General features: G+C 41.4%; 1 protein-coding gene and 1 pseudogene across 1 annotated transcript in view; both read right to left on the bottom strand.

Moving 5' to 3' along the window:
• LOC115821748 (NACHT, LRR and PYD domains-containing protein 3-like) overlaps window positions 1–10,884 on the bottom strand; it is a 17,028-nt gene extending 6,144 nt beyond the window's left edge. The window contains exons 1-4 of the mRNA XM_030785545.1: window positions 10,817–10,884; window positions 6,879–8,765; window positions 5,900–6,073; window positions 1,645–1,818 (exon numbers count right to left, since the gene is read on the bottom strand). Of these exons, the coding sequence (XP_030641405.1) occupies window positions 1,645–1,818; window positions 5,900–6,073; window positions 6,879–8,765; window positions 10,817–10,884 (2,303 nt within the window). The remainder of the gene's footprint in view (window positions 1–1,644; window positions 1,819–5,899; window positions 6,074–6,878; window positions 8,766–10,816) is intronic.
• A 9,392-nt stretch (window positions 10,885–20,276) lies between these two features.
• Window positions 20,277–60,186, bottom strand: LOC115821146 (NACHT, LRR and PYD domains-containing protein 12-like; annotated as a pseudogene).
• Between the last annotated feature and the right edge of the window lie 11,903 nt (window positions 60,187–72,089).

The raw sequence follows: 72,089 nt of genomic DNA, 5'->3' as shown, positions 1-72,089 counted from the left end.
TCACTTTCTCTCTCTATATACTGTCTTCCACCGTATACCGCTAGCACAGGAAACAAATTCATCCTTATGGCTATGACTGCTGACAACTCGTCATCTAACCACAAGATCATACCTGCCAACATTTAGGTCTAAAAATAGGGGAGATTTTTTTTTGGGGGGGGGGGGGGGGGGTTGGGGGGGCTATAAGTAAACAAATATCACAGAGGCACTGCAGTTGAACACAGTGGTGCAAAATACATCAATTTATATTGACATTTATCATTTCACAAACATAATATTAATAAGTCTGTCTATGTATGCATTTGCCTCTGAGTTTATGTGTGTGTTGTTGTATGTTGCTGTATGCTTGTAAGTACGTGTGTATAAGTGAATGTGAGTGTGCATGTTGTAATGAGCATGATGACATGGTGTGCACGTGAGTGGACAGTATAAAAGCCTTGTAGCGCGCAGGTTGTGTGTGTGGGGGAATGAAACATTACAGCTCTTCTGGTGGCTTCCCTATCCATCTGTGCCTCAAATAAAGAGCCATTGGTAAGCTGCCCCAAGTCCGTGTGTGCCGCACGGGTGGGCCTCCGCTAACATTAGGGAGCAGTAAGTAATGTCCTCTCCGTTAGCTTGTGCTATTCCTCTAACTTAACCATCACAGTACTGCTAACGTCTAATAGGTGTCCGTGTATGATGATTACTCATTATAAAGTTTGAGGGCCATGCAAATGATGGGAGTTTCCCGGGAGAAACAACAAAACGGGAGGGCGCCGGGAGATGGCGCTGAAATATGGGAGAAACCCGGGAAAAACGGGAGTGTTGGCACGTATGCACAAGATGAGGACAGGAACAATATCACGGAGAGAGAAAGATATTTTTTAGTTTTGGGGTGTGAACATAAACGTTTTAAACATATGAAACAGCTCCTGATCTGGGCTGTGTAGTTATTAGAGCAGCAAAGAGGACATTTGAACTGTTTCAATCTTTTTGTCCTTTCACCAGGAAGAATGAGATGTGATTAACTGTGTGGGTAAAGTTCTCACTTTTTATGGACTATAGTTTCTGTGTTTTCCCTTCTAGTCAGCACTTAAACACATAAAGTAATAATGACATTTACCATAACTCACACTGACAATACTTTGTTCTTTACAGAGGGGCTGCTGGTTTGAAAAACACACACACACACACACACACACACACACACACACACACACACACAGGTATCATAGACTGATTAACTGATTTGCAGCTTTCTTGTCTCTCCAGTCCTATTATGCAGTATGAAAACTCAATACAGTAAATCAATGTTCAGACTGAAGACAACAGTTATTACTGTCTGTGTAATTGTGTTACTCTTACAAATACATGGTAAAAGACTATCCATAACTATAGAGAGTCAAAATCATATATTTTTTTAAATGGCTGATGACATTACAGCAACACAAACACTTCATCTGAGAAATAAATATAACAGTTATGTAAACAAAAGCAAAGTCATATTTGGGACAGTCAGTTTTCACTTTGGGATACTTGAGACAAAGTTTCAGGAAAGTTCTAGGATGGTTCTGAAAACAGTTAGTCTGGATCCCTGCTTAAAACATTAATTCAGACAAAACACATGATCATATATTGTATTTTCAATAACTGACTAATACTGACCTCAGTATCTCCAGTTTACAGTGTGGATTCTTCAGTCCCTCATAGAGAAACTTCACTCCTGAATCCTGAAGGTCATTGTTACTCAGGTCCAGTTCTCTCAGGGGACAGTTTACTGACTGTAGAACTGAGGCTACAGCTTCACAGGACTGTTCAGTGAGTTCACAACCAGAAAGTCTGGAGGGAGAGAGAGAGAGAGAGAGAGAGAGAGAGAGAATGATGACAAACACAGATATAATTATATATTCACAGTCATATTCACATATTCATAAATATTAAACTAGGTGACAGTAGTCAACCAAAGTGACATAATAATAACACGACTAGTTGACTAGTTTTAAAATAATTACCATCTGATCCAAGATCCAAACCTGTCCCACTCAAAACACCAAAGAAAACCGTTTGTTAACTATCAAATTGATCTGTAAGTGAAGTATAAGGCAAATGACTAGAGATCAACATTCATTCCCAACATAATAACCTGTCCCCTCACTTTCTCTCTATATACACTGTCTTCTACCGTATACCGCTAAACCCCTGAATCACACTATTAAGTCTCCACTGCTTTTTCAAAGCCGTACTTCCCTATTTTACCAACAAGTTCAGTTGTCCATTCATTTAAAAACCTTTACCGAGTTAATGACCAATATGAACACAGCAAACTACAGAATCTGCAAGAGAAAAGTAGATTTCAGTCAGAGATTTCTCCGGTCTTCGACTGAAAGTGGACACGCTGTGTCTGGAGAGAGAATCCCCTCACATAGTATAGCTAACGTGTCAGAGGCTAATTACAAAACCGTTTGAACACACATTGGAAGAGATACGGTGACTCATATAAAAATGCATTTTTATGTTGCTTGAGGGAACAAGACTTACTTTGAATGTTAACGGACAGTGAATCAGGTGCTGCTGTCATTTCTAACAAACTGGACTCTTTCCCGTTCTCCAGTTTTTACCTCAGAGAACTCGCTCGGTCTTTTACGTTTCTGTTCCTGCAGTTCGCGGGTTTGAGAAATGAGTCTCTCGCTTTTCTGTCAGGTTTGGAATAATAATCCCATCACGTGCTACGGCTAACGTGTCACAGACTAAATACAAAACCGTTTGAGCTCAAATAAAGATGGATAGTCGAAATATTTGTCTGATTATCTCTTCATTCAAATACACAGAAAGGATACGTACACTGTGTGTAAAGAGAGAGAAAGTGGACGCCCTAGTGGAAATTCCAGTTGAAAAACCAGTAGCCAGTCTATTGGGATGAACTGGTCTCTATTGGTCTCTACTGGTTTCTATTAGTTCCAACTGGGTTTTGAGATTCTATTGGTTTGCCCAGTTAAGAATACAAGTTTAAACCATTTTAAACCCGTTCAGACCAATAGAGCCATGGGCAGTGGCTGCTCCACCAGTTCAACCCAGTTGAAACCAATAGGATGTAACTGGTGTTGTCTGCTATTCATTTCAACTATCAATTAGTCTCAACTCAACAAACCCAATACCTGCACTTGGTGAGAAAGTGCTGTACATTGAGAATGCACTCAAAAATAATGAAATATAATTAAATGAATTGTTCGATTCATCAATTAACAACGTACAAAGTGCACTAAAGAGAATACATTGATTTTTTTTTAAATGTCCAGTCATTTGTAAAACATTTGAACCACTAGCGTTTCTTTTAAAAATAAGTGTTTAAATTGAACATGAAATTCATATTCAGTTTAAAAACACTAATTTTTAAAGTTGTATGTTGCTTAAAGAAAGTTCTCTGCCTTCCTGCTGGTCAGTTTTTATTAATTATATTTTGCCGGCTATAACTGCATGACCAAAGAAGTGCACACACTGTTTATCTGGACATGATCATACTGAAACAATTATATTACATCAGAGCAAGCATTTTGATCACATGATCAGCTTGTCCTCCGTCTCGACTGAAGAGATACCTGGGAAGGGGGCGTGGCCCCTAGCCCTTCTTGAGTAATCTGATTGGTGTATTCAAAAATCCTTGCTGTAACGTCGCACGAAGGCAAGCAATCAAAACCCGCGAATTTCGCTTCCGGTAAAACGCAGCTTTACAGTTACAACCTACAGTTAGCCTTTGTTCACACAGTAAAAAAAAAAGTTTGCTCTGGTAAGGTACTTGGAAGATAATTATCGGGCTGTTGTTCCCTTTTCTCGTATAAACAATTTCGACGAAACAACCAAGTACTGGGTGTTCGGATGACGGAGCCTGCTGTAATTTCAAACTTTTCAATACGCGCCGATTACATCTACTCTCTGTTCGATCTGGAATGAAAATCCCCACACATGCTATAGCTAACATGTGTCTCGGAGCAGAAAACCGTTTGAATTCTAAACGGATCATTTAAATATTTCGCCCATTATTAATGCATTACATTACACAAAACGCATACTTACATTGTGTTTTAACGTATGGAGGACGAAGACAGTGGAGTCGATTGCAGTTATTTCCAATCTTTTCTGACACTGACGGTTACTTCTAATTTTACCTCAGAAACTTGCCGTGCGCGTTGGCTGTTTTGGCAGACTTCAGAAATTAGTCTCTAGATTTGCTATTGGCTGTTAGGTTGCCAAGCGATGACAGCCAAGAATCATCTTTTTTTGCTTATTTGATAGATAGATAGATAGATAGATAGATAGATAGATAGATAGATAGATAGATAGATAGATAGATAGATAGATAGATAGTGTCACGACTCGGCTCAAAAGAGGTGACAAAAAGAAGGGCAGAACACGCACAGATCACATTAAGGACAAAGCAAATTTATTATAAAAGGAAAAACACCCATAATTTAACAATTAGACTGGTAGTCAGTAGTATCAGTAGTGTAGGCAAGGTATGGATGTGTGTTAGAGAAGTGTGAGGGTGTTGAAATGGAGCAACCAAAATCCTCAGGAAACAAAAGGTGGAGACCTGAGGAAAAGAGAAACAGAAAAGAGTTAGAAGGAAGGGGGGAGGGCAAGAGAGGGGAAGAACCGTCAGTTCCCTTTAGGCTTTATACACCTGGAGATCAGAACACCCTGGTGCCCAACATCAACCAGGACGGCCCTCCCACTCCAACACCCAACTGCACCCAACACAGATACAGAGCAGAGGCCGTCACAATAGATAGTATTTGTTCCCATGGGAAAATTAGTTTGCAGCACAGTCACAAGGCATTTCATCACAACATCACAGACTTCCTAACAGACCAACAGACATACTCGATGAATACCGCCCTTACACCCACATTTTCGCTTCGTCTGTGTAGTACCTCTCTTAGGATTTGTTCTAAGACAGTGCGGTATCAAGTCTACAACGGCTGAATAGTCTGGAGATATGTGATCGTGAAACGACAGTTAGAATTCTCTGCTGTATTGGATCTCACAGGCTGCGTCACCAGTAACATAACCATGGTTGCGTCCTTGGGTAAAATATATGTTTAAAATCACCATAAACAATCCAATCCCAGCACCATAACGCGAAACCTATAGTTGAAACTTCAGTACAGGCAAAGTCTGAAGTAAGGAGCATAAACGACACGATAAAAACATACAAATGCCAAGTGTGAAACACAGCAAGGCAGCCACAGAGCAGCGCCCCACAAGTCACCATGGCTGGGATTTGTAGACGTCTGTTCTGAGATCATTCTTTCACTGATATAGTTACGGTTCAGTGATGTTTACGCATCAAATGACTTTAATTTGTTTTCTGCTTCGCCATATCAGAATATTACAATGAGGTCGAAATCTTCAAAATGCCTTATGAGGTTATTTTTTTCTTTTCCCCCAACCCCTGACTACTGTTTCAGTAAAAGACATGTTTGTCGTTTGTGGGTTTATAGGATGGGTGACAATAGCATGACGATGTCTCTTATAATCATACTGTATGTTTTATTATAGTGTAACCTCAGTAAACTACTGTTGGTCAATCTCTTTAAATACAAGGCTCCTGATGCCCCTGTATAGTAAATGGTTAAATGTGAACAAGTAAAATGTAAACTAGTTGTGGAGTACAGTTCTATCCTGTGGTGTCTTCTGTTTCACACTGGGACACAGCACAGCAAGATTTCAGCATATAAATCAACATAACAAGAGATCATTTTAATCCAGACCACACAAAAGATACACAAGAAAAGACATGAAAACTGATAAATTTAGGTGAATTAATTCAGCTAGAGATCTAATCCACAGGCAAATCCAGTGTAAAGAAATGACACAAAACATTTTATTAAAAATATCTTTTCAGTTCCCGACTATTACTGACCTCAGTATCTCCACTTTACAGTGTGGATTCTTCAGTCCCACACAGAGAAACTTCACTCCTGAATCCTGAAGGTCATTGTTACTCAGGTCCAGTTCTCTCAGGGGACAGTTTACTGACTGTAGAACTGAGGCTACAGATGAACAGGACTGTTCAGTGAGATTACAGCCAGCAAGTCTGGAGAGAGAGAGAGAGAGAGAGAGAGAGAGAGAGAGAGAGAGAGAGAGAGAGAGAGAGAGAGTCACAAGAGCTTGAAATGTATTTAAATTTTCCTATATTAATCTTTATGTACAGACTATGATTTTGATCTTGTTCACAAAGTCAAAACCTATCCGTCAGCTACAAACTGTTCTAAGGCTGATAAAAATGTCTTTGTCAACACTGAACTGAAACATTGACCATGAAAACCACTGTTTTACACCCTGGTTTGACAAACAAGGTTCTTTTACTATTTCCAAATGTGTAATAAATGTAAATAGGTGTAAAGCTGTAATTGTTTTGAATTAATGTAAATAGTTCTTTTTAAAAAAGCTTTCAAACATTTTCTGGCCCATGAACAAGGTCTGGTTCTGAAATCCGGCCCATTTGAATGAGTAGTTGAAAAGCCCTGGCCTATGTACTGTGGTATCAGACCTATTAAAACTGAGGAGACTAAAAATAATGATAAAAACAGTTATAATAATGTATAACACACAACCTGCATATTTTATATGCACAGATATTTCACTGCCCATCATCCATATACTGTAATGTCATGTATGTAAGTTTGCCTCCATGAATCTATTCTCTCCTGTAATGTTTATGGTATATAATATTTGATGATATCCAATAATTTCAAAACTGAAAACAAACTGAGAATACTTCCAAAAACACATACCTGCATCTTGGAACATGGCACAGATCAGCCATATTTCATTTTCCTTTCATATAATGCAACTATAAGAGTGTTACTTTTTAAAAACATGTCAAACTAAAAACTCACAGAGCTTTTCTGCAGCACCTCACAGCTGGGAGCAGTCTCCTACGACCCTCATCTGATGTCTTGTATTTCTTCAGGTCAAACTCATCCAGCACCTCCTCTGACATCAGAAACATGTAGGCCAGTGCTGTGCAGTGTGCAAGTGAGAGTTTAGTTCTGTAATTTTCAGACTTGACAAAAGCCTGAATTTCTTCATGGAGAGAGTTATAATTCATTTCAGTCAGGCAGTGCAGTAGATTGATCCATCTCTCAGGCGGGACACCATCTTTATTCAGCTTTTTGATGTAACAGCTTATTTTCTTGATGTTTATTTGGTAGTTCTGTGTGTGTGTCAGCAGGCCTTGTAGGAGTTTCTGGTTGGACTCCAGTGAGATGCCATGAAGGAAGCGGACAAACAGATCGAGACGTCCATCCTTACTCTCCAGAGATTTATTCACAGCTTTCTTCAGCAACTCAGCCAACCAAAGATATTTTGGCTCCATTCTGGTCTCTTCCTGCATAAAATACTCCAGTGCCTCCATGTTCCTGTTTACATAGCAGTAAAACACATAGAGAGCAGCAAAGAACTCTTGAACACTCAGATGCACAAAGGAGTAGACCTTCTTCTGACCAAGCACAGATTCCTCCTTAAAGATCTCAGTACAAATCCCAGAGTACACTGTGGCTTCACTCACATCAATGCCACATTCTCTCAGATCCTTTTCATAAAACATGATATTGCCCCTCAGCAACTGATTAAAAGCCAGTTTGGCAAGTTTCAGAAAGATCTCCTTGCTTGATTCCAGAAGATTCTTTGAGTCTGTCTCAATTTTCTCCTCATATTTCTGCTTCTTCATTTTAGTCTGAATGAGCAGGAAGTGTGTGTACATCTCAGTCAGAGTTTTAGGGATCTCTTTAACATTGTCTTGACGCAGCATTTCCTGAAGCACAGTGGCTGAAATCCAACAGAACACTGGGATGTGACACATGATGTGGAGACTCACTGATGTCTTGATGTGTGAGATGATTCTGTTGGCTTGACTCTCATCACTGACTCGTTTTCTGAAGTATTCCTCTTTCTGTGAATCACTGAATCCTTGGACTTCTGTCACACGACTGATGAATTGAGAGGGGATCTGACTGGCTGCTGCTGGTCTGGAGGTTATCCAGATGAGTGCAGAGGGAAGAAGATTTCCTTGAATGAGGTCTGATATCAGCATACTCACTGATGATGTTGTGGTCACATCACACAGACTCTGACAAAAATTCAACTGAAGTCGACTCTCATCAAAACCATCAAAGATGAATAGCATTTTACAGTCATTATATTTCTTTGGATCCAAGTCCTTCAGTTCTGGGTGAAACTCTAACAGGAGTCCATGAAGACTGAACTGTTCATCTTTAACCAAGTTCAGTTCTCTAAAAGGAAGAACCAGCATGAAAGCAATGTCCTGATTGGTCCTTCCTTCTGCCCAGTCCAGAATGAACTTCTGCACAGAGACTGTTTTTCCAATTCCAGCAATGCCCTTGGTGAGTACAGTTCTGATTTCTGGCTTTTTTCTGTCCCCTTCAGGTTCCTGACTAAACGAGGCTTTTTTCTGCTCTTTAGGTCTGTTGGTTGACAATGGTTTGAAGATGTCATTGCAGCTGATTGGTTTGTCTTGAGAAACCCATTTCCTGGATACTGATTCAATCTGTAAAACCTCATGTTTCTCATTCACTCCTTCACTCTCTCCCTCTGTAATGTAGAGCTCTGTGTAAATGCTGTTGAGGAGGGTTTGGTTTTCTTTCAGTGCAACACCTTCATATAAGCACTCATACTTCTTTTTCAGGGTGGTTTTATGACCCTCAATGATTCTCAGCAGGACATCATCTGACTCAGACACAGATGTGTTATGTTGGCCGTTTTGGCTGCATCCAGATTGATTCTCAATAAGATCTGTCTCCACACTGCAGAGAGAGAGAGAGAGAGAGAGAGACAGAGAGAGAGAGAGAGAGAGTTGGTTAAAAAACATAATCTCTCAGAACTTGCTGACACAGACCACACTTGGACTGATCCTGGATCAGACCTGAGTTTCCATATTTGACAGATACTTTCTTTGGGAGTCATATGACTCCATCAAGGCTGGCAGACTGAACCCTTCTCATCAGCCTTGTAGTTGAGTTTAGGGCTCATATACAGTTGGGATGATAGTGATGAAGTGTAACAATAATGATTGACAGCTGTTTAGGGCTTAGCCGTGTCTATTGAGGGAAAAGTGCTGTTAATTCACTGCCCACATTTTTCCTCCCTGTCCGGGGATCAAACCAGCAATGGTTCGGCCCCAAGCCCACTTCACTAACCTTTAGGCCCCGGCTGCTCAGTTTGGTTACTGACAGAATTTCAGACAGAGAATCAATTCTTGATCAGTGTTAATTCCAATTAAAAACAATAAGTCATCCAAATCATTGTTCCTTAAATCTCTCTCCACAGTTTTGATGGTTGTGAACTGTGTCCTTATGGGATGAGAATGATTTGAATGGTGTGTAAAGAATGGGGCTGACTGGGTTTATTTAGTGCTTGTATAATTGTTCCTGTAGAAACCACAGTAATGAATGAGGGCTGTTATACAGGGAGAGACATTGCACTGCAGTGATTTTTGTGCACTGGGTCTTCCAGTATTACCACACACCCTACACACCAATTTATCATTCTTTCCCAGTACTGACTGATACTGGTCTTTACTGTGCTGTCCTGTTATGTGAGCTTTGTCTCCTCTGTGAGTGGAGTCAATCACACATTTATATTTTCTCATGTTTTTATGGGAACTCAGTGTCTTACTGAGTCAGTTCTGCTACATTTATGGAGGAGACTCACTGTGGTTCAGAGGGGACTGGTTCTCTGCTGAAGTCTGGAGGTTTATGCATGGATCTGTCACTCTTCATAGACACACAGCTGGGTACTGGAGATCCTGGTCTCTGAGACTGAGGTCTTGGAGAATTGAGCAGGTAAGTCAGTGCAGAATATACAGCATATCATGTCATAAACACTGGTCAGTGTGACAGAGTGACAATAAGGAATCATCTGCTGAAAAATCATCTGAAAATCATTGAAGAGTTTACAGGTAAAGTGACTGAATCAGTATGTGACAGTTCCTGTTGTTTGGTGACCATTTCATTTAATCATATCAATGTTTGGTTTCATAACAGCCAAGAACTACAACATATGAACAGCATTTTGTTTGTGTTTTAGTTTCACTCTCTTTGATTCCAAATATCTGAATGAAAATATCCACACATCTCACTGTAACCTGTGTGACCTCTCTTTAGCTGTGTTTATACACACTTATACTATCAGTGTGAATATATTATACACAGTGTCAATATCTGTTTATATTAGACATAGAGTTAATACAGTATAAATACAGTCACTCACTGTGACTCAGAGGGAACTGGTTCTCTGCTGAAGTCTGGAGGTTTATGCATGGATCTGTCACTCTTCATAGACACACAGCTGAGTACTGGAGATCCTGGTCTCTGAGACTGAGGTCTTGGAGAATTGAGCAGGTAAGTCAGTGTATAATATACAGCATATCATGTCATAAACACTGGTCAATGTGACAGAGTGACATAAAGGAATCATCTGCTGAAAAATCATCTGAAAATCACTGAGGAGTTTACAGGTAAAGTGACTGAATCAGTATGTGACATTTCCTGGTGTTTTGTGACTACTTCATTTAATCATATCAATGTTTGGTTTCATAACAGCCAAGAACTACAACATATGAACAGCATTTTGTTTGTGTTTTAGTTTCACTCTCTTTGATTCCAAATATCTGAATGAAAATATCCACACATCTCACTGTAACCTGTGTGATCTCTCTATAGCTGTGTTTATACACACTGACGTTGTCAGTATGAATATATTATACACAGTGTTAATATCAATTTATATGATACATGCAGTTAATACAGTCACTCACTGTGACTCAGAGCAGACTGCTTCTCTGCTGAAGTCTGGAGGTTTATGCATGGATCTGTCACTCTTCATAGACACACAGCTGGGTACTGGAGATCCTGGTCTCTGTGTCCTGTAGTCAACAGGATCCTCCTCCTCACACTGTCCAGACTGACTCATTCTACAGACAGTGTTCTTCTCCTCTCTGTCCCCACAGTCAGTCCTTTTAGTTTTCTCCATTCTCACAATGTCCAGTGAGACTTGTTCAGGTCTGTGGACACAGAGAATACACTTGTTTTAGTCCTTTGCACTCACACACACACAGTCACATTCAGTTATAAACAGCAGTGTGTGTACAGAGACCAAACATATAGCGTGTGTTGACCATATTCATTTGTTTGATTCTGGTCAGATTCATGCCCATCTTAAAAACTGAACTTCCCAATAAACTCCTCATCTGTCAAACATAACAATTAACTCTCTTTATGTTACTGACATAAAGTGTGCGTGCATTTTAAGGTGAGACAGTGATTCCCCCCAGCCATTATAAATGATCAGGAACCAGATCAAACGCTCAACCAGTGACTTGCAGAAAATGGGAAATTCACATGAATAAAATGCATATATATGTATATATATAAAGCTTACCATGTTTGAATAAAAATGATCAAAATGTTTTTCTTATAAATAGTGAAAAGCGTGAAGTAGAGAAGATTACCTTCTGTCAGGTGACTATGTAAGTCTTCAGTCAGACAGGTCCAGTTCACCATCAGTCCAAACTGTTTGGAAAGTTCTGGTTCCCTAGTTCAGAACTCACAGCACATGTTTAAAATCTTAATGACTCTTGACTGGGTTACTCCAATGTTTCTGTTAAAAATGTTTCTCTCCAAACATGTCTCAGCCTCCATAGAGAGACACAGCTATACACCATAAGTTCAAAGAGCAGGAATCAGACAAGTTAGTTCCTGGTTTATGAAGTGCAAAGATCAAACTTCACCTTATCAGAACAACAATAAACCTTTCAGTCCGCTTCATTCTCATTATGTTCCAGACGTCAGGTAGAAATGGTATAAAGACACATAAACCAAGGCATGTGACTGTGTGTTCACACAGTGACACATTTTTGCGCTTTATGAACTATAAATATGACAGAAAAAGAGAGCGAGAGAGACCCAGATGTTTGATTCAGTACATAATTAATACATAATTAAATGACTGAAGGCTAGTAGCTTTGACCTCTTTCGTTATGAAGTCATTTGAGAAGCTTATGAAGAATGAGCTGTTAATGCAGGTGGAAGAATGATTAGATCCGTTACAGTTTGTGTACACGTCTTGTAGAGGAGTGGAAGAACGATTAGATCCAGTACAGTTTGTGTACACGTCTGGTAGAGTTGTGGAGGATGCTGTCATCACACTGTTACACTCTTTGTATCGGCATTTGGACGAACCCCAGACCCATACCAGGCTCTTGTCTATTGATTTCTCTTCAACATTCAGTACCATCCAGCCATTCCTGCTCACAGAGAGGCTCATGTGTCATTTTAAACTGGATCCTAACCTGACTGGTTGGTTACTGGACTTTTTTACTGATAGGGTCACAGTGTGTGAGAGTTAATGGTGTTCGCTCTACTCATCCACCCGTTCCCCTCAAGGCTGCTGTCTCTCCCCCCTTCTTTACAACATGTACACTAACGAGTGTCACAGCGACTATAAGAACAGACACATCCTAAAGTTTACTGATGAGTCTGTTATTGTCAGTCTTCTTTACATCATGTACATGTTACCGCTCTGTGTTGTGTTTCACACTGGACTCGAACCGGCGACTCTCGAGATGGGAGGTGGGCATGCTAGCAAGGAGGCTAAAACCCATGGGCGCTAGCGTCAGTCGCTAGTGCGCCTCTTAAGGCGTCGGGGGAGTGAGGTATACTCACTGTACAGCACTCGACTCACTCGCTACCGTTACATACACCCATGAGTGTCACAGCAACTATAAGAACAGACACATCCTAAAGTTTACTGAAGAGTCTGTTATTGTCAGCCTTCTTTACAACATGTACACTAATGAGAGTCACAGCAACTATAAGAACAGACACATCCTAAAGTTTACTGAAGAGTCTGTTATTGTCAGCCTTCTTTACAACATGTACACTAATGAGTGTCACAGCAACTATAAGAACAGACACATCCTAAAGTTTACTGATGAGTCTGTTATTGTCAGCCTTCTTTACAACATGTACACCCATGAGTGTCACAGCAACTATAAGAACAGACACATCCTAAAGTTTACTGACGAGTCTGTTATTGTCAGTCTTCTTTACAACATGTACACTAATGAGAGTCACAGCAACTATAAGAACAGACACATCCTAAAGTTTACTGACGAGTCTGTTATTGTCAGCCTTCTTTACAACATGTACACCCATGAGTGTCACAGCAACTATAAGAACAGACACATCCTAAAGTTTACTGAAGAGTCTGTTATTGTCAGCCTTCTTTACAACATGTACACTAACGAGTGTCACAGCGACTATAAGAACAGACACATCCTAAAGTTTACTGACGAGTCTGTTATTGTCAGCCTTCTTGAAGGGGAGGAACAGTGGTGGATATGACTTTGTGCTTTGGTGTGAGTCTTTCCTCCATCTTAATGTGTCAGAAACAAAAGACATAATCGTTGATTTCAAAAAGTCATCACCAAGCCCACGGCCAACTGTTATAAAAGGTGCTGACATTGACCTAGTGGAGAGCAACAAATAATTGGGTATTGTTCTTGATAAGAGTGGTTCGAACCGCATGTAGATGCTAACTGTAAAAAGGTCTAGCAAAGACTTCTCTTCCTGAAAAAAATGAACTCTTTTAATGTTTTTACTGAGGAAAATGAACTCTTTTAACATTTCTACTGAGGAAAATGAACTCTTTCAATGTATCTGTTAAGGAAAATGAACTCTTTTAATGTTTGTTTCCTGAAAAAAACGAACTCTTAACATTTCTACTGAGGAACATGAACTTTTTAACATTTCTACTGGGGAAAATGAACTCTTCTAATGTCTCTACTGAGATGATGACTCTCTTTTACAGAAGGTTCACTGAATCTGTGTTAACCTTTTGTATTATTGCCTGGTTTGGAAATCTAACATTGTCCAATAAGAACAGACTTGGAACTTAAAATGGCCAGTAAGATATTGGAGAAGGGTGTAGGACTGTATTTGTGATGATCAAAAAGCAAGTGCTGTGTTAAGCCCACTGTAGGAACAAATGAGCTCATATAGTTTACTGTAAGTAAAAGCTTTTTCACTTCAAAGTCACATAAAAGTAAAGTACATTTTCACATTTTCATTGACTCAACATCACAGACTCAACATCACAGACTCAAGGTAAGACTCAGTTATGACATTCAATATAGATTCACGCCATCTTTTTATTATGGCGTAGCAGTAACATTCTCTATGCAGGTAAAGAACAACAAACAGGCAACAAAAACCAGCCAAACCATGTGAACATATTCAGGATTATACTAGTCAAGTAAAATGCCCCAAGGGATTGGTGTTAGCAGTTTTGAGCGCAGAATTAGATATTAAGTGTGGAACAGCAGGATCCTGAACTGACTTTGGATCTAATCCTCATACTGTCCATGCCCCTCAGTGTCCTCCTCCCTCTCACACAGGTCCAGTGGAGCATTAGAGACATATGAGACAGGAAAGTGTTTCTGATCCCAGACATGCTCCATGGGGCCTCATAAGAAAAGTCCTCCAGCACTGAAAACTCTTTCAGCTGGTGCTGGACATACAGGGACAGACAGGAAAGTGTTTCTGATCCCAGACATGCTCCATGGGGCCTCATAAGAAAAGTCCTCCAGCACTGAAAACTCTTTCAGCTGGTGCTGGACATACAGGGACAGACAGGAAAGTATTTCTGATCCCAGACATGCTCCATGGTGCTGTCGGGCAGACACTGCGCAGCTTTCAGAAAGAAAAGGACATTTGTTAACCTTAAGTGTTCCTTAGTAATTAAAGTTGCAGTTGTGTAAACTCTCTTCCTCTTTTTCACCCTTCTCTATCTAATTCTATCACCCTCACTCTGCCTCTCTATCCCTATCCCCTTTGATCCCAGTTCTCTCTTTATGGCTTAGGCCTCCCTGCGTGTAGGACCAATGCACACCAAAACAGAAACCACTTGCGGTAACACTTAAGAGACGACAGGCTTTATGTTTTAGCGCAGCAACCCCCAGACTATTTGGTAGGGACAGACAGGAAAGTGTTTCTGATCCCAGACATGCTCCATGGGGCCTCATAAGAAAAGTCCTCCAGTACTGAAAACTCTTTCAGCTGCTGCTGGAAAGGCAGGGACAGACAGCACTTTTAGAGTGAGAGCACGTCAATGTGGACATTCGTCCTTGTTCTTAAACCAGAACGTGAGGGAGGGAGTCCTCTTCTATCGGACAGCTCTGGACATCTTCAAAGTACTTCATGACCTGAGTGACAACGCTTGCCTCAGTGGGGAGCGCCATGCTTCTTTTTAAGAGTTTTATGCTTTGTTAGGAGTCGCGGAATCTTGGAATTTGGAGGAGAATTCTGAAGCGGTCTCCTCTTTGGCAAGCGCGTTGTTTCAGGTCGACTTTTTCTGCTTCGGCTGTCAAGCTGTCTGGAAGAACGAAAAGAGAAATACATTGGATTCACTCATACCTTCTTAAGCACCTTGAGAATATGAATACTAGTCCTCACAGTAGGACCCTCACACCTGTCAGTGACTTCTGTGCTTCCTCCCTTAGTCTCTTTATGGAGACAGTGCTGCCACTGCTCCTCACATCCATGTCGACCCAGCTCATCCCAAACTGAGTCTCCGACAGCGCAGCGCCTGCATAGATTTCATGACTACATGGTTCACCAAGGCTGTGGTCCTCGGCCATACGAAGTGCAGTGAAGATGCCTGAGCACCTGGAGTGACTCTCGGAGCACCCTGACCGACGGCCTGCAGAGGCTCTTTGATGAATCCAACTGAACGAGGTGAGTATTCGGGTCAAGCAGTGTTGGAACAACCATGCTGATTTTAATGATCTTGTCTCCCTCTGTTGATTCTGTTTGCCAAGAATCAGAGTTCTCTCAGCTGGGCCCGCTCTCCTGTCGCAATGACAACGTTTGTAAAGTCCACAGAGTACATCACTGTCAAGGCAGCCTGTACTTAAACTGGGAATTCCATCCAGTTACACTGGCCATTGGAATGCTTTTTCCATTTCCAAAGACGGCCTCAAATTCATCTTTGAACATCATGCTGCTATGCTGTGGAGTTGCAAGCTTTGACACTCTGAAGATCGCTTGAGAAAGACACTTTACCTCCTTCAATCCACCACCCACTACTACCTGAAGACTGGGAACAAAACAGGATAGCCGTCGCCAGGAACCATGGGGAAAATTTCTTATCCAACTGTTTACCAACCATGTCCTCCTCACCCTCACTATCATCTGAGTGCTGTGCTTTCACAACTTTAAAAGCTCTTTTCATGTTCGATGCGTTATCCGCGATAATCAAATCTACCTTATCACTTGTACTGTATTCTTCCAATATTTCATCGAATGCAGCTGAAATGTTTTCAGCACTGTGATGTTGTTTGAATCTTCTGCAGTCAAGGGGAAGGACTTCAGAGTGTATTCATTATAAGAGTTCAGTGTGTGATCTGACCATATGTCAGCCGTTACAGAGACCAGTTTCTGATCTGCCAGACTAGACTTGATACACTCTTTGACTCTGGTCACTAGTTGAGGTATAAACTTGTAGGTTATGGTTCACCTGGCGATTGGGATGTGCCTTTCATCAATGGTGTGTAGAAAATGTCGGTAATGTTGATTTTCCACTATTGATAGGGGCAGGCAGCAGCCAATGATAAGGTCATGGATGACGATGATATTTTATTCGTGTCTTTCTGTCTGACATTTGCATGATTATACTATGTTTGGGTACCACTTTACAATAAGACTACCCTTATGAAGGGTTTGTGAATGGTTTATAATTAGATTATTAATTAGGTTGTGAACACCTTAAAAATCATTAATAAGCTGTTATAAACCATTAGATAAAAAGCACAGTCGTGGCCTGTTGCTTGCCAAATAGTGATCCCATATTTGTGTACTGTTAAGCCTCTGATCTCATTGGTTACTTAGTTTACTTTGTCTCTTCCATCAGCCAGCATTTATACCTGTCACCCCCTTTATTCAAGATGGCGCCGGTGACGACGGCCGCTGTCGCTCGGCGTCCTCCTCAACTTTGCGTTTTTCTTATTCTTTTAGTATTATTTTCCAGTCTTTTCACGACTTGTCGTGCGCTAATCGCGTACGGCAGACAGGCTCTGCTAGACATCGGTCAAAACCCACAATCTAGTTCGCTACCATCGGACTTTCCTTCTGCTGGATTTAATCTACCTTGGTTACCTTGGCTACCTGGGCAGAAGCGTCGCCGCCGGAGGAGGAGGGGTAAAAGAGCCGGAGTCCTGGTCAGGCTGAGGAACAGACAACACCGTTCCCCGCTCCCTAGCGTACTCCTAGCAAACGTTCAATCCTTGGACAACAAACTGGATGAGCTAAGGAGCAGACTGGCCTTCCATCGGGACATAAAAGACTGCAACGCTTTTGTCTTCACAGAGACTTGGCTGGACCCCTTAATCCCCGATTCGGCCATTCTACCTGGGGGTCTCTCCATTTATCGCCAGGACAGGACAATGGAGTCGGGCAAAGGGAAGGGCGGCGGTGTTTGTATCATGGTCAACAACCGGTGGTGTGTGGATGTACAAACAATATCGACAGGGTGCTCTCCTGATCTTGAATACCTCATGATCAAATGCAGACCCTTTTATCTGCCCAGGGAGTTTACAGCGGTGTTTCTCACCGCTGTTTATATCCCCCCACACGCCGACACCACTCAGGCACTGGATACACTATATGGAGCTATCGAGAAGTAAGAAACTCTGCACCCAGAGGCTGCTTTCATAGTGGCTGGTGACTTTAACAAAGCCAGCCTGAAAAAAGTTCTGCCGAAATATCACCAACATGTGAAATTTCCAACGCGTGGTGAAAACATCTTGGATCATGCTTACTCTCCGTTCAGTGAAGCCTACAAAGCCCTCCCTCGCCCATCCTTCGGCAAATCAGATCACGCCTCGGTCCTGCTGCTGCCAGCCTATAGGCAGAAACTGAAGCGTGAGCAGCCCGTGACGCGCACAGTGCAATGCTGGACAGACCAATCAGACGCCGTCCTGCGGCACTGCTTCCACACCACGGACTGGTATGTTTTCCGGATCGCGTCTAACGATATCAACGAGTACACTGAGCACGTAACGGGCTACATAAACAAATGCATTGATGACGTTGTACCGCGGAAAACTGTACGAACATATCCAAATCAAAAGCCGTGGGTTAACGGCGAAGTTTGTTCGGCGCTCAGAGCACGGACAGCAGCCTTTCACTCCGGAGACCCAGCTGAATACAGGAAAGCCCGGTACATGCTCAGGAAGACAATAAAACGGCAAAACGCCAATACAGGGAAAAGGTGGAGACATGTTACAGTGGCTCCAACACCAAGCACATGTGGAGTGGACTAAGGAACATCACAGACTTCAAAGGGAAAGGCTGGAGCATGGGGGAGGTGTCTGTTTCTCTCCCAGAGGAGCTAAATTCCTTCTATGCTCGCTTTGAGAGCAACACTAACCCGGTCCTACTGCTAGAACAGGACAACTGCCCACTCCAGCTATCTCAGGCAGACGTGTGTAAATCTTTCAGAAGGGTAAACACACGTAAAGCTCCTGGTCCTGACAATATCCCGGGCCGCGCTCTCAAAGCATGCGCATACGAACTGGCAGATGTCTTCACAAACATCTTCAACCTTTCCCTGAAACAGTCTGTAGTCCCCTTATGCTTCAAGAAGACCACCATCATTCCATTCCCAAGAAAACAAACGTGAGTTGCCTTAATGACTACCGCCCAATAGCACTCACCTCCATCGTGATGAAGTGTTTTGAACGTATGGTCAAAACTCACATCACATCCACCCTGCCCACCACACTGGACCCACTCCAGTTTGCCTACAAACCAAACAGGTCCACAGATGACGCAATAGCGTTCGCACTGCACACCACCCTCTCACACCTGGACCGGAAAAACACCTATGTGCGAATGCTGTTCATTGATTACAGCTCTGCCTTTAACACCATAGTGCCGTCCAGACTCGTCTCAAAGCTCCAAGACCTGAGAAAGAGCAATTATAAACAAGTTATAACTCAGTTTTCATACATCGATGCAGGCTCACTATTTGGCAAGATAAAGTTATTGCTGCACTTTTCATCCATCTATTCTGTTAAATCTCAGATCTTGCTATTTTCTTATCTTACTTTATGTTCTCCATTTATCAGTGAGCATGTTAAACTGTCAGCTTCATCTCATTTTTATTTATTAGTTATTAACATTTATAACTGCCAAAAGGGGGATAAGAGAGAGTGAGAAAGAGAGAGAAAGAGAGAGAGTGAGTGTGTGTGTGTAAGAGTGCATCTGTGAGCGTGAGAGAGAACAAGAGAGAGAGAGAGAGAGAGAGAGAAACACAGTGTGTGCAAGTGTGTGTGTGAGAGAGAGGGAAAGAGAGAGAGAGTGTGTGTGTGTGAGAGAGAAAGATATAGAGAGAGAAAGAGGAAGAGAGAGTGTGTGTGTGTGTGTCTGTGTGAGAGAGAGAAAGAGAGAGAGGGAGAGAGAGAGTGTGCATGTGTGAGACAGAGTGTGTGTGTGAGAGAGAGAGAGAGGGAGAGAGTGTTTGTGTGTGTGTGTCTGTGTGAAAGAGAGAGTGAAAGAGTGTGTTTGTGTGAGAGAGAGAGAGAGAGAGAGAGAGAAAGTGAGTGTGTGAGTGAGAGAAAGAGAGTGTGTGTGTGTGTGTGAGTGAGTGAGTGAGAGAGAGAGAGAGAAAGAAAGAGAGAGAGAGAGAGAGTGTGTGTGTGTGTGAGTGAGAGAAAGAGAGTGTGTGTGTGTGTGTGAGTGAGAGAGAGAGAGAGAGAGTGTGTGCGTGTGTGAGTGAGAGAGAGAGAGAGTGGCTTGTGTGTGTGTGTGTGTGTGTGTGTGTTCAGTATCAGAAACACTTTCAATGGTTTTATATGTAATAATATTTTATTTGTGTCTTTCTCTCTGACATGTACATGTAAAAAAATAAACACAAATAAACAAGAATCTAAAAGTAAATGGACAAGAATTTCTCAAAAAAGACAAAAACAAACAAGTCTCTACTAAACTTTGTAAATGAATGAATAATTGTTTATTATTACAGTCACAGATTTCTGACACATCAATAAAACTCTGACTGTACGTCATACACACACATTTGTGTTTGTATGTGTGTGTGTGTGTTTAAGTGGAAGTGTAAATAAATGTAAATGACACATATGAACATTGTGTGTGCGTAAGAAAAAGAGAAAAAGAATGTGTGTGTGTGTGTGTGTGTATTTCAGAGTGTGTGTTTATTTATTTTATCTGACACAGAGACACTGAGGAGTCATAATTATAAACCCAAAACCCTGCATAGAGGGGTTCAGTGAATGTGCAGTGGAATGTGTGTAAGTGTGTGAGTGTGTGTGTGTCAGAGGAGACGCTGTAGAAGGACACAGTTCCAGACGACCAGTCCAGATACACTCCTACTCTGTGTGTGTGTGAGGGGTGGTGAGGTATGACAGTGTCCTGTTTATTGTGACGGGCAGAGTAACTGTTACCACGGCAACACAGGCTCCAGGACTTCTCATTGTATCCAAACCTACAGTCAACACTCTCTCCTTTCCTCCTGATTCCTTTATATGTCACTAATATATCAGCATCTCCACTCCACTCAGTCTCCCAGTAACAGCGTCCAGTCAGACTCTCTCTACACATGACCTGAGACCAGTAATCAAATCTCTCTGGATGATCAGGATACGAGTGTTTCCATCCCACCCATGTCACCTCTCTGTCCCCCTCAGACAGAGAGAGGAGTGTGTGTGCTGTGTTTGGGTCCAGTGTGAGATCACAGGCATCTACAGAGAAGAAGAGAAATTAGAGGAGAAAACACATCACACACTCTCAACTCTGTCTGTGTGTGTGTGTGTGTACTCACACTCTATTAGTTCTTGTCGTTTTCTAATCCAATGAACACTGAAACACAGAAACACAGATCAGATAATGAATGAGAGACACACACACACACAAGTTCTCTCTCTCTCTCACACACACACACGCTCACGCACACACACAAGTTCTCTTTGTCTCTCTCTCTCTCACACAAAAACACACATACACACAAATTCTCTCTCTCACACACACACACAAGTTCACTTTCTCTCTCTCAAACACACACACACACACACACACACACACACACACACAAGTTCTTTTTCCCTCTCTAACACACAAACACACACAAGTTCTCTTTCTCTCTCTCCCACACACACACACAGACACAAACACACACAAGTTCGCTTTCTCTCTCTCACACACACACAGACAAAAACACACACAAGTTCACTTTCTCTCTCTCTCTCACACACACAGACACAGACAAACATATATACAAGCAGTTTCTCTCTCTCTCTCTCTCTCTCTCACACACACACACAAGTTCTCTTTCCCTCTCTCACACACACACAAACACACACAAGTTCACTTTCTCTCTCACACACACACACAGACACAAACACACACAAGTTCTCTTTCTCTCTCTCACACACACACAGACACAAAAACACACAAGTTCTCTTTCTCTCTCTCAAACACACACACACACACAGACACAAAAACACACAAGTTCACTTTCTCTCTCTCAAACACACACACACACAGACACAAACACACACAAGTTCTCTTTCTCTCTCTCTCTCTCTCTCTCTCTCATACACACAAACATAATGTCCCTCTCACCTAAACACAGCCACACACAGTAATATGTGTAGGAGAGAGAGAGACAGTGTGTTAGTGTGTGAGAGACAGAAAGACTCAGTGTGTCTATGTTTATGTGTGGGTGTGTGAGAGAGAAAGACTCAGTGTGTGTATGTTTATGTGTGGGTGTGAGAGAGAGAGAAAGACTCAGTGTGTGTATGTTTATGTGTGGGTGTGTGTGAGAGAGAGACAGAAAGACTCAGTGTGTGTATGTTTATGTGTGGGTGTGAGAGAGAGAGAGAAAGACTCAGTGTGTGTATGTTTATGTGTGGGTGTGTGAGAGAGAGAAAGACTCAGTGTGTGTATGTTTATGTGTGGGTGTGTGAGAGAGAGACAGAAAGACTCAGTGTGTGTATGTTTATGTGTGGGTGTGAGAGAGAGAAAGACTCAGTGTGTGTATGTTTATGTGTGAGTGTGAGAGAGAGAGAGAAAGACTCAGTGTGTGTATGTTTATGTGTGTGTGTGTGAGAGAGAGAAAGACTCAGTGTGTGTATGTTTATGTGTGAGTGTGTGAGAGAGACAGAAAGACTCAGTGTGTGTATGTTTATGTGTGAGTGTGAGAGAGAGAGACAGAAAGACTCAGTGTGTTTGAGAGTGTGCAAATGAGAGGGACAGAGGGAAAGAGATAATGATTGTGTTTGCGTGCACACACACACACACACACACACACACACACATACACACTCACTCTCTTGTTCTCATCTACATAAGAAAGAACACACACTCTGGCCCTGTTTAGACCTTGCATTAGATGTGATTGTGGTGATCTGATCACAAGTGGAGTTCGTCCATTTACACCTGACTTTACAATCTGTCTCCACATGTGTCTCCAGTGACCAACTGTGATTGGCTCTCACTTCCCTGCTCCATATGCAAATAAACATGTCCATCATTTCCCTTTGCAAAGACCGAATGTGTTGTTGTTTTTGGCAGGTGTCATATGAAATATGTAACGGTATGAAATCTGGCACAGTTTCAATGGAAATGTGTCAAATTGTGTGGACAGTGACTAATGTAAACTATCATGTTCACAGCCACCAAACTGTGAAACGGCTGATAAAGATACTACAGACTTTTAAACAGTAATTACAATTACAATTTAGAATTTACAATTTAGTTATTTGGCAGACGCTTTTTACCAAAGCGACTTACAATCAGTGCATTAGTCAGAGTCAGATTTCTAATAACTTGTGAGCAGAGATCACAATAAGACCGAGCGTAAAATTGCCCCTTCGTATTGCGCCCCTTTGACAAACGCAGGTACAAGACAAAGGTTATTTTTGTTAATTTTTTTTTTTAGGAAAGGGAGGTTAGGCATTGGGGGACAGGTGGGTTCTAAAGAGGTGGGTTTTCAGTTTCCTGTGGAAGATGGTAAGAGATTCCGCAGTCTTGACTGCATGGGGGAGGTCATTCCACCACCTCGGGGTAATGGCGGAGAAGAGGTGTGGTCGGGAGGAGCGGCTGCCGGGTTCCCGAAGTGAGGGGACCGTCAGTTGTCCAGATGTCATAGAGCGGAGGGTCCTAGTTGGGGTGTATGGAGTTATAAGAGCCTGAAGGTATGATGGGGCAGAGCCTCTAGTGGCCTGGTAGGCCAGCACCAGTGTCTTGAACTGGATGCGGGCTGCTACTGGAAGCCAGTGGAGTGCAGTAAGCAGTGGAGTGACATGAGAGTGTTTAGGGAGGTTGAATACCAGGCGTGCAGCAGCGTTCTGCATGAGCTGGAGCGGTCTGATGGCGCTTGGACCAGTAGCTGGGTCGCCTGTTGTGTGAGGAATGGGCGGATTCCGCCGCGGATTCTGGTGACTGCCGCGATGTGATCGGAGTAGGTCAGCTGGTTGTCCAGAGTTACGCCAAGGTTTTGGCTGCTGTGGTGGGGAATACCACAGATCCCTCGATGGTGATTGCAGTGTCGATCGCTGGGGAGTTTTTAGCAGGAAAAAACAGGAGCTCCGTTTTCTCTGGGTTGAGTTTGAGATGGTTAGCAGACATCCATGAGGCAATGTCTGCTAAGCAGGCTGCGATGCGAGGTTGAACCTGGGAGTCAGAGGGGGGGAAGGAGAAGAACAGCTGTGTGTCATCAGCGTAGCAGTGGTAAGAGAGGCCATGGGTGGAGATAACTTGACCGAGTGATCTGGTGTACAGAGAGAAGAGGAGTGGACCAAGTACAGAACCTTGTGGGACTCCTGTGAGTAAAGGGCGGGTGGAGGAGACCGATTCCCCCCAAGAGACCTGGTAGGAACGGTCAGACAGATAGGACTTGAACCATGCGAGTGCAGAACCCGCGAAGCCCAGCCCAGAAAGGGATGAGAGGAGGATCTGGTGGTTGACCGTGTCGAATGCTGCGGAGAGGTCTAGGAGTATGAGGACAGAGCTGAGAGACTTCGCTCTGGCCAAGTGGAGCTCCTCCGTGACAGCAAGGAGGGCCGTCTCGGTGGAGTGGCCGGCTTTGAATCCGGATTGATTTTGATCCAGGAGATTGTGCTGCAGAAGATATGGTGAGAGTTGGTTATATACTGCACGTTCCAAGGTTTTGGAAAGAAACGGTAGGAGAGAGACTGGACGGTAACTACTGACATCAGCAGGGTCTAGGGTGGGCTTTTTGAGCAGTGGCTTGACCCGTGCTCTCTTCAGGGCAGAAGGAACCGTGCTAGTAGATAGGGAGCTGTTGATCAAGGACGAGATGAAGGGCAGAATGTCGTCCGAGATGGCCTGAAAGAGAGGAGAGGGGATGGGATCAAGAGGACAGGTAGTAGGACGATGGGATTTTATAAGTAGGAGAGCTTCAGCGTCAGATAGAGGGGAGAAGGAGGAAAAGATAGTGGAGGGGGGGAGGGTGCAGGATCCGAGGTGGGAGGGGAAGGGGGGAAGGAGTCGCAGATGTCATTGATCTTCTTCTCGAAGAAGGAGACAAAGTCATCAGCAGATAGGGATGAGGGAGGAGGAGGAGGAGGAGGAGAGAGGAGGGAGGAGAAGGTAGAGAAGAGTTTGCGGGTGTTGGAGGAGGCAGAGTTGATCCTAGAGTGGAAGAAGGCAGATTTGGCAGCGGACAGGGTAGAGGAGAAAGAAGAAAGAAGAGAGTGGTAGTGGGATAGGTCGTTGGAGGATCTCGATTTCCGCCATCTCCGTTCAGCCGCGCGAAGTTTGGTTCTATCAGCACGAATACTATCAGTCAACCAGGGACTGGGAGCGGAGAGGCGAGCCGTCTTGGTGACTGGGGGGCAGAGGGTGTCCAGGGTGGAGGCCAGCGCAGAGAGGACCGTAGAGGATTTCTCTTCCACGGGGAGAAGTGAGAAGGCTCTTACAGATGGGAGAGAGGAGCAGACCATGGAAGAGAAGGCACTAGAGGAGAGGGTGCGAAGGTTCCGTCTAGCTGCGACTGGCAGCTTGGGCGCTGAGGATTTCAGGGAGGGAGAGATCGAGAGAGAGAGAAAGACACGAAGAAGTGATCTGAGGTGTGAAGTGGTGTGCCCGCGAGATCAGGAACTTGGCAGCCTCTCGTGAAGACCAGGTCCAGTTGATTGCCACCCTTGAGCGTTGCAGGGGACTCCACGAGGGTAAAGTCAAAGGACTGAAGGAGGGAGAGTAGGCCATAAGACTGGGTAGAATTCGGTAGGTTGAAGTCTCCTAGCAGCAGGATGGGAGTGCCGTCTTCGGGGAAGGCGCTGAGGAGGATGTCCAGTTCATCTAGGAATGACTGCAGAGGGCCTAGGGGGGCGGTATAGAACAGTCATGTGTAGTTTATAAGGGGAATAAACAGAAACAGCATGAAATTCAAAAGATGTTGGGGAGATAGAAGGGAGAGTGGTTGCTTGGAATCTCCACGAGGGGGAGATCAGGAAGCCAGTTCCCCCACCTCTCCCCGAGGATCTGGGAGTGTGGGAAAAAGAAAAGGCAGTGGAGAGGGCAGCAGGAGTGGCCATGTTCTCCAGTATGATCCACGTCTCAGTGAGGGCCAGAAAGTGCAGGGACAGCAGGGAGGCTTGAGCGGAGATGAAGTCGGCCTTCTGTACTGCCGATTGGCAGTTCCAGAGACCACCTGAAATGCCATCAGCAGTGTTGGCAGAGTGTGGTAGATGGATGAGGTTAGACAGGTTGTGTCCTCGAGGATGCATCGGACACCACCTGCGGAGACTGCAAGAGGAAACTTGGACAGGAATAGGGAGATGACACATGATTAGTGAGAGGGGGACAAGGTATTTTAGGAGGTAGGGAAGAGACACAGCTCAGCACAATTTCACAGATAAATAAATGAAAGTAAATAAATCAAGATGAAAATAAATAAATCGCTTAGGGTACGGCAGACAGGTAGTAGTTGTCTCCGCTTCCTCGTTGTCCTTCCTCGGTGGACTCCCGCAGGTAGACTCCCTTGTCTTAGTCCGACTGAGTCTTCGTCCGAAGAGACAAGGGAGACGAGACTGCTACAGCTGCCGCTACAGCTGCCGCTACAACTGCCGCTTGGCAGTAGCACTATCACTAAAGGGTCGGGTGACTAAAGCGTTCACAGCTTAAGGGCTGACTACAGCCCCGCCCCCTCAGAACAACGCGTAAATTGGCTGTGGCCGAGAGTACCAAACAAATGCAAATCAGCAACTCAACAGCTGACCGACAGAAATTCAAACAAACTCCCTAGTGAAATAAGCTAGCGCACACAGTTCTAACTGACAGAGAACCTAAGGTACAGCGAACCCTGAAAGAATCTAGCACGAGGTGACGAAGTAAGTTATACAGTGGAACGACAACAGAGTACACAGAGCAAGCAGAAATCGCGGCTACTAAGGCAAATAACACGCAACGGGGACAAGAGAGAAACCAGAAATCGCGGCGACTGAAGCAAATAAAGTAAAGTCTTACTAGGATCCTGCTCTGAAGGAGAAGCAATCTGGCTGAAAACGATGCACACACTAACAGCAAGAGTTAGGAGTATCGGTATTATGTGGGCTGACTACAGCCCCACCCCCTCAGAACAACGCGTAAATTGGCTGTGGCCGAGAGTACCAAACAAATGCAAATAAGCAACTCAACAGCTGACCGACAGAAATTCAAAATTTAGCATTTAGCAGATGCTTTTAGCCAAAGCGACTTACAGTCAGTGTAAGGTATGAAAGAATGAAACTCCTGTTTTGTGGTGTATGTAATTACCTTATAATACGTTTGGCTAACTGAGCCTGTTAATATAGGATAAACCATGTCTTTCCCGTAAACCTCATCTCAATAAACTGACTGTAGACAACACAATGATATGAGATGTATATTAAACGTCTATATGAACAGAATTATCGTTATAAATTTGTAGCGTGGTTTACTAGTGATCTGGTATCATGTGTTGTTCAGGGGTCAAATGTTCATGTCAAAAGTGTTTTGTTTAACCCGTAGACTCTTAACATGATTTATTGACCTCAGTGTCAGTTGAGCAGACGGTCATTCAGTGTGTTTGAGATCACATTCACGTTCACACTGCTAAGAGAATGTGGTCACGTGTGGTCCAGACCACCTCTGAATGTGGTCATATATATATATATATATATATATGGTCCAGACCACCTCTGAATGTGGTCTCATATATATATATATATATATATATATATATATATATATATATATATATATATATATATATATATGTGTGTGTGTGTGTGTGTGTGTGTGTGTGTGTGTGTATATATATGTATATAATATATGGTTCAGACCACCTCTGAATGTGGTCATATATATATATATGTATATATATATATATGGTCCAGATCACCTCTGAATGTGGTCTGAGTGACTGGATCTCAATGTGACCTCACTGTGCATTGGTTGTGTTTACACCTAGTACTTTAGAGCTGTTCACTTGAGATCAGATCATCAACATCAGGTCTAATGCAAGGTGTAAACAGGGCCAGAGGGAGAGAGATAATGATTGTTTGTTCACACACACACACACACACATCCAAATACACACTCGCTCTCTTGTACTCATTCACATAAAAGAACACACACTATGGCCCTGTTTATAGTCCAGCCCTAGTACTTTAGAGCTGTTCATTTGTGATCATGTCACCAAAATCAGATCTAACACAAGGTGTAAACAGGGCCTCTCTCTGTCACACACACACATAGATATAATCTCTCTTCTGTGCACACACACAGACTCCCACTTGTAACAAACACACACACACACACACTCTCTCTCTCTCTTCTGTACAGGCAAACATACACACATTCCCTCTTTCAACTCAAACACACACAAATATAAATAAACTACCTCTCACACAGACACCAAAATACACACACACAAACACACATTTGTATACATATCTAAGTGAGGAATTCTCACTGAGTCCCAGTTTCCTGTAACTAAAGAATACTGACCTATCCCTGTAACCCTCACCCTAACCCTAACCTTAACTCTAACTAAAGAAATGTTTTAATATCCTTTAGAAAAACATAGTTTACTTAGTGAGGAACAGCATTTTTTTCAGACATACACACACACACACACACACATTCCTCTTCTACATACTAGAGTGTGTCCAGGCAACAGTGTGGATCCTTCTTTCTGTCAGAGAGCAGCCTCATTCCTGCGTGATTGTAGCTCAGATCCAGTTCTCTCAGGTGTGAGGGGTTTGAACTCAGAGCTGAAGCCAGAGAAGAACAACCTTCCTCTGTCACTAAACAACCAGACAACCTACAGAGAGAAAGTGAGACAGTGTGTGTATGTGTGTGAGTGTGGGAGAGAGAGAAAGAAAGATTCAGTGTCAGTGGTAAGATACAGTTGTAATAATAATCATAATAATAATAATAATGCAAGTTTACTTCACCATTTATAGTCTCAAAGGGCCATAACAAACTCAAATCAGGTTATATATTATCCTTAAGTTAGAGACAATAGTCGATAGTTTGGTTTTAAAGTTATCAAGAGAGTTTGCCTCCCTAATTTCTAATGAGATGGAGAGTGTGTATGTGAGAGGGAGAGAGAGACACGCAGTGTGAGTGGCAAGATACAGTTGTAATGAGATGGAGAGTGTGTATGAGTGTTTCAGGGCAATCCCTGATGCCCTGAGAGTGGTGATACTGATAAACTGCTGATTTAAACACAAGACACAGCACAGGAAACAAACTCATCTTTGTGGCTATGACTGATAACCACCCACCATCTAACCACAAGATCAGGACAGAAACAACATCACTGAGAGAGAGAGTTTAGAGTTTGGGATGTGAACCTAAAGGTTTTAAACATATGAAACAGCTCCTGATCTGGGCTGTGTAGTTATTAGAGCAGCAAAGAGGACATTTGACCTGTTTCAATCTTTTTGTCCTTTCACCAGGAAGAATGAGATGTGATTAACTGTGTGGATAAAGTTCTCACTTTTTATGGACTATAGTTTCTGTGTTTTCCCTTCTAGTCAGCATTTAAACAGACAAAGTAATAATGACATTTACCATAACACACACTGACAATACTTTGTTCTTTACAGAGGGGCTGCTGGTTTGACACACACACACAAACACACACTCACACACACACATACACACACACACACACACAGGTATCATGGACTGACTGACTGATTTGCAGCTTTCTTGTCTCTCCAGTCCTATCATGCAGTATGAAAACTCAATACAATAAATCAATGTTCAGACTGAAGACTACACTTATTACTGTCTGTGTAATTGTGTTACTCTTACAAATACATGGTACAAAAGACTATCCATAATGACACAGAGTCAAAATCATATAGTGTCTTTTTTTAAATGGTTGATGATATCATGGCAACGCAAACACTGCATATGAGAAATAAATGTAACAGTTATGTAAACAAAACCAGTGCCAAATCTGGGACAGTGAGTTTTCACTTTGGGATAGTTGAGACAAAGTTTCAGGACAGTTCTTTTAACGACCTCGTCTCCTCCCGCATCGACTCCAGCCATTCAGCGATCGGCGTTGCTGGTTTACTAATCATTGGCCTGTCCCTTCATCATCCACACCTGTGTTCAAGTACTACAGCCATCAGAATGAGAAAATTTCTATTGCTTGATTTTTAGTGAATATTTTTCATAAATAATTGACCCCTGCTTCCATATAAGTTAACATTTCACAAACATTTCATGTGTAGTAAGTTACGCACTACAGTTGGGAATTACTACAGCCATCAGAATGAGAAAAGGTCTTTTAGTTGATTTTTAGTGAATATTTTTCAGAAATAAATGACTCCTGTTTTCATATACATTGACCTTTCTGAAAAATCTCACCTGTAGTAAGCAAGACACTGTTCTTGTGAAGTACAACAGCAATCAGAATGAGAAAAGGTCATGCCATTGATTTTTAGTGAATATTTTTCAAGAATAAATGACTCCTGCTTCCATATAAGTTGACATTTCTCAAAAATCTCATCTGCAGTAAGCAAGACACTGCTATTGTGAAGTACAACAGTGATCAGAATGAGAAAAGGTCATGTTGTTGATTTTTAGTGAATAGCCTATTTTTCAGAAATAAATCCTCTTTAGTTACTAGTAATTTCACTTTTCAGCAAATTCTCACCTGTAGTAAGTGATACACTCTAATGTAGAATGAGAAAAAGTAATTTTATGTATTTTTAGTGTTTATTTGTCTAAGAAACCCCCTGAAACAGGGAATTTCTTCTAAATATGCGTTGTGGAAAGTCAGTTACTTCATTTTGGAATCACTAGAATGTTGAAGACGTGTACAGTTGATTTTATTAATTTTCAGTGAATATTCTTTGAATACCAACGAGCATGTGAAAAAGCAAATATCCATAAAATGTGTAATTTGCAGACGGTCCCTTAGAAGGCCGCCGAATATCAAGCGAATATAAAATCAACTTTACCACGCTCATAATAACCTGTCCCTTCACTTTCTCTCTCTATATACTGTCTTCCACCGTATACCGCTAAACCCCTGAATTACATTATTAAGTCTCCACTGCTTTCTCAAAGCCGTACTTCCCTATTTTACCAGCAAGTTCAGTTGTCCATTTATTTAAAAACCTTTACTGAGTTAATGACCAATATGAACACCACAGGCTACAGAATCTGCAGGTCAAAAGTAGGTTTCAGTCAGAGATTTCTCCGGCTGAAAGTAGACACGTCTGGAGAGAGAATCAACTCACATACTATAGCTAACGAATCAGAGGCTAATTACAAAACCGTTTGAACACACATCTAAAGGGATAAGGTGACTAATATAAAAATGCATTTTATGTTGCTTGAGGGAACAAGACTTACTTTGAATGTTAACGGACAGTGAATCAGATGCTGCTGTCATTTCTAACAGACTGGACTCTTTCCCGTTCTCCAGTTTTTACCTCAGAGAACTCGCTCGGTCTTTTACGCTCCTGTTCCTGCAGTTCGCGGGCTTGAGAAATGAGTCTCTCGGTTTTCTGTCAGGTTTGGAATAATAATCTCCTCACATGCTACAGCTAACGTGTCACAGACTAAATAGAAAACCGTTTGAGCTCAAATACAGACGGACAGTCAAAATATTTGTCCGATTATCTCTTCATTCAAATACACAGAAAAGATACGTACCATGGGAGGTAATCCATGCCAAAATTAAAATGAAAATCGTAAAATTAAAGTTAAAACCCTGGTTTGACATTTCTTTTTCAATACCTGTGCGCACATATCCTGCCAAAATGAAAAATGAAATAAGAGAACTCGATTTTCATTTTCATTCTCAAGACGAACACGCGTCTTTTCTGACAAAAATAAAAGTAAAATTAAAATACCTTTTTGTCATTTCATTTCATTTGTTAGTCTTTTCCTTTTAACAGTTCTTGCGGTACAAATCGGACAAAATGGAAACGAAAAGACAAAGTTGATAATCCTATGGCAAAATCCCAGTTTGCGATTTAATTTTCGAAATGAACGCGCTGTATCTGCCAAAATGAAAATGCAAAGGCAAACCAGCATTTCGTTTTCGTTTCCCACTTTGCCTTTTCATTTTCGAGTTCGCCTATATGCAAATATATGTTAATGAGAAATGGGCGTTACCGAAGACACGGACCTTAATGGTGGAAGACACGTGACCGCGAAAGTGCCCGAAAACCTAATAGAGGTAACAATGGCGGATGCATTCTAACTGTACGTTCACACTGAGAGCGGCGAGAGCGTCAAGAGTCGCCCAAACCTCCCTGCCAACGACGCTGTTGAACACTGTGGACGCTCTGCCGTTGATGAAATAGGCGGGTACAAGTTCCTTCGGAAAGCTTGGTTATGCAAATGTTTTTAAAGGGGCTATAAAGCAAACAAACAGGTCGAGCGGTATCTTTGTGCTGACTGACCACCAGTAGGCTATAAGTTAACCTTATGAGATATTTTAAATGTGAAGGTGCGAAATTGACCGATGACAGAAATAAATAAACAATGCTAATTACATATTTCGTAACAAAATTAACTAATGAAAAACACTACTTAAAAGCTTTTTGTTGTTGTGTGTCTTTTGTGTTAATGATAGGCTAGGTCAAATTCTAGCATGGAGTTTATAGGACACGTTTACTAGCCTTGGTCTTTAATTAACAGTAACGTTTGTGCATAACCTACATTACAGTACAACATGGGAAAACCCACCACCGATATAATCAGTTTCTCCTCCATTTGCTTAGGACCAAAAGTTTTGTGGGAACAATAGTTTATACTGTCGTGTTCTCTACAATTCTCTAGCGCGGAGCACTTCCAAGTTTCTATTGGTTGCTGCCCAACTGCGTCATATCTCATTACCATAAAGTTAACCGAACTTCAACTGTAGTTTGACGCCCAAACCACCCTCGCCGCGACGCCCTTTGCCGCGACGCTCTTCGCCGCTTAAAGACGCTGGCTCTCATTGAAAATGAATGACTTCCGGTCACTTTGACGCTCTCGCCGCGCTCAGTGTGAACGTACAGTTACTGTACGTTCGAGGGCGAGGCGAGGGTGGTTTGGGCGTCAAAATACAGTTGAAGTTCGGTTAACTTTATGGTCGAAGTAATTTAGATAGGCTTGGAGATATTGTCCATGTTTTCGGTAACGCCCATTTCTCATATGTGCGCACAGGTATTGAAAAAGAAATGTCAAACCGGGATTTGACTTTAATTTTACGATTTTCATTTTAATTTTGGCATGGATTACCTCCCATGACGTACATTGTGTGTAAGGACAGAGAAAGTGGACGATACTGTTGTCATTTCAACCTTTTCAATACGTGCCGGTTACATGTACTCTGTGTCTGCTCTGAAAAGAACATCCCCGCACATGCTATAGCTAATATGTGTCTCAGACAAATTAGAAAACCGTTTGAACACAAATCTAAACGAATAATTTAAATATTTCGCCAGTTTCTACTGCATTGAATTTCACAAAACGCATACCTACATTGTGTTTTAACGTATGGAGGACGAAGAAAGTGGAGTCGATTGCAGTTATTTCCAATCTTTTCTGACACTGACGGTTACTTCTACTTTTACCTCAGAAACTTGCTGTGCGCGTTGGTTGTTTTGGCGGACTTCAGAAATTAGTCTCTCGATTTGCTATTGGCTGTTAGGTTGCCTAACGATGACAGTCTAAGATCATCTTTTTTGCTTATTAGATAGATAGATAGATACTTCATGTGTACCCGTGGGGAAAGTGGTTTGCAGCACAATCGCAAGGCATAACCTCGTAACATCACAGAGTCACCAATAGACCAGTAGACATACCCATACACACATATACTCATACGCTGTACACACACTCATACTTTGCACCTTGCAGTAGATTAGGCTGGCTAGACCAGCTGGACATCCCTTATTATCATATACATTACCTGTTTAAAAGCTTAATGGCTTATGAAACACATGAAAATTTGGATGTATTTTTAGCAAATAGTGGGGTGCAATATCGCAACAATTTAAACGAAGATGCAAGAGGGTACCTGTTGTCACCCACAATGTTGTTTTCCGTGTTCATCATCCTGTCTCTGTAAATGCATTCTTTGTCATTTAATCCCTAAAAGTGTACTGGCTGTTGTTACCATTTTTCTGACTGTCATTCTCTGGACCTCAGTAGCATTGCCAAAACAGCAGATGATGCAGAAGGTTGAAACACTTTCAGTAAAAGCACAGGAAAACATTTGAAGCATTTTGTTGTGGACATTAAAGGAAAACAATTTCTTTAAAAAGTACTTTCTTTGTTGTGTCTTAGTGTTAATGAAGTCAGTCCACAGGTCCCATTTAAACTTATGGTCAAGCACAATGCCAAGGTACTTGTAATTCATAACAAGTTGTATTGGCTCCCCATTGATAAAGGTAGGGTTAGAGGATTGCAGCTTTCTAAGATCAATGGACATTTCCTTTGTTTTTGTGGTGTTTAGGAGAAGGTTCGACGTCTAACACCAGTTTAGGAAGTAGTCAAGAACTGGCCCATGCTCCTCCTCCTCATCATACAGGAGGTTCACCAAGGCAGTATCATCTGTGTGCTTAATAAAGTGTCTATTAGGGAAGGTGCTAGTGCAAGAGTGGGTATATAAAGTAAACAGTAAAGGTGATAAAACACACCCCTGGGGGAAGCCTGTACAAGTGGTCATTCGGTCAGAGAGTGACGTACCTGCTCTGACCTGCTGGATTCTACAGCTAAGAAAATCAACAATCCATGAAATCAAGCCAGCTTCAAGTGAGAATTCTGTAGCCAATATATCTGCTAAAATACTGGGTTGGATAGTATTAAAAGCAGATGAGAAGTCAACAGATAAAATCTTGGCATGAGTCTTTGGTTTCTCAAGGTGAGTGTGCAATAAGTGCAATAGAGTCAGAATTGCATCTTCCACCCCCTAGAGGCTTGGTAAGAAAACTGCAGAGGGTCCATGAGGTGCTGTGTTTGTGATACAATGTACCTCTTCACTAGACGCTCAAAGCACTTCATGACCAGCAATGTCAATGCTATTGATCTAAACTCATTGGGCCGTAGGGGTCTGGGAATTTTTGGCACAGGTACAACTGTAGATGTTTTCCTTAGGGTAGAGACCTTGAGAAGATTTAGAGAGGACCTAACAATGTCAGTAAACACAGGTCCTACTTGTACAACACAGTGCTTTAGAACAGGGCTTTTTTTCGTGGGTTACAGTCTCTGAAAAGCTGAATGACTTCTGATTCCTTGATGGTGAGGTTAGGCTGGGGTGGGGGGGGGGGTCACAGTGGCAGGTTCAGCACTATTACTACTCTCAAAGTGACAAAAGAAGGTGTTGAGCTGGTTTACCATCTCCAGTCCCTCACTACCATGTAACCCTAACCCTAACCCTAACACATGTGTTGGTTTTCCTCTGTCCTTGTGGGGAACATTGGTCATGGTTTTAATTTCCTGCCATGTCCGTCTGGGATCTCTGTATGCCAGAGTGGCCTCTATCTTCTGTTTGTAACTGTACTTGTCCAGCTGTATTTGTCTTTTAATCTGTCTCTGGTTGTCCCTTTTAGTTGTTTCATTCTGGTTTCTTTAGGCTTTTTCCTTCTGAATGATAAGTTTCTTTAATTTGTTGGACACCCAAGGCTTATCATTAGGGTAGATTTTATCGGTCTTAGTAGGTATCACAGAGTCTACGCAGAAACTGATGTGATCAGACACTGCTACAACCTGATCATTAATATCAGGGCTATTAAAGACCTCCCATAATGTGCAGTTAAAACATCCCTGTAGAGCCATTATGCTGTGGTTCTTCCATACTTTGACAGGCCTTTTTTGAGGCTTCTCTCTCTCTAGTAGCCTCTGATAGACAGGGCGGAGATAGACCACACTGTGGTCAGACGCCCCTAGTGGTGGGAACAGGGATGCAGTGTAGGCGTCTTTGACAGATTCATAACACATGTCTAAGGCACTTTTTAACCAAACAGTTATTAAAATCTCCAAGAAATTAAACTTTGGTGCATCAGGTGAAAGTGGCTCGAGTTTCTGTGAGATATTAAATATCATCTCTAATGCCTTATTAAAATTTGCCTTTGGGTGTATATATACCACAGTGAGGAAAATTTGAGGACACTCCCTGGGCAGATAGAAAGGTCATAGAGAGAGACACACAGCAGCTGGATGTCAGGAGCACACAGGTGATCTCTCACCACAACTGCCCGACTAGACTCGTTCCTGATGAGGAGACAAACGCCTCCTCCGTGAGTCTTCCCGGTGATACTGGGGTCTCTGAGAAACCTGAAGGCTCCACCTCACTCGACACAATGTTACTATCCAGCCAAGCCTCAGTTATTGCCAAGACACAGACGCTCTGATACTCATGCAGCTAGCGGGTATTGACTGACAACTCGTCTGTCTTTGCTCTTAGGGACTGTGTGATGATGAGCAAGATCATAGGAAGAGGGAGTTTGTTTTTCGACCCTCTCAGTCGGTGACGAATACCGCCCTTACATCCACGTTTTCACTCTGTCTGTGCAGTACCTCTCTCAGGATTTGTTCTAAGACAGCGCAGTATCGAGTCTACAACGGCTGAATAGTCTGGATATATGTGATTGTGACAGTAAGAATTCTCTGCTGTATTGGATCTCACAGGCTGCGTCACCAGTAACATAACTGTGGTTGCGTCCTTGGGTAAAATATGTGTTGAAAGTCACCGTAAACAATCCAGTCACGCACCATAACGCGAAACCTATAGGTGAAACTTCAGTACAGGCAAGGTGTGAAGTAAGGAGCATAAACAACACGATAAAAACATACAAATGCCAAGTGTGAATCACAGCAAGGCAGCCACAGAGCAGCGCCCCACAGGTCACCATGGATCCCTGCTTAAAACATCAATTCAGACAAAACACATGATCATATATTGTATTTTCAATAACTGACTAATACTGACCTCAGTATCTCCAGTTTACAGAGTGGATTGTTCAGTCCCACACAGAGAAACTTCACTCCTGAATCCTGAAGGTCATTGTTACTCAGGTCCAGTTCTCTCAGGGGACAGTTTACTGACTGTAGAACTGAGGCTATAGATGAACAGGACTGTTCAGTGAGTTTACAACCAGCAAGTCTGGAGAGAGAGAGAGACAGACAGACAGACAGACAGATGGTGAGAGAGATGACAAACACAGATATAATTATATATTCACAGTCTTAGTCACATATTCATATTCAATTAGGTGACAGTAGTCAACCAAAGTGACATAATAATAACACGACTAGTTGAATAGTTTTAAAATAATCACCATCAGATCCAAGATCCAAACCTGTCCCAGTCAAAACACCAAAGAAAACCGTTTGTTAACTATCAAATTGATCTGTAAGTGAATTATAAGGCAAATGACTAGAGGTCAACATTCATTCCCAACATAATAACCTGTCCCCTCACTTTCTCTCTCTATATACTGTCTTCTACCGTATACCGCTAAACCCCTGAATTACACTATTAAGTCTCCACTGCTTTTTCAACGCCGTACTTCCCTATTTTACCAACAAGTTCAGTTGTCCACTTATTTAAAAACCTTTACTGAGTTAATGACCAATATGAACACCACAGGCTACAGAATCTGCAGGTCAAAAGTAGATTTTAGTTAGAGATTTCTCCGGTCTGCGGCTGAAAGTAAACACGTCTGGAGAGAGAATCCCCTCACATACTATAGCTAACGTTTTAACACACATCTGAAGAGACGAGGTGTCTAATATAAAAATGCATTTTATGTTGCTTGAGGGAACAAGACTTACTTTGAATGCTAACGGAAAGTGATGCCGCTGTCATTTTGTAACAAACTGGACTCTTTCCCGTTCACCAGTTTTTACCTCAGAGAACTCGCTCGGTCTTTTACGCTTCTGTTCCTGCAGTTCCCGTCTGTCTTTGCTCTTAGGGACTGTGTGATGATGAGCAAGATCATAGGAAGAGGGAGTTTGTTTTTCGACCCTCTCAGTCGGTGACGAATACCGCCCTTACATCCACGTTTTCACTCTGTCTGTGTAGTACCTCTCTCAGGATTTGTTCTAAGACAGCGCAGTATCGAGTCTACAACGGCTGAATAGTCTGGATATATGTGATTGTGACAGTAAGAATTCTCTGCTGTATTGGATCTCACAGGCTGCGTCACCAGTAACATAACTGTGGTTGCGTCCTTGGGTAAAATATGTGTTGAAAGTCACCGTAAACAATCCAGTCACGCACCATAACGCGAAACCTATAGGTGAAACTTCAGTACAGGCAAGGTGTGAAGTAAGGAGCATAAACAACACGATAAAAACATACAAATGCCAAGTGTGAATCACAGCAAGGCAACCACAGAGCAGCGCCCCACAAGTCGCCATGGCTGGGATTTGTAGACGTCTGTTCTGAGATCATTCTTTCACTGACATAGTTACGGTTCGGTGATGTTTACGCATCAAATGACTTTAATTTGTTTTCTGCTTCACCATATCATAATATTACAATGAAGTCGAAATCTTCAAAATGCCTTATGAGGTTATTTTTTTTCTTTCCCCCCCTGACCCCTGACAACTGCCTCAGTAAAAGACATGTTTGTCGTTTGTGGGTTTATAGGATGGTTGACGATAGAATGACAATGTCTCTAATATAATCATACTGTATGTTTTATTACCGTTTAATTTCAGTAAACTACTGTTGGCCAATCTCTTTAAATATGAGGCTCCTGATGCCCCTGTATAGTAAATGGTTAAATATGAACAAGTAAAATGTAAACTAGTTGTGGAGTACAGTTCTATCCTGTGATGTCTTCTGTCTCACACTGGGACACAGCACAGCAAGATTTCAGCATATAAATCATCATAACAAGAGATCATTTTAATCCACACAGCAGCAAAAGACACACAAGAAAAGGCATGAAAACTGATAAGTTTAGGTGAATTAATTCAGCGAGAGAAAATTTTGCTTCAGTTGCTCAAACACACAGTATGATATTTTTGGGCACGGGATGAGCGCAAGTTATAATTAACTGTACACTTTAAACTGGAGAGACTAATGAAAATTTAAATAAGAAATAAGGACAACACTTACAAAACTGTCAGTCAAGTTCATATTGAAAGAGACCGATTGCTTATATAATGATAGAGTGATCAGGTGTGCAGGTAAGATCTCTTAGACAGTTTATGACCCCAATAATGAATACAGCAAAAAGAGCTGAGATCTGACAGCTTCTCTCGCTGGTCACACTGAAGACAGGTTCAGTCTGAATTTTCTGAAATTGATCAGCCCCATTGCATGTACTACAGACTTTTTGTCAGTCGATCTGGGGGTGTTGAGGATCGTTTGCACATTGTTCTTGTCCAGCTTAACACCATCTCCTGAAAGCTTGTCACCAAAAACATGATTTCTCTAACAGCAAATTGACATTTTACTTTATTCAGCTGTAACCCATGTCTCTGGATGCTGTGAAGCACATTGGTGAGTCTTTCATTGTGCTTCTCAAGTGTGGACCCCATAGAACAATGTCATCTACCTAAACACACACACACCCCACTTAACACAATGTTGTCTACCTAAACACACGCACACCCCACTTAACACAATGCTGTCTATCTAAACACACACACACACACACACACCGTCTATGCACTCAACAATATGTCCCATGGCACAGTGAAATATTTCAGGAGTAGAGGAAATTTCAAACGAAAGTCCCTTCCAAAACAAAAAATGCCCAAACGTAGTGTTAAATGTACACTACTTTGTGTTCTTCCCTTGTACGAATTTGATCATGTTTGCATTAGGTTTGATATTTACATTTAAATCTTTTGGGTCCATGCACATGTGGAGATCACCACTTTTTTGACACAGACCATTGAATTCACCCATTCTGTGGGCTCTTCCACTTTCTTTATCACTCCTAGAGATGCCATTCTGTCTAACTCTTTCTTTAGACAATCTCAAAGTGGCTCTGGGACCCTCCTGGGAGCATGGACTACTGGCTGCATGTCATCCTTCAATCATATCTTATATGTGAATGCTAGAGTACCAAACCCTTTAAAGACATCTGGAAATCTCTGCACAATTACATCTGCACTATAGCTCTGATCATTGGAGCTGTTGATTCAGTAAACTCTTTTAACTGGGTCTAAGTCCTCACAAGTCTCATCACCCAAAAGTCAGTCACGCCCATCTGACACCACAACAAACAGGTGATCTCTGAGTCTGTAGGTGCCCTTAGTTTCCATGTGTTGTCCACTGTAGGCCTTGAGCTATATGGCCTTCCCGTGAATGTGAGGCTTTATTTTCACTGCTCTGATCACTCTCACTAATCAAACTGGCCTTTGTCCCAGTGTCCAGCTTCAGTAGAATTAAAGTAAGTAACACACACAGCGAAACACTAAATCTAGGTCAATCTGAATAAAACAAACCTATTCACACTAGTAAATGTACTCTTAGAGTCTACTGTGTGAGAAGATTAGAAATATCAGAGACCTGCCATTGTTGATGATGCTGTTTGTTCCCTCTGGAGAGTGACTCTGCTCCTGACTGTTGGTCTTACTATTGTCATCAGACCCAGCTTTGATCTTTTTCATCAAGTCAGATAATGTGATTTGATGTGTTCACTTCATTACTGATTCATACACTACTGCAGTGTTAACTATGGGGATCAGTGACTGTGTAGAGCTCAGAGGAAAAAGAACAAAAGCAGAAAACCCATCACACTACATATACGACTGACAAAATCACTTCTAGGGCTGTACTTTGGTGACATTCTATCATGACACTATTAAAAATGTTCATCCAGAGAAATGGCTTTTTTATTGAAATTTTGATGTTATAACCATTCTTCATATTCAACTATTGAAAAGCATGTTTGTAGCTGTTCCATAAACACAACATTTCCCAGGAGGCATCCATAATATAGACAATACTATATTATTCACTCAGTGTTAAAAACATCACTGCTGATGAGTAGATAAATAACAGGTAATAACAGTGTATAACAGTGAATAACAGAGCATAACAGTGATTTCATTGGCCCAGTAGACTGATAACACAGACATGTCATGATTTTTTTCTCAGTTTCATTCTGTGGATGAAGGGTGAAACAATGGAAATAGTGACTTTAATGGTCAGTACAACCTGCTGTGTAAAGGGAACAAACATTTCACTCACCCATATTTCACTCTCAAGCAACCCAAAAAACCTGATAAACTCCCATAAACTACTAAACATCAAACACACAGTATCCCTGTCTTAAATGGTAATATGTTTAACTTTATAATGGTTTAGACAAGGAAAAAAAAAAGACACAAACAGAATTCAAGGGAACAGCCTTTTTCCCCAGTCCTTTCACTGAGAACATGCTCTCACACATCCAGCATCCAACCAGAGAGAGAGAGAGAGAGAGAAAGAGAGAGAATATTCAGACACTGCTATTAATGCCTTTGTGACCTGTCTAAACACATCAGCTTTGTCTAGACATTGCAGAGGTCCTGAAAATTATGGAAATTACTGGATGGAGAAAATGACTGAAGTCAGTTCTGAACTGTTTTTTCTTTCATTTTGTTCTTGCAACCACCCTCATTCATCAAATACTGTAATTCATTACTTTATATGCTGTCAGAAAAATATGTTATTCCTTTGTATGTAATAAGGCCATGATCATGGTTACTAGGGTTCAGCAAAAGTTCAACTGGGGACGCTGAACTGAGACACGTGAAGAACTGATCTAGATGTGCTTCACAGATAGTGATGATGAGCGAACTAACCACAGGATGCCCTTCAGACGGTAGACATGTAGGCCTAGTATAACCAACCGAATTAAACATATCGTGCGCAAAACATGCAAGACGCCGTGTGCAGAGGTGTCAAATGTTAAATATTATAACAAAGTTCAACTTAAGGGCATTTAAGCAGAAAGAAGAACATGACCTGGGACTATGAAAGGTCAACTAACCGTAAGATGTTAAAAGCAAACAGTGAAACTGCTGTCAGTGAAACAAGAAGATAACCGTGTTGTACGCATTTAACATGGTCTGCCTAAGAATCTTATAACCGCTTTTGTTATTTTATAAATACTGCATGCAAACTAGAAGAAGACAGACAATTCACTACTGTGACGCTGGATTGTGTTGTTGTATGACTTGTCTCCTAACTGCGAGAATAAACTAACCTGCCTTGACTTTGGAGAATCTGAGTGTCTTTCATAAATTACTTAAACATATGCACTGTGACAAAATGCTGTAAGAAAACAGCCAAATTCTGACAGTAACATACTGTTTCCCATTAAAACTGTACTATACTGTAGAAAACAATGTATTCTGGGTAATATATATATGGGCAGCTTGCCATTTCCCATAAAATACTGCAATACACTGTGAACAGTGTTGCATTCTGGGGGTGATGTTAGAATCAACTGCAGAGAGGCCCTGTGAATACAGAACTCTACTGTATTTCTAGAGGAGACACGCTGAACACAAAGTCATGAAGCCAACTCTGGACTTTCTTTTTGATTATCCATCTGTATCCTGCACTTTTTGAGCAAATCATACGGTGAGCTGAAATACATTTGATCTATCTGCCAATGTTTGCTTAATATTGTCATCTTTGTTATGACAGTCAGAGTTTGTTTGTTAAACAAACTCTGACTGATCAGTAATGTAACTAAGCTATACTCAAAATAGAAATATTACCAAAATAGAAATATGTTTCAATGTATTGTGTTTATTTTTTGTTATGTGATTCGTTCTTGTTTTCTTCAATGTAAAGCAACAAAAATTCTAATGAAAATAGATCAAGATATATTGATTCAGGGAGGATGAGGGTGAGCCACATGTATTGCTAGCAACCGCGCATGCTCCAATCTCCCGGAGTAGATGGGCGGAGCTTCCCAGCATGCCTTGGGGCAATGGACTGTTTCTTAGCCCCAGTTCATTATTGTTCAGTTTGTGTTTCCCTTTTTGTGACTAGTGGAAGTGCATGTATATTGTTTATCATTTAGTCTTTGTGTTGTATTGATTGACACTTGCGGTAGTTGTAACACTAACTATGCACCGTGAATGAAACTGTCTTTGTGAAAGATGTAGTGCCCTGTTACTAGCCTAGCAAATTAAGTGTGATGTTTTCTGTAAATTATTATAAGTCTAAAGACTAGTAACTAACCTAACAAACCTAATTGAAGTTAAAAATTGAACTGCTTACAATTGTAAGATTTTAGTAGTTTTCATCTTGTAGTAGCATAAAGTCATAGAGCTCTTTAGTTAGGATATATGCCACTGATCTGTGTTAAGTACTAGGCCATGTGCTCAAGTACTATCTCAGTGCTCATAGGGTGAAAGGTGGAGAAAGACCCTGGACAGGACACCAGTCCATCACAGTCACCTGATTCTTTTAGGTGGAGATCTGTGCTCTGGTTAAACTGTGTTCATTTAACAGATTATTGTTTGAGTGTAACTGGCAACACTCTCATGCCGTCCTCTTCACTTGTCATGATGTGACTGGAGAGAACAGCAGTAACACTAACTTATTTATTATTATTTAGTAGGTAAGGCTGATTTCAGTGATATTCACAGTGATAAGTTTATTAAACAGTTGTTTAGTGTTATCACATTTGATGAATGACTGCATAACTGACATGTTCTGTTATGGAAACCTGAAATTTTCAACTGTTGTGGAAAAACCTTTATGTTTGTATCAACAAATTAAGTGTTTCAGTTGGTGCTGCCTTTTTTAAATAAATGTTGGGTTACATAACTGATCTTATATTTTCTAAGACTTTTCTTTTCCATAGAATTTTTTGCTGCATCTTAATTAACTAATGCTGGGATCAGACGATGTGATATTTTTGTCTTTCATGATGGCCACTATGTCAGATTGGACGATTATTGTGCCATAAATTCTTGCCATGTCTTGGCCAGGAGCCTGGCAACACTACGAGTATGACCCTGACCAATCATCATATGCTGCCTTTCAAGACCTTGAACAAATTCATTAGTCGTCAGGGAGGACGACCGTCATTCGTCCTATTGGTCAACATCAAGGAACATGTGGTAGGAGATGTCAGACTAGACAGGAAAACACCAATAATTCTGACATGCTAGACTTTTCGTGTCGTGTGTTGTGTTTTGTCATTGGACGTCCCAGACGAGACGTCTCTGTTCTTGGATTATGTCACACTACACTACACTGCTGACACTACTTTACTGTTAATCTACATGACAATCTTTTACAGTGTATGAAAACCAGTGTCTGCTCTTACAGTACAGTAATGCTTTTCTGGCAGTCAGTACACTGGGGGAAAACAAAGAGGAATGTCATGCACTCTCTTTATATCTGTTGTCAGATTTAGATAAAATAAAACAAAACAAACAAAGACTCGTCAGCTTGTTGCAGATGTGCTGTTTATTTCTGTTACTATAAGTGAACGGACCACTTGCGGAATGATATAAAGATGTGAATCAGAAGCACAAAACCCGTTGCCAATGGCAGCCGTCACTCATTTTTTTCAGCTGTCATTATAAAGAAACATCAGACCTCCCAACACTGGGATGGCCCATTTCAAATGGACCTCTGCCAACTTTCTGCAGCATTCGGAGGAATCATAGGTCAGATATGCTCCATAACGTATATCCTAAATCACAGCCTTTGCGATTTGCTAATAGCATTATTTCAAATCGCAGTTCTCCCTATTTATATATATGACAACCAGTGTCCACTCTTACAGTACTGTAATGCTTTTCTGGCAGTCAGTACACTGGGGGAAAACACAGAGGAATGTCATCCACTCTCTTTATATCTGGGAGGCTTTTCATTGTCAGGTTTAAATAAAATAAGAAAAAATAAAACAAAACAAACAAATAAATAAGTAAATGAATAAATAAAACAAATTAAACCACTAACCCAAGTTTAGTCAGTTTGCAGTGTGAATCCTCCAGAAGAGGACAGAACTTCTTCACTTCTGCGTCTCCTGGCTTCCTCTCACTCAGATCCAGCTCTGTCAGGAGTAAGGGGTTTATTTCTAGAACTTCAGTCAGATAAACACAGGCTTTTTCTGCAGCATCACTCTTCAACAACCTACAGAGAGAGGAAGAGTGTGTTTATGTTAATAATCATTCATTAACTGTCTGCTGCTACAACTGTCCTAAATATCTGAGAAAGAAATAAGGCAAGATCCAGCTCTGAGTAGGTTAAAGGGTTTCTGCCTAAATATCAAGTCAGAAAATCACAAGCTTTATCTGCAGCATCACTTTCCAACAACCTGTAGAGAGAGGAGCATGAATCGTTGTTTTAAAAATATATTCACACACATGCACACACATGTATATGTTATTGCTGCTCCTACCACCCCCACCCCCCACCCCCCCGCTTTAGAGTCTGGGGGTGTTCCCAGTTCAGTTAACAAAAAGAATGATTAACTGTACATGGGAATAGCAGAAGTTAAAATGATTCACTCTAACCATGTCAGTCTGGTGTGGAAATCAGCCTTCTACAGCTCTATTATGGATATATGCTCTTTTGTGAAATGTTCTCACCTCAGTGTCTTCAGTTTACACTCCGTATTATTAAGTAAATGTAGTAAATCAGTGACCAGCTTCACTCCTGAGTCTCCAGGGTTGTTCCCTCTCAGATCCAGCTCTATCAGGTGTGAGGGATTTGATTTAAGAGCTGAGACCAGAGCTGCATATCCTTCACCTCTTATACCACAGTCAGAAAATCTAGAGAAAACACAGGTGTTTTTCACTCATGCTGCAAAAAACATATCATTGAAAAAATCAACAATTGGACATGTTCATTTTCTGATACTGGCCTCACTGTGTCTTAGGAGGGAGTTTAAGAGCAACATCTATATCCAACCATGTCTTTGTGATATGAGGTATTACTGTCATAGACATATCACAGATTTTAATGGAAACACTACCTCTATACAAAGTCATCTTAGAAATGTAAAGTTCTGTTCACCATCATATTACTTACAGCAGTTTCTGTAGTTTACAGTGTGGATTCCCCAGTAGAGCAGAGATGTGTTTCACTCCTGAGTCTCCTAGTTTATTCCCACTAAGATTCAGGTCTATCAGGTGTGAGGGGTTTGATGTCAGAGCTGAAGTCAGAGCAGCACAGCCTTCTTCTGTTATACTGCTGTCATTAAGCCTGTAGTGAGAGAGAGAGAGTGTTGGGGTGGGGTAGGGTGGATGGCAACCATTACTGATTCCAGAAGTTAAATCATGACATGGCAGAAAATGTATCACTTAAGAATATTCTGCATGTTTGGCTCTCCATGGTGAGATAGCTATTGGTAAACTTTCCTCTGCTAAAGAAATTGGAAAGTAAATACTGGTAAATATACTGGTGATTGTTGAAAATATTTTTTAATATTTTTTTCCTTCTGCAGTAAAGTGTTTAGCTTTAGTGTAGCACTGCACAAAAATATTACATAGATAAAAAATCTCATCAATATCCATTACTCTGCTATTCTAATGTTTGGTGGGTGTTCCCCCTATTTATGTAAATGAAAACCTGTGCCCTCTCTTACAGTACAGTAATGCTTTTCTGGCAGTCAGTACACTGGGAGGAAACAAAGAGGAATGTCATCCACTCTCTTTATATCTGGGAGGCTTTTCATTGTCAGGTTTAAATAAAATAAGAAAAAATAAAACAAAACAAACAAATAAATAAGTAAATGAATAAATAAAACAAATTAAACCACTAACCCAAGTTTAGTCAGTTTGCAGTGTGAATCCTCCAGAAGAGGACAGAACTTCTTCACTTCTGCGTCTCCTGGCTTCCTCTCACTCAGATCCAGCTCTGTCAGGAGTAAGGGGTTTATTTCTAGAACTTCAGTCAGATAAACACAGGCTTTTTCTGCGGCATCACTCTTCAACAACCTACAGAGAGAGGAAGAGTGTATTTATGTTAATCATCATTCAATAACTGTCTGCTGCTACAATTTTCCTAAATATCTGAGAAAGAAATAAGGCAAGATCCAGCTCTGAGTAGGTTAAAGGGTTTCTGCCTAAATATGAAGCCAGAAAATCACAAGCTTTATCTGCAGCTTCAGTTTCCAACAACCTATAGAGAGAGGAGCATGAATCGTTGTTTTAAAAATATTCACACATATGCACACACATATATATGTGTTCTGTCCTCGTTATATGTGCTGTATATAACTTGACAGTCAGATAAACGCCTTCCTAACACCAAGACTCTGAAGACAGTCAACTCCTTGTCCACAGATTTATTGACGTTGCAAAGAAGGGTGAAACTGAAACATACAAAGCGTAATCAACGCTATGCTTGCTTTTAAAACGTACAGATACTTACAATGTAAATATACCAATCAAATTTAGCATGAATTAAATCTTCTAATTTTTTAGCGTTAGACGTATGTATTTATTGTAGATTTAACTTCAAATGTAATATATAACATTAGATTTTAACATGTGATCAGTCATCTCTTCGATTGTTTATTTGTAACTATTCCCGTATGAACCTCCAGTTGCCTAGGAACGATGTAGTCAGTAGCAATAGCAACTTGTAGCTAACAGATTTCTGGAATCTAACTTCACAGAATGTAACACTGACACAAAAATAAATAAATAAATACATAAAGATCTGCGACCACAGACAACAATTAAACGATCAGTACATACCCACGATGCTACCAAAGGCATGAGACGTATGCAGATATCGCTGGATTATCTCCGATATAATAAAACAACAGCTGTTAGTATCCTGCTCACTAACGTTCTAATTGCTGGTCGCGTGACATAACTCCTGTTACTAACGTATTGTAATTCTTAAAGTGGCCACAACGAAATACAGAAACACATAAAGACTTACTTAAGAAAACAAAGTAATACTTTTGACACATTAACTTAATTGTAACAAAACACTCCCCGCCTGGCGTGATTACACGTCACTCAATAAATGCATGACACTTCATCTACTTAGGTATCTGGGGGGAGAAGAAGCACTATCTCAGTAACAGGCCTAAGAAAGAGTGTAGTCCCTCCTGGTTTAATGACCTTCACCTCGACCTGGCGCACCTTCCCGTCTTTGCTAGGAAAGGTTTGTGTTACCAGTCCAAGAGGCCATTCGTTTCTTGGTACTTGGCTGTTCTTGAGGAGAACAACACTTCCTAGTTTGACATTCGGATGAATGGACTGCCACTTCTTACGTACTTGTAGTGTTGGGAGAAATTGCTTCCGCCATCTGTCCCAGAAAGTGTTGGACAGGTGCTGAACTTGCCGCCACTGGCGCTTGTAAAGGTTTGAAACTCCAAACTCACCTGCTGGAGCAGGAACAAGGTTCACCTTTTGCGTGAGAAGAGCAGCTGGTGTGAGTATAAACGGATCATCAGCGTCAGCTGTCACAGGAACAAGAGGCCTTGCATTGATAATGGCTGCTACTTCTGCCATGAACGTCACCAGCACTTCATGGGTAAGTTTGTCTTTTAGCTGGAGGAACATGGAGTCCAGAATTCTCCTTGTAAGACCAATCATTCTTTCCCATGTCCCGCCGCAATGGGAAGCGTGCGGAGGATTGAAGGTCCAAGTGCAACCTTGGCCTGACAGGTAAGTATTCACAGTCATACTGTCAATGTTTGAGGGTATCTTCAAGTCCTTACAGGCACCAACGAAGTTAGTGCCACGGTCCGAACGAATATGTTTGACTGGCCCGCGCACAGCAAGAAAACGCCTTAGCGCATTGATGAAGCTGGATGTGTCAAGGGACTCTATGACTTCGATATGAACGGCTCTTATGCTCATACATGTAAAGATTACAGCCCACCGTTTACTGTGTGAAAGGCCTCCTCTGGTCCGACGTGAGGAGATACTCCAAGGGCCAAATACATCTAACCCAACATTTGTAAAGGGAGGGTCTGTTGAAACACGATCTGCTGGAAGGCTGGCCATTTTTTGGATACCGAGTGGAGCTCTAAGCCGTCTGCAAGTTATGCACTGGTGTATCATGCTACTCACTTTCCTCTTCCCGCCAACTATCCAAAAACCAGCTGAACGGACAGCTCCTTCTGTAAAGTGACGACCTTGATGGTGGATCTGTTCGTGGTAGTGTCTGATGAGTAAAGCTGCAACGTGATGCTTGCCGGGAATGATCAACGGAGTCTTTTCCCTCTGATCAAGGTTTGAATGGTGGAGACGACCTCCGACTCTCAGGAGGCCATGTGTGTCAATGAAGGGATCCAGGTTTTTGAGAGGACTACCTTTGGGAATGTTCTCGTGCCTTTGAATACATTTCAACTCTTGACCATAGACTTCCTGTTGTACTGCTCGGATGATGATGGCTGAAGCTTGATTGAATTCTTCAACAGTGAATTCTGCTCTGCAGTAATGCCAACCTTTACAAGAACTGTTTGTCTTCGGGGTTGTGTTGAAAAGACGGGCTATGTGCACGAGACGAGTTATAGCACCATTTAGTGACTTCCAAGAAGAGAACTTGGCAAATCGTTGGGAACCGAGCTGCTTGGATGATGTTGTAGTACTTAAAGTGGACACTAGAGGCCGGATGTCTGGGTCTGAACTCGGATTGACAAGGTGGTAAGTGCTCTCAGTGATACTTGGCTCTGGTATGGACAGAAATTTGGGTCCACTCAGCCAGTTGGTGTCTTTTAAATGGCCTGCAGCGACAGAACGTGTTGCATGATCCGCAGGGTTCTGATCTGTTGGTACATAGCGCCATTGATCTGGATGGGAGGACCTTCGGATACGTAATACCCGGTTACTGACATAAACATAGAAGCGCCTGGTTTCATTATAAATGTAGCCCAGTACCACTTTGCTGTCCGAGTAGTAAGTTACGGCATCGAGCTGAAGATCCAGTTCTGTGGAGATTAGATCTGCTAACTCGATGGCAAGTACTGCTGCACAAAGTTCTAATCTCGGGATCGTGTGTTCAGGGCGGGGGGCGAGCTTGGCTTTCCCCATTACAAACCCAACACGATTATTTCCAGCAGCATCTGTAACTTTTAGATATGTCACTGCCGCAATAGCTTTGGTTGAGGCATCAGAAAAGACGCACAATTCTCTCTTGACAGCTGCTGAAGATGAAGTTTCAGTATAGGATCTGGGGATGGAAAGATTGGACAGCTCTGACAAAGAACTTCTCCATGACATCCAGGCTTCCTCCATTTCTTGAGGTAATGGCACGTCCCAGTCACCATTCTCAGTGGTGATTTCTCTCAGAATAGCCTTGCCTTGGATTGTGACTGGCGCTACGAACCCAAGAGGATCATAGAGGCTATTGATAGTGGATAAGACACCCCGCCGAGTGCAAGGTTTTATCTCATCGGAGACACTAAAGAGGAAGCAGTCTGTTTGGAGGTTCCAATTGAGTCCAAGGCTGCGCTGTATTGGCAGTGCGTCTGCATCGAGGTCCAGGTCTTTAAGGTCACTTGCATGATCTCTGGACGGAAAGGCCTCCATGACCTCTCTGTTATTCGCTGTGATCTTATGCAGCCTCAGGTTTGATTTGGAGAGAACGTCCTGTGTCCTTTTTAGTAAGCTGACAGCAGCCTCGACTGTAGGTAGGGACTTCAGACCATCGTCTACATAGAAGTCGCGCATCACAAAGTGCTTAACATCCGGGTCAATGTGGAACTCGCTGCCCTGAACGGACTGGTGTAGGCCATGAATAGCCACTGCAGGTGAGGGGCTATTACCAAAGACGTGGACCCTCATGCGGTAATCCACAATGTCTTTGGAGAGGTCATTGTCTTGGAACCAAAGAAAACGTAAGAAGTTTCTGTCTTCTTCCCTCACCAAAAAACAGTAGAACATCTGTTCTATGTCTGCCGTAAAAGCAATTGCTTCTTTTCTGAAGCGGATCAATACCCCAAGCAAAGTGTTGTTCAGATCAGGTCCAGTCAACAGCACATCATTGAGTGATACACCATCGTATTTGGCACTAGAATCGAACACCGCTCGGATTTGCTTAGGTTTCTTCGGATGGTACACGCTGAATATTGGCAAGTACCATCGTTCTTCTTCCTCACTGAAAGGAGGGGCTAACTCAGCGTGGCCATTTTTAAACATCTTGTCCATGAAGCTAAGGAAGTGGTTTCTCATTTCAGGCTTCCTCTCAAAGTTGCGCCTGAGAGACATGAGACATTTCAGTGCTTGGGGCCTGTTGTCAGGGAGCCGTTGACGTGGACACTTGAAAGGTAAGGGTGCTATCCAACTGTTGTTCGAATCTTTCCGTAATCCTTCATCCATTATTTTCATAAAGGAGGCATCCTGAATCGAATGAGCAGTCAGGTTGTCATCTTTGGTCTGCTTAAACACAGTACATCCCAGGTGGTCAGCATCACAGATAGACTTCTCCTCGGAATATGATGGGGGTAATTTGTGACTTGGATGTCACTGTATTTCTCCTTAACATGGAATACATTAGGGCATGGATGAAAGAGAGTAGGGTGCCTTAAGTCTGAGGTGTTCGTGTAGAACGTGCTGATAGTCGGTGGTTTGTGGACGCTACCTAGACACACATTGCCTACAATGACCCACCCGAGATCCAGCTTCTGTGCATAAGGTAAGCTGTGTGAGCCGTTCACTTGTTTTCGGACCTTATGAACTCTGATAATGTCCCGACCTAAGAGAAGCATAATTGGGGCTTGCGGGTCAAGGTCTGGGATGAAGTGCGCCACTGACTTTAGGTGTGCATGATGAAGAGCCACATCAGGGGTTGGAATCTCGTCTCTGTTATTGGGGATATCATTACATTCTATGAGGCTTGGTAATGGTATGCAGACAGTTCCATCCAGAGATTCCACTTTATAGCCACTGGCCCGTCTTCCTGTTGATTCCTTCACTCCAGAGCATGTTCTCAATGTGTAAGGAGCACTTGGACTTTGGTCACTGAACACGTCAAAGAACTGTGAACGAACTAGTGACCTGTTGCTCTGTTCATCTAGAATCGCATAAAGCTTCATTGCTTTGTCTCTGTGGCCAGCTGGATATACTTTTACAAGACATATTTTAGAGCAGGATCGGTCTGTCAGATCCCCGCCACAGACTTCTGTGCATTTTGTAGTAACGTGAGGTTGAGGTGAAGTTATCTCCTGCTCCCCGCCGTGCTCAGAGGAAGGGTCTGCCTCTTCGGTCCAGGGTGCAGGTCCGGGGTGAAGTGCTGTATGGTGTCTTTCACTTTTACATTCAGAACATTGAACTTTCACTTTACAGTTCCTTGCGATGTGAGATGACGAAGAACAGCACTTGAAGCACACATTATTCTCCTTTAAAAACATCTTGCGATCCTCAATGGGTTTTTCCTCGGAATGCACGGCATTTACGTAGAGGGTGTGGTTTTTTATGGAGGGGACACAGTTTATCGCAGTCATCAGATTTTGTGGGGGGCTCGCCAGTATCAGAGTTGGCTGTGGGAAATATCTCTGTTTTGTGGACAGAGACTTCCTGATGTTTGTTTGACTTCCAAACTGTCTTCTCGGTTCTGGAAGCCATGTCTGTGCGAGAGACAAAATTGAAGCTTGGATCGTTCGCAGTGCTGGCTTCCTGTCTAACAAAGTTTACGAAGCAGGCAAAAGGAGGATAGGAAACACGATTCTGCCGTTTGTAGGATACACCAACTGACACCCACTTTTCCTGTAGGCGAAATGGGAGCTTCTGTACTATTGGGTTAACGCCTCGTGCTGTGTCAAGGAAAGAGAGGCCAGGCAAGTCTCCTTCAGCCTTGGCTGACCGAAGTTCCATTAGTAGATCGCTCAATTTTGTTAGTTTGGAATAATCTCGGTTTGTTATTTTTGGAAAGGTGTCAAGTCATTTGAATAGAGCATCTTCTATCACTTCTGCTGAGCCATAGGTTTGTTCAAGTCTGTCCCATGTCATTGCCAATCCTGCTTCCGGATGGTTGATATGTATTGCTCTTATCTGTTCGACATGTTCTGCTGACTCTTTGCCGAGCCACTAAAGCAGAAGATCCATCTCCTCACTTGGTGTCAGGTTTAAACCACTGGTTGCAGTCTGAAAAGAACGTTTCCAGGCTCTGTAGTTCTGAGGTTTGTCATTAAATTGAAGTAAGCCTGTAGCCACAAGCTCACGACGAGCAAAGTATCTTACAAAGTCATTTGTATTTGAGTTGTTATCGTTGGAGTTTGGAGATATGGGATAGGAAGTAGGACGAACATTGTCATTTTGCAGTCTGAGATGTTGCACAGAAGTAGCATACTCGTTCTGGGACCTAACTTGGTGTGACTCACGAACATATTCATCTTCATAGATGCAAGGCTGCTGTGAGGCAAGACGAGGTGATTGGGAAGGATTGTTGGTTTGGTCTGGACAGAAGGGTTTGGCTTCAGGTTTGAGATGTAAAGGTGAGATGCTATAGTTACGGTTTGGGTCTGTTTTTACTGGGACACCAACATCAATAAACCTGTGGACAAGGAGTTGACTGTCTTCAGAGTCTTGGTGTTAGGAAGGCGTTTATCTGACTGTCAAGTTATATACAGCATATATAACGAGGACAGAACAATATGTTATTGCTGCTCCTACCCCCCCACCCCCCCGCTTTAGAGTCTGGGGGTGTTCCCAGTTTAGTTTACAAAGAGCATGATTAACTGTACACGGGAATAACAGAAGTTAAGATGATTCACTCTAACCATATCAGCCTGGTGTGGAAATCAGCCTTCTACAGCTTTATCACAACTATATGCTCTTTTGTGAAATTTTCTCACCTCAGTGTCTTCAGTTTACACTCCGTATTATTAAGTAAATGTAGTAAATCAGTGACCAGCTTCACTCCTGAGTCTCCAGGGTTGTTCCCTCTCAGATCCAGCTCTATCAGGTGTGAGGGCTTTGATTTAAGAGCTGAGACCAGAGCTGCATATCCTTCACCTCTTATACCACAGTCAGAAAGTCTAGAGAAAACATAGGAATTTTTCACTCATGCTGCAAAAAACATATCATTGAAAAAAATCAACAACTGGATATCTAATTTACATACCTAAATTTAAAGTTAGAGTTGGGTTTGCTAGAGTATTAAATGCCACTGATTCTCATCAGTATTTAGCCATTATTTGACTCACATACAGTTGGGCTCTTATTTTTGTTCTGACCCCAGCTTCCCATTCAACTCTCTCAACAATGCCCAACACATATTTGAAACTACTGCTCCTAGCCAGAGTTGAATTACAAACCTTCGCGAGCTAGCACATCAACTTTAGCAACTGAACATGTTAACCAATTTAATAGCATTGACCTGTTTATAACAACTTGACAAGAAAGCAATGTTAAACTTTAAAAAACTATCACAGTTACCATCCAGCAGTGACTAATATCTACATGTGAAGGATAATGTAACTTTCATTACATTTCCTGACAAACGCCTGAGTTCCGTTCTGACTGACTGGTCAGATCTCGAAATAGAAGTAAGTGGGAGGTCAGATTTGCTTGAATAATGTGTGTTTACTGAACGGCAACTGAGAACGAGAGCAGAGAGAGATGTCGTGATCGTCTGTCACTATCATACTGTTAGCACTGGTGGACGTATGACCAAGCGTAGTTTTTATATTTACATGTATTTTTTCTTTATTTTTTAACATTTATACAGTATTTTTTTATTCGGTTGTATGTAGAGATGGTCGTAAGTTGCATAGGTTGTAAGTAGGGGAGGGGCTGTATTTGGAGTTTCGGCCACTTAAACTGTAATGTCATCCAACCTGCATGTGCTACCATGTGACGTGATGCGCGTTGCTGTAACATAACTGAGAGCAGCCTATTCAAAATACTCTCATCCATAAACTAGCAACTGATCGTCAGGATCCTGAATATAACTTAGCCCTTTCAGATGGTAATGCCATCCGTCTTTGGGAGCGCTGATAGGTAGTCTAGTAGATCATTCTCAGTGAAATGAAAATAGGAGAATGTTGAAATAATTTTCCCGGACAACACAAGGTTTTCCAGGACGCATGGGAACCCTGAATCCTCATAGCAGTCAAAAAAAAATCACTCCAAAAACCCCAGTGTTACAAGGGGAGAAAATGGAAGAAATCTTGAGAAGGACCATAGAGAGAGGACACCCCTTCATGACCAGACAGGTGTGCAATAGTCTTCTGCTACTGGAAACCCCTTAAGGTCTCATCTCAGTTTTCACAGAAGAGACTCAATAGTGGGGCTGCATAACTGAGGATAACCTGCCATTTTTCAGTTCCTGACTAATACTGACCTCAGTATCTCCAGTTTACAGTGTGGATTCTTCAGTCCCACACAGAGAAAGTTCACTCCTGAATCCTGAAGGTCATTGTTACTCAGGTCCAGTTCTCTCAGGGGACAGTTTACTGACTGTAGAACTGAGGCTATAGATGAACAGGACTGTTCAGTGAGTTTGCAACCAGCAAGTCTGGAGAGAGAGAGAGAGAGAGAGAGAAAGAGAGAGAGTGCATGAGTGAGTGAGTTAAAGAGACGCAGATGGTTACTTTACTGATAGATATAATCAGTAGATCTACAGAGAAAGAAACAATTACAGTTCATGAAAAAATGCTTTAAAGTTACACACTCATCTGTCTATTAGTTACTCTATTACAAGTCTTTATTTACTATTATTTTTATACATATAATCAGTGCAAATAGGTTTCAAAATATCCTGTCACAAAGTCTATTACATCATAATGTACATAACAAAAAAGTCCATCTTTTTCTCATTTCTGTCTCTTCCATTTACATAAGTTCTCTCTCTTAAACATCTTCTTAATGCCAAGATTTTATAAAAACCTTTTAACTAAAGGGGAAAGACATGGACGAATATGATTCAGAAGACAATAAGCTGCAAAGACACATAAATATTGCATATAAATCAACATAAAATTAAGAAAAGGAAAGAAAAGATAGTAGAAAGGGAAAGGGAGAGGAGAGGAGAGAGGAGAAAGTATCTGTATCCTATTGTTTTGTTTTACAAATCATCTTCCATATTTCCCATTGTTTAACTATCCTTTCACTGAAAAACTCACACACGGCTACAAACAGATTTCTCATTTGGATGTTACATAAGCAGCCAAATCCTTGCCCTCTGATACAGTCCTGTCAGTCCTTCTCTCTGGAAGGAAACAAGTGGGCAAGTTCTGCCACTGTAGATTAGAGTACACATGATGAACCAAAGTAACTGCACCACTGAACTCTTATACTTACAGAGCCCGTTTGGTGTTTTTCAGTACTGGCAGAAGTCTCTTCAACCCTTCATCTGATCCTCTGTATTTCTTCAGCTCAAACTTTTCTTCAGTCTCCTCTGACATCAGCAGGACAAAGACCAGAGCTGACCACTGTGCAGATGACAGTTTCTCTGTTGAGAGACGTCCTGAGCCCAAGTAACTTTGAATTTCATTTACAAGGGAGTCATCCTTCAGTTCATTCAGACAGTAGAGGAGATTGATGCTCCTCTCTGATGAGATGTTCTTGTTGAGTGTCTTCTTGATGTAGTCGACTGTTTTCTCCACACTCTGGGGTCTGATTGCGGTTTGAGGCAGTAGTTCTTTCAGGTGTTGCTGATTGGACTCCAGTGAGAGGCCAAGAAGGAAGCGGAGGAAAAGGTCCAGGTGTCCATTCTCACTCCTTAAGGCCTTGTCTATAGCACATCTGTAGAGATTATTTAAGTTCTTTGACCGCCTTGTAAAGAAATCCCAAAATGTATCAGGACGAAGAACATTCTCTTTGTTCTCGTAGTGCGAGAGAAAGACATAGGCCGCAGCAAGGAATTCTTGAACACTCAGATGCACAAAGCTGAACACCATTCTCTCAGAGGCTCCCTGCTCTTGACTGAATATCTGTGTGCACACTCCTGAGTACACTGAAGCCTCACTGACATCAATGCCACACTCTCTCAGGTCCTCCTTGTAGAATATCAGATTACCCTTCTCCAACTGAAGGAAGGCCAACTTTCCAAGCTTCAGTATAATGTGCTCAGCATCATATTTCTTTTTCATTTGATTTATTTGGAAAATCAGAAACTGTGTGTACATCCCAGTCAGAGTTGTGGGAAGTTCTTCAGTGGTATCTTTAGCTAGCATTGGCTGAAGCACAGTGGCTGATATCCAGCAGAAGACTGGTATGTGACACATGATGTGGAGGCTCCTTGATTTCTTTATATGTGAGATCATTTTGTTGGCCATATCCTGGTTCTTGTCATTGTACTTCTTAAAGTACTCTTCCTTTTGTTCATCACTGAATCCTCGTACTTCAGTCACCTGGTCAATGTAGTCTCGAGGGATCAGATGGGCTGCTGCTGGTCTGGAGGTTATCCAGATGAGAGCAGAGGGAAGCAGATTTCTCTTCATTAGGTTTGTTATTAGTGTGCCCAAAGATGTTTTCTGATTAATATTTTTCAATTTCTCTGTCTCAGTAAAGACAAGAGGAAAGTGACACTCATCAAGTCCATCAAAAATGAACATGACTTTACCATCACCATCTGGAATAAACTTCAGTTCAGCAGAATCTTCAAAACATTCATGAAGCAACTCTATCAGGCTGTAGTTTTTGTCTTTTTGTGAATTCAGCTCTCGAAAGGGGAGTGGAAAAATAAAATCTATGTCCTGGTTGGTCTTTCCCTCTGCCCATTCCAGCATGAATTTGTTAACTGAGACAGTTTTCCCCACTCCAGCAATTCCCATTGTCAGCACTTTTCTGTTTCTTCGACTTGGATCAGATGGGACTTTGAAAATGTCATTGCATGTGATTGGAGTTTCTTTTGTAGTAAATCTCCTAGTTGATGCCTCAGCCTGCATAATCTCATGTTTATGAATGACTCCTCCAGTCTCATCCTCCACTATGTAGAGATCAGTGTAAATATCATTCAGGAACTTTTTATGGCCTCTCACTGATGTTCCATCCAAAATGCGCTCATATTTCTGCTTCAGACTGGACTTCACTTTGATTCTGACAGCTTCATAATCTGGTAAAACTGGGTCAAAGGAAATGGAAAATTTCAAATTTAGAAATCAGAATACACTGGCTTGCTAAACATCTTCATTACTCTGTGTTGATGTGATTTCATTTGATGCAGAAACTGATCAGTATAAATACCATACTTTTGTTTTTGACTGGTTTTTTTTTTTCAGTGGTGGGAGGAGGGATGGGAGAGAGACAGAAACTTCTGATGACAATTGATCAACTCATCCAGATAACCGCCATTAAACTATCAATATCACTCAATATCACTATCAGCTTTCTGGGAGCTTATTGGACTTTGATGTGCCTTGTAATATGAGAAAGTGTACAAAACAGTGAATTATTACACCATGTTCATCTGTAAAATGTGAAAATAACTGAAATGAAATCAAACAATCCAGTAAAATGAAGATTTTTCAAAACAAGATAAATACTTTGAAGTCAAACTACAGAATATAATGGGGCATTTAACACAGATGAGGAGTGTAGTGGTGAGATCTGACAGGGAAGATCATTCACTCCTTGGTGATACAGAGCCAGTATTTAAATGTGTGACCCAAAGACTAAGTCAGAATAATCTCCCTGCATCTGCGTCTGAGAAAAGCATCAAAAACTGATTTTTGCAATGACAAGTCAGTTCATAGCTGTCCAAATGCAATGTCGTTTTGTCTGAGTGAAATGAACCAAACCTTTATTCTGAGCTGAGATGTTTGTCTGGAGTGAAGTGGACTCAGCTGGAGTGACTGCACTGTTCTGAATAGACCCTTCTTCAGATTTCAGTTCCACAGTGAGGCAAAAAGAGGAAGAGAGAAAGAGAGAAACTGTGAATCATGCCATCATGATTACTGCATTTTTTTTCCAATCACATATATACAATTACAGTATTTTTTGCGTGTATATGTTTAGATAATTCAAATGAACATGATGTAAAAAAGCTACTGACTGTACAGGACACACATAACAAATACATTAACAGATGAAAAAGAGACACAGATTCAATTTCAGCAAACATTCAGTTTTTCTCCAGTTACTCATCTAGGCCCCAATAAGCAAATAAAATTGTCACTGCAAGTATAAATTCAGTTCCCTGGCATGTGCCCTCAATCAGTCAGTTCAGTGTAAGGATTTGGTTTTTGGTCACATGTCTGTTGCATGATCTAAAACCAAACTGATCAATCCAGGGGAGATAAAAAGTAAGTAAGCTGCTCTGAGAACAGGACATGAGTCTGTAGACTACCAGCAGGATTTCTCATCCTTTGCACTCAGTTTGGAATTTTTACCATAATGAGAGATCGTCTCTCTATTAGTACAGTATTTTGTAACCCACTATAAACTTGCACTTAGTGCAATGAACCCATGTTGTAAGGGTACCGTTAACATGAGCTGCTAGGTATTTGTGGACAAAATAACACAGCTGAGGTGTGCTTGATTTATTCAGAATTTGTTTGCCTGTGACACATATCAATATCAATTTGCTGTGATCAGTGATAACTATTTGCAGTTATGAATTTGGTCAGATGAAGACTTCATAAAAGGTTTGTATTTAATGAGTGGTGAGTGGTTTGATGGTGTGTAGTTATAGTTTTAATTAAAAGGAAAGAGAGACAGTCTGGGATGGCAGGTTTTTCTGTAACATATTGTCTAAGATCTAAGACAGCACAGGCTGTGTGGTGTGAGATAATCTTGTCAGAACTGACACTGACAATAGCCAATGAGAGTGGAGCAGCTTGAAGGCAGATGATGGAACATGAAAAAGTGGAAATCAAAACATGAAAAAAATCAAAAACTCTCACTGTGGAGCATGAGGTCATGATTTTGGCTGAGGCAGAATTGTTAAGCAAGTGATTCCCTGTCAGTGCTAAAAGTCAAAACGGAGAGCAGCTGATGATCATTCTTATTGGACAGTTTCGACGTTCGATCTCATTTATCCAGCCAATTGAAGTTTTTTTACAAATAAAAAATTTCCCAGGCATCAGTTGCCAGGATCATCATCCAAAAGCTTCATACATACATTGTAATTCCAACTTTGTGTACCTTTGAACATTAAATTCTGCCCATCAGCAGGAGCATATGCTATTGGTTGTATTCAAAGAGACACATCAAGGGAAGCTTTCTATTCATCAATGAGTTGTCTTCCATTGTATCATGAGGAGATGCCATGTTATCGTTTGATATGATTACACTCTGATAAAACACAATTACCGAAGGCTGCACTGGTCAAACTGAGGAAACTCTCAGATGTTTCAGAGAACATTATACTGCTGTGTGTTATGTGCTGAAGCCTCATGATCTATCTCCATTAATCATACTTGAATATATTTCCACATTGTTCAAAAACTGCTTTATGTATTTTCTTTACTCACAGAAGGTAACACCTTAACCTCGACAATCCTAACATAAACATTTGTGTTTTAAATGTCATGTGAGCTGTACTACCTTCTCTGAGTTTATGCTCTAATTTGTCAGCCAGGTTATTCTGCCCCATCTTCTTCAGGATGAGCAGTGTGATCTCCACAGCACCTCTTGGTTTGTATCTCTCCACCATCTTATCCACTGTGTCCTGTACATCAGCATTCTCCAGCTTAGACTTTGGGATGTGAGAGAAGCCTTCTACTGCATTCTCTGTATGCAAGAACCACTTAAACTTCTTTAGTTCTGCTCTCTCCAGCTCTTCCAGAGTTCTCAGCAGGATCCGTGGAACAGCTGGCATCTTGAATCACTGGGGAGCATGAGAAGAATGAGATTAGACATTATTATAATATAGCTCTCAACTCCAAGACCACATCTGCAATGCGTTTATCTTTGTCCAGCTCATCTAGAGTGGTCAGTAGCAACTGAGAAGTGTTCACCATCTTACATCACTGGACATATGAGGGAAAGTAGACATGGAGATTAAATAGAGAAAATAAACAGAGAGTGGTCCTGTCATGATGTTACATATCACTTCATTTCAACTGGTCATGCATGCTCTTACAACTAAATTATTTCTATGGAAACTGGTAAACAACCGAGAAACCTATTGGATACTTTATTATTTCTAAAACTCTGGGGACCAGGGACTGGAATGAGTGAAAGAAAGTGTGTTACTAGCTGTACACTTTGTGTGGAACACACTGCTTGACATATAGGACTCTGGTAATGATCAAAAAGCAAAGGAAATGAGAACTCTGGTAAGCCCTGTTTCTCAGTGTGGAGTTCTACCTGTGTGAAAAACTGGATTTGAGAATAAGAACTGACTGATATAATAGGTCACTATTTGATATCTTTTATCATTACACCAATAGGACCTGACTGATATTATAGGTCACTATGTGATATCTTTTATCATTGCACCATTAGGACCTGACTGATATAATAAGTCACTATGTGATATCTTTTATCATTACACCATTAGGACCTGACTGGTCTAATAGGTCACTATGTGATATCTTCTATCATTCTACCATTAGGACCTGACTGATATAATAGGTCACTATGTGATATCTTTTATCATTACACCATGAGGACCTGACTGGTCTAATAGGTCACTATGTGATATCTTTTATCATTCCACCATTAGGACCTGACTGATATAATAGGTCACTATGTGATATCTTTTATCATTGCACCATTAGGACCTGACTGATATAATAGGTCACTATGTGATATCTTCTTCATTAGATCTGGATCTTTATAAAGTACAAACAGAGATTTGTAAATTATTTGTCTCTCCTTGTCATCTAAGTGAAAGAACTCTGGGTATTTATTACACACACAAAGCTGCAGACAAAAGTTATGGATTAATTAATTTGTGATTAATTAATTTTTATTTCAGTGGAAATTTCTCCTGAGGATCAGAACCAAACCAATCATCAGTAATGATGAACAATACCATCCCCATCATTAGTAATGATTAACTATACTAACCCTACCATAAGTGATGGATGATGATGATGATGATGATGATGATGATTATTGTTAATAATAATAATAATAACAACAGTAATAATAATAATAATAATAATAATAATAATAATAATAATAATAATAATAATAATAATAATAGCCTGAATCAGGAGTTTTCCACCTTTTTGACACGTGACCCACGTTAGAGTCAATCTGAACCAGTGCTCTCCTCCCCAACCCAAACCCCTCTGAGAAAACAACATGTGTGAATGACACTCTCCACACTCACACAATACAACTGATATTAACATCTTCATAACTTTTTGATGTTATTTTTAATCATTTTAACAGACGAGAGCTAACAGCTAACAGACAAGACTCTGGCAGTGGAGCTGAACCAGTATAATTCTGTTCATCATATAAAGCAGAACCTTCACTCTGCTGTAGCCATGGATGACAAGCAGACTTATTAGTCAAGGAGATGAATCAGGTTTCAACACCCCCCTCTAGTGGATAAATGATGAATTAATGACTGATTCAACAGTCAACAATTCACTGCTTAGTTTCTGCCCAGCTGCAGCCCTCAGAAAACAGGTAAATAGATGTTTCATTTGTATTTAGTAGAAGTGAAAGATTTAAACAGTGACATTAGTGGAGTGTGGATCTGGTTTGAACTATGCCATGATGAGGTGCAATGAAACACTTCTGCCTTAAAGATGCCAACACGTCTAATACAATATAACTGTGGTTATCACTCTATAAAGGAGACTCTTGACTCTGCTGTAGCCATAGCCAGTGATAATAGATGACAAGCCAAGGAGATGTTATATAGTGTGTGTGTGTGTGTGTGTGTGTGTGTGTGTGTGTGTGTGTGTGTGTTGGGGTAGGGGATGGGATGGGGGTTGGCATGAAATTCACTGCTTAGTTTCTGTTCAACTTCAACTTCAGAAAACAAGTAAAAGAGAGGTTTCACTTATATTTGTATTTTTATTATAAATCAGAACAGCAGCTAAAACCTGACCTGGTTTGATCTACACCATAATGAATGAATGAATGAATGAATGAAATTCCTTTACTGTCATCTCAGCCCTATAATACACAGTACACAGGGGGATGAAATTCATCCTCTAACCCATCCTATACACACACACTAAGTGCACTGAGCACACACACACACTAGGAACAGTGATCACACACTAGGAACAGTGATCACACACACACACACTAGGAACAGTGATCACACACACACACTAGGAGCAGTGCAGTGCCTGGGGACCAGCTCCAGTTCTTTTGCCAAGAGTATTAACCCCTAACATACATGTCTTTGATGGTGGGAGGAAACCAGAGCACAGGGCGAAAACCCAAAGCAAACACAGGGAGAACATGCAGACTCCAGACAGAAAGGACCCGGGACGGTCGGGATGTGAACCCAGGACCAGGACCTTCTTACTGTGAGACAACAGTGCTAACCACTGATCCACTGTGCTACTCCAATAAGAAACATACACTAATACACTGCTGTGTTACAGATGTCAACCTGCCCAACAGAAGTCACACACAAACCTATTTTCATCTAAATATAAAAGATAAAGATGTCAACCCATCTAATAGAAGTCACATACAAACGTATTTCATCCAGCAGGTGGCAGCACAACACAAACTCAAATACAATCTTAGACATGTCACCTCAGTTTAAAAAAAGCATTAACATGTGTATTGATTTATCTGCTAACAAATATACAGGCTATCTTTTGACTAGTTTGGCTCTGGACCTTTTATCCACTAAAATGACGAGACTGTGTAAAAAACAATATCTACATTAGTGATTCTCAGCCTTTTGTAAATGTGTTCTTTGTATTTCTGTTGTTAAAGTTTGATTTTAAACACAGAGGTTTTCCCTGCTCATGTTCTTCCCATGACAGACAGTCTGTGCAGTTCAACAACTTTACAGAACATTAGAGACACAACTACTGACAGTCCAGTCATGTGACCTGTTTACAGGAATACGGAACTATCAGCCCACAGATCAAATCAATCTTAAAGGGGATTCTTTACAAAGAGAAAATGATTTTATTTATCCTCCTCACAAATCTTGATGGGTCTTTAATCTACTTTAATTGACTCTAGTTTTACAAAGTCTTATGATAAATAACAGTCGACCTGACTTTCCGCGGGTTTGGTATTTGCGGTTTTGACCAAACGCGGATAGAAAACATTTTCGAAACTACCGTGTGCAGCACGCATAAGAAACAACATGCGCGGGTTAACGCTGAGTCACCGGGTACTCAATCCCAACCAGCCCCTAGTCCCGCTGTACCAGCCATCGTGTTCGCTCCGCGCGAGGAATCATTTTTAAATACGTAATTTCGATGCCCTTCATTGCTAGATTAGTGTTAATACGGCACTAAAAAGGCAAAGGAAAAGTGTTCTCACGGTGACATATAGTATACACACACACACACAAATTTATATACCTGATCACTTTTCAAGGTCAGCCCCAACCCCCCCCCCCCCCGCCCCCCAACACACACACACACACACACACACACACACACACACACACACGCACACACAGCAGTATAAGTACTCAATCATATGTTTTGATTTGCAAACAGATTTGACAATCAGATGTGGAAAAGAGTTTATCTGAGCTGTTACACTGCCGCCACCTGCTGGTCAGTGTACGTAGGATTCCACAAGGAGGAAGACGGAAGTGAATTTTATGTCTCATTTTACCGACTGTAAACGCTGCACAGTTTAATGATAATCTGTGCAAATAGCAATGTACAGGTTACAGAAGCTAAACGATAAAGACACCAACCCAATCTCAGCAATTTCACCAATAACAGCAAAAAAGAGATGAAGAGATGGAAGTTCCTGCTTTTTTCCGTCAACTGGTTGAACTCAGTTCAGGGGCACATAACGCCTTTTTTAAACACAAACCGAACCATCCTTCCTCTGACTTCGAGAGATTTCTTTGAGGCTGATATGTTTCTTCCTAGCTGGAAATTCGTCAAACTAATCAGATTATGTAAGCAGGTCATTAGAAGTATTGTTCTTCGTCGTGGATGGTCGAGAAGTGGATGGTCGAGAAGTAACTTATTTTCTTAAATTCAAATAACGGCCGGTTTGTGGACAAGAAGTGCATAAAAACACCAGTGTATATCAGCATATTCCCATTCCCATTAGGCCTTCATCGGCCTAAGTTTTGGTCGGCTGTAACGATTTAGTAGATCATGCTGTTACCATTGTTTTAGGAGCAAAGCAAATCATTACGATCATCTACATGTAATTCAACAATTTTTAAACATTTACCGCAATACTTCACAACATTGCACTAAATAAATCTCATTTCACTTGAACTTAATTTTCTGTTGAAAATGGCGCTGGGAACAGAGCAATGTTTACTTTCATTTTCTCTCTCAGAAAGTACTGCGCTGATCACTTAGCCCCCATAACAATTCCGTCTCGACGCATTACCGAACAAAGAACCCTAGCAGGGCACACATTTATAAATAACATCGCTGCTAATGCAAAAGTCACCTCCACTAATTATGGATGGAAAACTCTCCTTCTGCAAATGATATTTCTCAAGAAGGCAGGCGTCCCATTGACATTAGTTAGAAGTACTGCGAATCAAGGAATATGGCTGACTTTTAGGTACTGCGAGTCCCGTATGAAAACTTATCGTTTGTCACATATACAGGATGGAGGCCACAGCTGAAGTAATCTGGACCCAGTATGAAGGAGGTGGGGAAATGTGCAGTGTGGATATATTCTATATCATCTCTACTGGTTCAGACTAGAGGTTTGGCCCAGAATGCTCTGCTCCTCAGACTACGACTACTGTTAATTTAAGTAATACACTTTCAGACATTACACAACAATACCAGACTTTTCTAACTCTTCAAACTCTCCTGTAGAGATGTTCCTCATTTTTCATAGTGAGGAATTTGGTTGGACTCAGGTAATCTGGACACTTTGCTCTGTCTCTTAACTGACATATAAAGTATATAGTGTAAGATACTGTGTCATTGAATGAATTTTGTGTGATAGCAATGAAAAATGATTGACAATTTGGTCCACACTGACTTCTCTTTCACTGACTGTGTGAAGAGTGACAATGTGACTTAAGTTTTGACCAATGCATGTAAGCAATAAAAAAAACTGAAATTAACAAGTTTGAAAGTTACCAGCCCCACAGACAAACTAGAGATAGAAGACAAGTAAAACTATTTAACAGAACTGTCATGACAATAGTGCTATTGTCATGGTTACTCTCTGCTGTAATGACTTTCCCCAACAACATGTTTACTGTGTTGATAAAAACAACTGTGGTATATTAAAGAAGGAAATAACATGTATAGCTTTCTGTATCCATAGACACAATATCAAAATGTGTTTCATAAAATGTGAAAAGCATGAAGTAGAGAAGAATACTGCATTACCTTCTGTCAGGTGACTCTGTAAGTCTTCAGTCAGACAGGTCCTGTTCACCATCAGTCCAGACTGTTTGGAAAGTTCTGGTTCCCTAGTTCAGAACTCACAACACATGTTTAAAATCTTAATGACTCTTGTCTGGGTTACCCCAATGTTTCTGTTAAAAATGTCTTTCTCCAAACATGTCTTCGCCTCCACAGAGAGACACAGCTACACACCCTGAGTTCAAAGAGCAGGAATCAGATAAGTTAGTTCCTGGTTTATGAATTACAAAGATCAAACTTCATGTTATCAGAACAACAATAAAACCTCAGTTCACTTTATTCTCATTACGTTCCAGACGTCATGTAGAAATGGTATAGAGACACATAAACCAAGGCATGTGACTGTGTGTTCACACAGTGACATATTTTCATGTTTTATGAAGTATGAATATGACAGAAAGAGAGACTGAGAGAAACCAAAATGTTTGATTCAGTACTCAAATAAAGACCCCCCACTAAAACCAAACTATCAAACTCTTAAACCACTAATAAACCACTAATTATAAACCTAACACACACTATAAAGCCATTGACTCACACACACAAACACAAACTTTATTTCACTGCTTTTTGCCCATATTTCCCACTGTCAGATGATCTGTGTTCAGTTCTAACACTGAAGAAATATTGATCACTGATGAAAGAAGAAAGTTTAATCGACTGGGACAGAGGCACTGAAGGTGAAACTCTGACATAAGAATTAGAGATGGAGACTGAAGGCGCGCTGCAGTATCAAATCTGCATTATTGTGTGGAAGGCTCCTGTAAACAGACCCATTCAGAAGGCTCAGGAGTCTGAGAGTGTGTGTGATCAATGCAAGTGCAGTTTCAGAACTATCACTACATAAGCAGACTGTTAAACTGCCTAAGTTAGAGATAGAGAAGTCTGACGGAGAAATCAGCCATTGGCAGGAATTCTGGAGCCAGTATAACACAGCCATTAGTAATAAAGATGAACTGTGTAAAAGGGAGAAATTCTTTTACCTGAAGTCCTGTTTAACTGGGGCAGCAGCCAGGGCCGATTCCAGGATTTTTTAAATGGGGTGGCACAGGAGGAACCAAGAACAGAACAAGGATCAGAGTTAAATACAGCGTTGAAAACTGACTTAGAAAACACTGGGCACGACTTTCAGGCTCTTGCCCTGTGGCCTCAATTCTCCCTAAAAAATCAATACAAACCCTTAAGTCACTAACTTAGCCATCTGACAGCTACATTTGATAGCTGTGGTCCAATCTGATCAAAGGCAGAATCATTCCATTGTGAAGCCGTTTTTGGATTCGCAAATAATTTCTCCCACCACACCCCAAAATAGCGCTGTTTTTTTCCCCCAATACAAACGCGACAATATAAACCATTCTACAGCTTAAAATTCTCAACGTCACTGGATCTGATTGCTAAATTAACAGTCTCAGCTCCCATATTTCAGTATTTACCACTTTATTGTGGGCTGTTTGGAAAAAGTGATTGTGCCTTTAATCTTTAAAACATCAGGAAGAACCGATAAAGTAATATTTGTCTATTGTCTGTTTATGTGGTGGTGCACTGCTGCTGAATAACACGGGAAAGGCATTCGCTACTTTGCCAAAGTTATGTTAGCTAAGCTAACTGACTAGCTATGTAATATTATAATGGGACTCTTAGGAGCTTTTGAGGCCGTTATACCTGTGAGGGTCGGCTTTACGGATATCGAGGCTCCAGTAGCAGTCCGCCGTGGCTAGGCTACATCACTCATTACCGTTGCTGTTATCTGGAGTTCACCTGTATTGCAGCAGAGAACACCTGTACTGCGTTCACCTGTATCGCGAGCCCTCCACTGCATTTCCCCCACGTCTGAGGAAAGGCGACCATTGGCCATTTATAAAGCGTGCATTTGTTTGTTCTCACTGTAATTCTTCTCTAATCCAAACAAGAAAAGAACTTGGCCCATCCATCTCCCTTCACACTGTGAATCCAGCTCTTACAAGTGGCCCCTTTCTGCTCTGTTCTGAAAGACTGCTCCCATGTCCCTAATTCTTCCAGATAAGTCCACACACCCTCTCAGTTCTGTCCAGTTAATAGTTCCTCCACCTCTACAATGCTGTTTTCAAGCATAGCCACCACCCTTTTTGCTTCAGTTGAGGAGCATGCAGTGTATTGCCATCAGAAAAGCCTAATTTGGGCTCCCAACATCCCACCATTGCCTTAATGAGCAAAACTCCTTTTTCCTGTTTCTCCACTTTCCCCAAAATTCATTCAGTTTAGGGCAAAAGGCTGCATCTTGTAAGAGCTTTACATTGAACTTCCAATATGCTGTTCCTCTGTGACTCGACACAGTAGATAGATGTACCATTATGGCATGATTGTCTGAGAAACCAACAGGACAAATAAAAGCTCTGATTATTCGATTAACGTGTTGTCTAAAACATATAAACGATCAAGCCGTGCTGCACTCACTCTGTCCTCTGACACTTTTATCCAAGTAAACAGTCTTATGGGAGGACGCTTTGTCCTCCAGGTATCCAGTAAATCATAACACAGTATTATGTCATTTAAAGTCTCAGCTGACATTAGACGAGGTTCATCACCAGTCCTATGTTTTACAAAGTCCACTGGACAGTTCCAATCACCTCTCAATACCAACACCGCATCTTGTGTAAACTGTGACAGCTCTTTTTTTAATATGGTTAAAAAGAATCCCTCTTTCTCTACCTATAGTTGGTGCATACACATTTACAAAGATATACTCTTGGGTGTTCATCTTAGCTTGTATCACTAAAACACTACACACTTGCTTTTGTGAGATTCTGTTCATGGGTACACTGGAGGAGAAAAGCACTGCCACTCCTGCACTAACACTGGTACCACGACTAATTATTATTTCCCTTTCCACCACATTTCCCACTGTCCTTCATTTTCACTGTCACTGTGGGTTTCCTCCAGAAATAATATGTCTATGGTTTTGTGTTTGGCATATTTTGCCAGCATTTCACGCTTGCGCTCATCTCTAGCACCATTAATGTTTAAGGAAGCTGAGCATAAGACTGAGAAAGAGAAAACAGATAGGCTGGAAACCAAAGCAGAACCCACCTATGAGGTGAAACGAAAACTACTGTTTATTCTATGGCAACCCTTTGCAAACTGTCACCCACTTCTTAAGCCTAAATCTCTTCTTGGGTGACAACACACTCAAGTCTTGGGTCTTTGTAACATATTGAACAGATCTTAAAAACTTGACAGGATCGGGAAAGAACGTGGCCAGTGACACATTCTTTTTCCCTTTCGTAACTGATAAAAATGTATTTAGCTGTGCTAATGTGTACGCATCACCTGGTTGGCTTAGCGAAGTCTCCACCACACCCGAGCAGTCAGATATGATACTTTCCCCCTCCGACTCATCAACACCTTCCTCCATACACTGTGCTTCTTCCTCCCCTACAGTTCCTTCGCCCAACTTTTGACTCTCATTACTCGATATCGATGTTCTTTTATCTTGTTCACCTCTGGACACGGACGTCAGCAATGCACCTGCGTCTACCGTCGCTCTATCCTCTCCCCTTTCCCCCTGCACATCTTTCCTTTCTCCTAACTTGTTTTGGGTGCCACTACTCGACCCTTGGGATCTTTCCAACTCCACAGAACTTGTGTCCCCACTTTGTCGTTCGTTGACTGCTCTGAACTGCACGCTTTCCTTGTCCCCAGCCCACCCTGATCGTTGCTCTGAACAACTTAGATGTCAGATCTACTCTCCAATACGCCCTGATTTTGAGCTTTATGCAGGCAGGCAATTTTTTTTTCTGCCCAATGTCCCCACACCCAAAACATTGCAAGGTGCCAGCAAAAAGAGAGAGAGAGAGAGAGAGAGAGAGAGTGTGTGTGTGTGTGAGAAACAGAGAGTGAGAGAGTGAGCATGTCTGTGTGAGAGAAAGAGAGAGTGTGTGTGTATGTGTGTGAGAGAGAGAGTGTGTGTATGTGTGTGAGAGAGAGAGAAAGAGAGAGAGAGTGAGTGTGTGTGTATTTTCAGCATCAGAAACACTTTCAATGTTTTTATATGTAATGATATTTTATTTGAGTCTTTCTCTCTGACATGTACATGTTTACATTGTGTTTGTAACAAAATCAAAACAAATAAACAAGAATTTAAAAGTAAATGGAGAAGAATTTCGGAAAAAAAAAACAGAAAACAATTTTCTACAAAATGTTGTAAATTAATGAATAATTGTTTATGATTACAGTCACAGATTTCTAATACATAAATAAAACTGACTGTACTTTATACACACACATTTGTGTTTGTGAATGTGTGTGTGTCCACGTGGAAGTATAAATAAATGTAAATGGTACATATGAACATTGTGTGTGTGCATGTGAAAAAGAGAAAAAGAATGTGTGTGTTTATTCATTTTATCTGACACAGAGACACTGAGGAGTCAATATAATAAACCCTAAACCCAGCATAGAGGGGTTCAGTGAATGTGCGGTGGAATGTGTGTAAGTGTATGAGTGTGTGTGTGTCAGGGGAGACGCTGTAGAAGGACACAGTTCCAGACGACCAGTCCAGATACACTCCTACTCTGTGTGTGTATGAGGGGTGGTGAGGTATGACAGTTTCCTGATTATTGTGACGGGCAGAGTAACTGTTACCTTCACACCGCAGACTCCAGGACTTTTCATTGTATCCAAACAAACAGTCATCACTCCATCCTTTCCTCCTGATTCCTTTATATGTCACTGATACATAAGCATAAACTCCACCCCACTCAGTCTCCCAGTAACAGCGTTCAGTCAGACTCTCTCTACACATGACCTGAGGCCACACATCAAATCTCTCTGGATGATCAGGATACGACTGATTCTCTATCACATATGTCACCTTTCTGTTCCCCTCAGACAGAGAGAGTTTTGTGTTTACTGTGTTTGGGTCCAGTGTGAGATTACAGGCATCTACAGAGAAGAAGAGAAATTAGAGAAGAAAACACATCACACACTCTCAACTGTGTTTGTGCATGTGTGTGTGTGTGTACTTACACTCTATTAGTTCTTGTCGTTTTCTAATCCAATGAACACTGAAACACCGAAAACACAGAACAGATCATGAATGAGACATACACACACATACACACACAAGTTCTTTCTCTCTCTCTCTCTCTCTCTCTCTCATGCACACACACAATGTCTCTTTTTCTCTCTCAAACACACACACAGACACACACAAGTTCTCTTTCTCTCTGAAACACACACATACACACACTCAAATACACACAAGTTCTCTCTCTGTCTCTCGCACACACATACACACACACACACAAACAAATTCTCTCTCTCTCTCTCTCACACACACACACATACACTAACAAGTTCTCTTTGTCTCTCTAACACACACACACACACACACACACACACACACACACACAAGTTCTCTTTCTCGCTCTCTCACACACACACAAACATATACACGTTTTCTCTCTCTCTCTCTCCCTCAAACACACACAAACAGACTGCTCCAGATGTAAGTGTACATTGATTGCAGCCTTTTTTAAAAATCTGTGTAAAATATAAAGTCTTAAAACATCTTAAATTTAGTTTTTGATATTCAAAAAATGTCTTAAAATGTCTGGAATTGTAGGAGGAAAGGCATTAAATTTGATCTGGTGCAGAATGAATCAGCATGTCTATTTTGTGTTCAGTTTTTATGTTTTATTTTACTGGTATTTTACATCCCACAATAATGACCATTTCTGCAATGTCCAATACCTGTCTGTCTGCAGGTCAAACAGGTCAAATTAAATAAATAGGGAAAAGGAAAAAGCCAAAAACAGGACACTGTGAGTGAGCAGTGCAGGTTCGACTTGACAGGCAGCATAAATTCTACCCTTTGTAATGTACTAGGTATGGTAGCACCATTAACTATAGAAAATAGGCGTAAACACTTAACACCTTGGTTTAATAATGAAACCCGTGCTGAAGCAGGTGTGTAGGAAATTGGAATGAAACTGGTGGGCCCAAGTTCCTTTTTGATACAGTATCTAAACTTACCCAGAATCACTCCCCTTAATCTAGCCCTTTCACTGCAAATGATTTTGTTGAATTTTTCTTGCAAAAAATAGACTTAATTCATCGTAATATTCAAATTAATTGATCTAATCAGACTGCCTGCACGCTCTCCGTTACTGCACCTAAGATTAGTCAGGATGTGCACCCTTTAACTCAATTTAACCCTCTCTCTCTAGACGCACTGTCCAAAGTGGTGCACTCTGCTAAACCAGCC

The sequence above is a fragment of the Chanos chanos genome, chromosome 9 (assembly GCF_902362185.1).
Source record: "Chanos chanos chromosome 9, fChaCha1.1, whole genome shotgun sequence".
Lineage (NCBI taxonomy): Eukaryota > Metazoa > Chordata > Actinopteri > Gonorynchiformes > Chanidae > Chanos > Chanos chanos.
Note: the sequence above shows the minus strand (reverse complement) of the source record. Positions and strands in the feature narration are given on the sequence as shown.